Source organism: Harpia harpyja, chromosome 6, assembly GCF_026419915.1.
Source record: "Harpia harpyja isolate bHarHar1 chromosome 6, bHarHar1 primary haplotype, whole genome shotgun sequence".
Taxonomy (NCBI): domain Eukaryota; kingdom Metazoa; phylum Chordata; class Aves; order Accipitriformes; family Accipitridae; genus Harpia; species Harpia harpyja.
In genome coordinates, this window is record NC_068945.1 from 28,156,269 (window position 1) to 28,212,901 (window position 56,633).

A 56,633-nucleotide genomic window follows, 5' to 3' on the forward strand; every position below is an offset into this window, starting at 1 on the left:
ACAGGAAATATTCTCTACATCCACCTTTCCCCATCTCAGAGCAAAAAGCATCAAATTGGCTCCATCTCAGAGCAGTGCCACACTTCAGTGTGTAAATCTGGAGAGTTACTGCCTCAATCACTGCCACATCTCCAATTATGGTCAGCGAAGGGTACACCAGCGCAGTCATCTAAATTTACACAAGCCTTCAGCAGGAGTGATCTCACTATTGCAGCTGGAGGCAGAGAAGCCCTGGGGGCTGTCACTGCCTTTCTTGGTATAACACCTCAAGTTCCCATAACCACAACAGTCAGGACCAGTGCTGTACACAGAGCTGGTCCCTGCTCACAGGTGCTACCTCTCCTCTGCCCTTCACCACCAGGCTCAGCTGGAAACACCAGCCAAACCATCCACCCAGGAGCCAATGGAGTATTTTGAGCCATGTAGTAAGAGCAGTCGAAGCTCTCCCTCCTCCTTGGAGGGTGGGATGCAGTCACCCCTCATCCCCTCCCCAGCGGGCCCATTCCCCATCACCAGGCAGAGCCTTTCAGCAGGGATGGGAAATGGATTGAGGAAAACCAAGCCGCTGCCAGGTAGGAATTTGTCACCTTAGCTGCCTCTCAAGAACAGCAACAAACTGCATGTGCAAACAGGGGGCAGGTTACAGCCCCTCTGAGGGAAACTGGACGGTTTCCATGGCAACAGCTAGCACCAGCCACCTACCTAAAATTTAGTGATGTTTCAACCATCTGAAGTAGTTTCATTAATTTCAAAACCTGTTGGATTCAAAGGAGCTCTCTAGCCACCCAGCAGAGGATTAACATTTAGAATAATACTGCAGTAACTGCAAACACGCTTAAGGCTCCTGCTGCTTTCCTATTTCACACAACCAAACAGAGAAGCCTCACTCCGCCCCAAAATTTTCACTCTCCAAAAACAGCAATGGTGGCTTCTTTCTCATTACAGGAACCCTGCTTTGAGTCAGATGCTCATGAATTTGGAGCTTTGCTTCTTTGGTTTGGCTGGTCCCACGCATAGGGCCTCCAGTGAGAGCACCAGACTTGACACAGCTACATATAAGCCAAGAGACAAAGTCCATTTCTTTAAAATATTTATTTTTTGGTCTGAGCACACAGGACACAAGACCATTCCACACATTAAGCTGTCTCCTCTTTTGCAGTACGATCTTTCTTGAGTGGTCCCTGAAAAACAAAGAAGGACACTACATAAACCACAGTCTGCACCCAAGACCACATCACATCCCAATTACAGTGCTGTAATTTCATCTCCTCTTGCTGCAAAGAAATGAAGGCAAAAAAAAAAAGCCCTCAATGTTGCAGCCCATTAGAAATCCCAAGCCCCATCTCCAGCTACAGGTGTCAGAGGGAAAGCTGGGCTTGGCGCAGCCACACTGCACCGAATCGATGACTTCTTATGCAAGAGAAAAGAAGTGCTGGTGCCACCTCGTGGGGAAGCTCCCATGCAGCCCCCAAGCAGCTGAACTGCACCCTGACCCGGCCAGGGCCTCACATCCAGGACTCCCGACCAGCTTTCTCCAGCAAGTGACAAACTGAGAATGCCACCCACAGCCTGCTGTGAGCACCACCATGATCCAGCACTGCTCTGGGAAGAAATGCAGCACAGAGCCACTCCCCACAGGTGTCAGATATTGCTCAGTGCTTGTTCCACACCTCGGCACTGAACAACCAAAATGCCCCTGTCCTGGTTTCAGCTGGGATAGAGTTAACTGTCTTCCTAGTAGCTGGTACAGTGCTATGTTTTGAGTTCAGTATGCAAAGAATGTTGATAACACTGATGTTTTCAGTTGTTGCTCAGTAGTGTTTAGACTTAACTCAAGGATTTTTCAGCTTCTCATGCCCAGCCAGCAAGAAAGCTGGAGGGGCACAAGAAGTTGGCACAGGACACAGACAGGGCACCTGACCCAAACTGGCCAACGGGGTATTCCATACCAAGTGACATCCCATCTAGTATAGGAACAGGGAAGTGGGGGCAGGGATTCGCCGCTCGGGGGACTAGCTGGGTGTCGGTCAGCAGGTGGTGAGCAATTGCACTGCGCATCATTTGTACATTCCAATCCTTTTATTATTGCTGTTGTCATTTTATTAGTGTTATCATTATTAGTTTCTTCTTTTCTGTTCTATTAAACCGTTCTTATCTCAACCCACGGGTTTTGCTTCTTTTCCCGATTTTCTCCCCCATCCCACTGGGTGGGGGGGAGTGAGTGAGCGGCTGCGTGGTGTTTAGTTGCTGGCTGGGGTTAAACCACAACAGTCCCTCAGGCGCCAAGCGCTGTCGCAGGGAAGCGAGACCCCAGCCCCCTGCCGTGGTTATAACTACGTTGGCAGGATGAACCCTCTTGACTGAAGCTACACACTTTGTTTCACAGAAATTTTGGCCCTGTGGCAGCCCAAAGGTCAAGCTACCAACTGCCATGAGCTCAAAGACAATACAGAAATAAAACACAAAGCTGCCAGCTTCAGAAAGCATCCTTACCATGAAAGACTTCTTCTCCTCAGCTGTCTGGAAGCGTCCATGACCAAATTTGGAGGTTGTGTCAATGAACTTCAAGTCAATCTTCTCCAGGGCCCGGCGCTTGGTCTGCACAAGCAGGGACTACAAGAGAGATGCCAGGTGAGTATGCAGCAGCAGCAGCCTTTCAGCCTGCCAGTACACTTGGCTACTTCTTACCACCTCCACAGCTAATGCCTCCTAAGTCACTCTGACCTCACGCTTCAGCTGCTATTACATGCAAGGAGCACTTGCCAATAAGCCAGCCCGCACCTTTGGCCTTCAAGGCTGAGGACTGGTCAGCTCTCACCAGCAAGCAAGCCCAAGTCTGCCTGCCAGCATCCTTACGGTCCATGAGAATTCTCAGCCCTAAAGCGTGCCCTTCACTACAAACAGACCTGGACTGAATTAACTGGGAAAAGGACCTCGTGCTACTCCTGAGGTCATTAATATGAGGTGGGTTTGTGTGCGTGGGGCTTTTCCTTCTAGCTGGCTACATGAGTCCCCACAGCAGCAAGTAACATCCGTACCAGAGGCAGCACAGCGAACTTAACGTGTTCCAGCCCCCCTGACAGCAGGTTGCACTACTCACCTTGCGCAGGGTTAGGACCCTCTTCTTGGTCCCAACAACACAGCCCTTCAGCATGATGAAGTCATTGGTCACCTCACCGTAGTGGACAAAGCCTCCCTGAGCAAGGAGAGAACAGTTAGCGATCTGTATAAAGCAGGACCAGTGATCACATCTGCCTACAGCTTGATGTTCTCACACCACTTCTGGGTCTCGGCCATTCCCACATTCACTGAAATCCCATTTCCAGTATTACCTTTTGCTGGTCAAGTTTCTTGATACAGCAATTTACTTGCTGCTGTAAGGCTTTTGCCAAGAACAGCAGCAACAAGAAGAGGCCAACAAAACAGCAGAAGCTGCTCTCCCTGCTAAGTTATTCCTTATTTACAAGTATCATTTCTAGATTTGTAACATCTTGCTATACTATTGCCACATACCAAATGCAATTAGTAAGTTACACAAGTCAATACTGAGAATGACTAAGCAACACCACCTCCCACAGCAGCCGAGTTTTATCTCAAGAGTTCTTCATTCAATCACTTCAACTTACACCAGGCCCATTTGCCTCTTAGGATCGCAGCTCACAAGCAGAGTCTCTCCATAGAGCTGCCAACAACTCACCAGAGGGTTGATGCTCTTGTCAGACAAGTCATAATCAGTTGATGCATTGTTTTTGATCAGCTTTCCATCCTTGATTTGGTAACCCTGGCCGATCTTGTAGATCTAAAAAGGTCAAGAATTTCTACTCAGCAAAAGGGAGGAGAAAGGGCCTGTCACGAGCCAAAATGCAGAGTTCTACATAGGGTTGGAGAAAAATGTCTGTTGCACTTCAAAAACACGTTGCCATGCAAGAATTTTATGGTTATCCAACATAACGGACTATGGTTAACTGCCCCCGAGATGACATTCAAACAATCAAGAGCGAAACGTCCAAAGCAAAACTCTCCGCTCTCTTCACTGTCATGCAGCAAGTGACCTTAGCCAGCTCTTGTTTCTTCTCAGAGACACAAACCTTCTTATTGATTTCAGTCCGATGGTGATACCCCTTCTGACCAGCCCGGGCCACAGAGAAAGCCACACGAGCAGGGTGCCATGCACCAATGCAGGCCACTTTGCGCAGACCCCTGTGAGTCTTGCGGGGCAGCTTTTTGGTGTGCCAACGGCTGGTAACACCTGAAAGAAACCAAAGCAGTGTTTCTAACTACAGTCAAGCTGAGTTGTCACCTAATTGTTCAACTAGAGTTTAAGCCACATTTCAGGCTGCTGTCCCCAGGCAACAAGAGGGAAGCCCAGAGCCAGCATCCCAGGAATTAACCACATTCCCTGAAGTGCCCTGCCCCTGAACTGCCCACGCTCCCTCCTCAGCTGTCCCTGGGTTGTTCTCAGAAGGAAGGCAGCATGGAATGACTCCTCACGGATGTCAGGCGCTGTGCCCAGCGCTCATTCCATTGTCTCATCACTGAACTGGGACAGCAGAATGGATTTACCTCCTCAGCTCTTAGCCCGCACTCGTGAAAACTCAAGGCTAGGATTTCATTAAAAACTGTATCCCATCCCAAAGAGGAGAACTTCCATGCATTTACCTTTATATCCCTTGCCCTTGGTGACTCCGATGACATCTATCATCTCATCCTGGCCAAACACAGTTGACACAGGCACCTGCTGTTCCAGCTTCTCCCGGGCCCAATCTACTTTCTCAGCAACAGTGCCACCATTCACCTGGATCTCCATCAGGTGAGACTTCTTCTGCCTCAGGGGAAGCAAACGCATCTAGAAAACAGAAAGGATGAAATTTAGCTCCTGCTCTTCCAAAATCGACCTTATATCCAAGATACACAACTTCAACGTACTGAAGTAAAAGGCCCTACACTAAGGGGAAAGGCTCTACTGTGGCTTAAATAACAAGTCACAGTATCTGGAAGTTGTATGCCACCCACAGGAACACAGAATTCTCTAACCCCACAGCCACCAGCCAAATTCCATCCAGGTAGGACAGGAGATAGCAAGGGGCAATGGTTTTAAAATGAAAGAGGATGGATTTAGACTGGACATAAGGAAGAAATTTTTCATGAGGGTGGTGAGACACTGGCACAGGTTGCCCAGAGAAGTTGTGGATGCCCCATCATTGGAAGTGTTCAAGGCCAGGTTGGATGGGGCTTTGACCAACCTGGTCTACTGAAAGATGTCCCTGTCCATAACAAGGGGTGTGGGACTAGATCTTTTAAAGGTCCCTTCCAACCCAAACCATTCTATGATTCTTTGATAAAGCCTGCCACACTGAAGGACACTTTGGGTAGGGTCACATTTACAGTTACTTCTATATTTAGCACAGAGGGACCGATACAAGTATCAACAGCAGCTGCAATACTACCTCTGCTGTCTAGTATGGAAAATTAATTTGTCAAATTAGCAATGTCATAACTAGACATTCTATTGCACTTACAGCCAACTCAAAGATTTAATTGCATCGCCCACAAAAGTCTGGCAGAGCACTGATGGCTAGGGAGACACCACCACACTACCCAGCAGTATGCCTCCTCCAACTGAGCACCAGAAGCCACCAAAAGCCTCCAAGTGTTTGCAATCCCTACAGAACACAGCCTGAAATGCTGACCATGCAAACCCCAGAGTTAAGTGTTCAGCCTCTTTTTATTTGGTGCTGCAATTAAGAGAGCCCAGGTCTACATGGTTACCAATAAAGGACTGAGTCCAAGAAGTTCCTACTATGTTCAGTCTCTTTTGAACGCTGCTTCAGAAGATTGCCAGCAGTTGCCCTCAAGGCTCCTCAAGCATCCTGTGAGCGCACGCTTTGTAGAGAATGAAGAGTGCTAGTATTTGTATTGTTCTTAATGGTTAGCATCAGGCTGCAGGGGAGAGCAGACATCTCCCTACAGAGATGGATCAAATTTTATGCTTGCTCTCTTAGCTGTTTCCAGTGCACATCTGTCCTGGTTTCATCTGGAATAGTCAATTTTCTTCCTAGTAGCTGGTATAGTGTTGTGTTTTGGATTCAGTATGAGAAGAAGGTTGATAACACACTGATGTTTTCAGTTGTCGCTAAGTAGTGTTTAGACTTAACTCAAGGATTTTTCAGCTTCTCATGCCCAGCCAGCAAGAAAGCTGGAGGGGTACAAGAAGTTGGGAGGGAACACAGCCAGGACAGCTGACCCAAACTGGCCAAAGGGATATGCCATACCATGTGACATCATGCCCAGTATATAAACTGGGGGGAGCTGGCCAGGGGCTGCTCCTCAGGAACTGACTAGGCATCAGTCAGTGAGTGAAGAGCAACTGCATTGTGCATCGCTTGCTTCATATATTCTAATTCTTTTATTATTACCATCATTATTATTTTCTTCCTTTTCTGTCCTATTAAACTGTCGTTATCTCAACTCACAAGTTTTACTTTTTTCTCCCCAATTCTCTCCCCCATCCCACCGGTTTGGGGGGGAAGTGAGTGAGCAGCTGCGTGGTGCTTAGTTGCTGGCTTGGGTTAAACCACAACAACATCTGAGTCCCACAGACACTTACCTGAGTGTGAGCCATGACTCTAATAACCTGGCAGTATTTCTTCATGCTATTGAAATCTTTCTCCAGCTGCTTTTTGCCCTCCTCATCTTGCCATTTCTTGCAATATTTGGTGAAGGCCTTCTTCTTGGACTTGTGCCTTCAGGAGCAGAGCAGAGACAAGGTTTGGCTAAGCCCTTCATCAATCCCCCAGGAAAGTGGGGACGAGCGGAAGGAGCTGCCACCTTAGCTGGTTTCAGCTCGTTGCCAGCTTCTAAGGACTCTTTTCCACTGGCAAGCGGAGCCTGGAGCTCATCAGACAGTGGCAAAGTTGCCAGAGCTGAGCGGAGCTGCCATGAATTCCAAAGCACATTAATATTCACAGTACAGAAGACAAAAGACTGTAGAGAGATGTCGAACAATAACAGAAAAAAACATCTTTAAAGCAACTGTCAGATGATTGCTATCTGCTTCAGAATACCATAATTTCCCCCCTTCTAAGCCTGAGCTATGCCTGACTGTAAGGTCGTTACTGTAACACCCTTGAGATCATTATTGCTCTAGACACGCTGGAGCCACACTCGGGCAAACACGCATACTTTGAATCACAACAACAGTGCCTGGAACAGTAATCAGAAGTAACACTTGTCTTCCCCTTTCCTGAGAAAACAGGGCTACAGTCAGGACTCGACACTCAACAACAAGCGCCAGAGGCGATTTCCTTATGTCCGCCCGTCGAGGTATCATCACTTGTAGCCTGTTAAGGAGATCTCAGGTAAAAACCAACACTGTCACCCCACAGCAAGAAGGGCACTAACTAACATTAGGCTGTTACCCTCCCAGAGCCATTCCTACTGCCTATCCCATTATTAGGCCAGTTATCAAGGCCAAACACTAATTGCTGTAAAACCTCTTCAAAAAGCTGTACTAGCAGAATCTGCAACCCAGCAGAAAAAAAATAAACCATGGCCTGAGATTAAGGCAACAAGCAAAAGCCCTGCTCTCTTACCAGTTCTTGTAGAAGCGACGCTTACACTCATCGCTGATGTGCTCAGCAAAGATGGTCTTGAAGCTACGGAGACCACGAGGAGTCTGCACGTATCCCACAATGCCCACAATGACCATGGGAGGAGTCTCTACTATAGTGACTGCCTCCACCACCTCCTTTTTGTTCACCTCTGGATGCAGAGAGAAATACAGCACAACAATTAACACCAGCATCAGCTATTAAACAACGTCGTCTGTTCCTTCTCACTCACAAATCCTTCACACGAAATGTTAAATGACTCAAGTTCTTTCCACAAAGGCAAAGAGGATGCATGGTAAAGTGACCAACTCTAAGTTATAATTTAATGCCTTGCAAAAGTTTGAGGCTGGCTCAGCAGGAAGCACAGCAAAGCCCGATAGGCAAAACGGATCGTAGCGAGTAACAGAACCACATTCAAGACTGGACAATCAGAAAAAAAACACCAAAAGCAATTTACTTATGTCCACCCACCGAGGTCATCCAACTTAGCCTGTTACAGTATAGCTAAACCAAACCACGAGGTCACTGCGCATCTCAAACAGGACCATTAACAAGACAGGCAGTGCTAGAAATGAAGCCTTGCTGCTGGGACTTCACTCACACTGGGGCAGGAGGGGTTCAGGTGCTTTATAACCCACTCACTCAAGGGCTCTGAATGGCGTGAAGTCAAGCTACGACTAAAATCCAGAGCTATTAACAAACAGGCCATCTTTTGCCATTCATAAAGAAAAGAAAACCACCTCCTCTATTGAGAGGAACATTAATACGTACTGGATCCAGGTCTGTCGACTTCACGGACAATGTGGGTCATACCAGCTTTGTACCCCAAGAAGGCAGTGAGATGGACAGGCTTGCTGGGGTCATCTTTGGGAAAGCTCTTCACCTTGCCCCTGTGCCTGCTACTGCGCTTGCGGGGCAGGAAGCCCAGAGACCCATGCCTCGGAGCTGAGAACTTGCGGTGAGACTAGAGAGAAAAGAAACGTTTAGTGCTTGCTATAGAGATTCACTTATACCCACTCAAGGGCCAAGGCCAATTCTCTTCTTGCCTTGAAACATGAATATTACATATATACAAGACATTTTGCATTCTAGAAATTCTTCTCAGTATCAGCTGTTTGGTTTCTGAATTCCACTATGATGTTACAAGAACATAATCCTCGTGCCCCAACTATGTCCCTCCTACATTTCCTCAACATCCCCTCTCTTTCAAGCTTATTTTAAGACATCACCAAGTCCCACTCTAGTTAGGGAACCACACAAGCTGTAGTTTGGCCACAGCACGCCACCAGAGTTTCAACACACGTCAGAAGCCTCGAAAATGGAGAAGCACAAGATAACTTTATAATATGTTTCAATGAATCAATACCACTATGAAAATAAGCATTATAAAAACAATTTCAGTTTGAAAAGCTGCAGTAAGACAATCTTTCAACATCCACCTTTGAGTCAGTCACTTTGGGTGGAAGTACAGGGTTTTCTAAGCTGTTCCCCTCAACTACCAGCCCTGCAGCCTCCCTCTGCAAACTGAAAGCCAAGTAAGGCTGGGTTCTATGCGGACAACTCTCAGCCCATCAAAGAATTACCCATCCAATCTCACATCCAAACTTAAGAAAAATATTGTACAGCTAAGGATGGAGCTAACAACCAATAGCTAAGAAATGTGTCTTACTTTTAAAAAAAATACTCAGCGCAAGTTGCCTTAAGCAGACAAAGTTTACCAGCCCCAAAAAGGCCTTTTTGTCAGGACTACCAATCTTGTGGCAGGGCCCAGCAGAACTAAATTTTGACACCTACACAAGCCTGAAGGCCGCCAGCACATTACCTTCGCGTACGAATGACATCAAACGCGAAATTCGATCCTACAACTGCATTATTAAACCGACTGGTCGGCGGGCTCGCAGCCCCCACCACGGCCTCGCTGCGCTTGCAGGAGCGGAGTGTACGAACAGCCTCACCCTGGCCCTCAAACGCCCTGTGACCCGACTGCCTGCTCAAGCAGACATTACTGCCGGCAGCTATCGAGAGAGGAACCCACCCCCCCCTACAGAAAAAGGGACAGCAAATCCCACCACGGGCAAAGCACCCTCCGAGTAGCCCCCCGCAGCCACCCGCACCCCCAGGCGCAAAGAAGGCCCCGGCCGGCGTCCCCAAGGCAAAGCCTCGCCCGCCCACGGTGCCTGCCGCGGCCGAGCCCCGAAATGAGACCCGCGTCGCCTTCCGCAGAGGCCTTGGCACGGCGGGAGCGGAGCCGGGCAGCCGCCAGGGGCGGGATGGCGCCGATACCGGAGGGATTGCGCGGCCGGACCCCAGGCGGCACCACGGCCGGCAGCACCCACCATCGCGTCCCCGCGCCGGGCCGGAAGGGCCGATAGGGGCCGCGCGCACGGCTTTTATAGCCGCCCCGCCCCTCCGCGGTGACGCGCTGCGCACCTGCGCAGCGCGCGGCGGTCTCGCGAGAAGAGCGAGGGGGGCGGGGGCGGGAGCGTGGCGCTACGGGTGGGGAGCAGGGCCAAGAAGGGTGCGCGGACGGAGGTTCGCGCTGCGGCTGCTGTGAAAAAACACAAATACCTACAAAATACCTGGCCGAGTTTCTTGAAAATGCCACTGCCTGCACGTACAGGTCGTGAGAAAGCAAAAGGAAAGGGAGGAACGTAATAAAGTACGTGCAACTCCTTCCGTAAGTGTGCAGCTGCGGTTCTTTATCGCGTTGTGCAAAACTGTTACGTCCCCGTGCCCTCGTTCAGATGTACGTGACGTCAGAAAGTGTGTCCCGCTGCAGTCTTCCTCCTCGAATAGGCTAGTTGTTGCCTTTCCAGGAAAAATAACGCGCTTGTTTCAAGCTGGGAGTGAGCGCCTGCCTCGACGGAACATCCCAATGTAGTGTTTAAGTGTTTTATTAAATAGCTGCAGTCATAGGAAGCTGTAATGACCCCTGAGTCAAAAGGCACTTGACAAATCTTCATTGCAGTTTGCGAAAGACATTAGGCAATGTGAAGAAACACAGGAACAGGAAAGAAAAAAAAATATTAAAAACTAATAAGATAAAATAGGTTTCTCTGCTAACATTGGCGACCAGTACTTTTGCGTATATCTCAAAATAGAAAAAGACGTCAAATAACTGCTCTGCTTTCGTGCAGGGACACGTTCTCAGGCCGATTGTGTGTTCTTCAGGGGCTGCGTCCTGCTGTGTATTCCCACGGTGCTTGGTACAGCGCAGCTCCAAATTCAATCAGGGCCTCTGTGTGCTACTGTTGAATTAATAATAAACAATAAAACCAATGTAGATGCTGAGGTTATGCTGTGAAAGAGGAACTGAAAATAAGACTTTCTGTGGAACCTGCCTGGAGCTGTTGTTATTCATGCTGTTATTTCTCTTGCTCCATTTACTGCTGTTCTGAATAAGCACCGCCAGGACCAGCCGCATCACTGGGAGATGTTGGCCGGCTCGGAAACTTGCCAACACGGGAGCTGGCACTGGACTGTCCCTTCAGGGTAGGGACAAAGCAGAGCAGAGGTGAAACCTGAACAGGGAGGGAGCTGGGGGACAGGAGATAAATTATTCACTCTCCCTCTGTCGGCACCGGGAAATCGGATAGGAGCCGGCTGAAGAAGCTCCCTCAGACTTCCCTGGATTGGGAACCGCGCGAGCATCCTTGCGGGATAACTGATGGGATGCACGGCTCCGGCTGAAACGTCCCCCGAAGCGGCTCTGGTCCTCAGCCAGAAATCCCGCACCTCCTGGCCGAGGAGGGGGAAGGAGGACCCCTTCATCCAGCCCGCGCTCCAGCAGCCGAAGGCCGGTCCCTTTGGAGGAACGACTCCTGGCCGGTTGCTCAAAATGTCGGGGTGTCACGTCACCTCTGGGTCGCCCTGAGAGCCTCAGCGGAGGTAACGCGGGCTGAATCCAGGCTTCAGATAACTGGCACGGCATCAGGCATCCAGGGGGCTGGTGAACCTCGGAGCCCAGCCAGCTGAGCTGGTGGCCACATTCTGCTGCCCACAGCCCCTCTCTGGGGTGGGGATGCGGGACACGAGCAAAGCGAGGAAGCCGATGAAACCGCTGGGTGGTTGAGATGGTATTAAATATATCCACGAGGTTATCTGTGGAAAATAACCAAACTGCTGACTAATAAGGTCCACCCCCACCACATCCAGAGGCTGAATAAATTGGGAATAAGTAGATAATTTTGTGTTATTATAAGGAACATGGGCCTTAATCCACCGCTACCTGCAGTACGAAAGGGGATGCAAACCCCAGGCCATGAAGATGATGGTACCCAGTGCTGGGTGGGCTGGAGCTTCCCAGACACGGAGCACCCGGAGTTTGCCCTCAGGATCTCCTGGGGCTTACAGAGAAGGATGTGTTTGACAAACACAACGCTGTGGGGAGATTGGTGACCCCGGGGATGGCTCTGCACAGAAGCCATCCGCATTCCCACCGCGGGGATGCTGACCTGTAACATGCGATGTAAGTGCTGCACGTTACGGTTACATCAAGTCACTGCAAACATTAATTAAACTGTTCAAGCAAACACCTACCTAGAGAGGCAAATCCCGCCACCAGCTGCGCAGGTGTAACACAGCTAAGCCATTCAGTGCGGGGAGACTAGTTACCCAGCTAGCGTGAAATAATTAAGGAGGGCATATCCAAGTGTTAAACATGCTTAATCAACTCCCAGAGACCTTCCACTTCCCCTCCCCAACTCCAGTCCCCGCAGGTTAAGTAAAACCCAAGGATGGAGGCTTTGCTGGAGGAACTCTGCGTGCAAACCTGTGTCAAAAAGCCCATACAGACTGAGAGGTGCTTCGTTTGGAGGACATTTCATTGCCTGCCCTAACCTGGCAGACAGCACGAAGGGAACCAGTACAAACTGGAGGGCTGAGGGTCTGGCCGTGCTGGTGCTGCAGCTCATCTTCCCAAAACAGAGCTGCCCCATCCCTGGAAATATTCCAGGTCAGGTTGGACGGGGCTCTGAGCAACCTCATCTAGTTGAAGATGTCCCTGCTCGTTGCGGGGGGGGGGGGGGGGGGGGGGGGGGGGGCTAGATGACCTTTAAATGTCTATTCCAACCCAAACCATTCTATGATTCTATGGCTGGATGTGACGGCAGCGTCCATCCCCTCCCTCCAACCTGCCCCTCAGAAGGTGCCCCACAAAGGACGAGGGATGGCTGCTCACTTTTTAGGGTGCTACTCCTAATGGGTGAACAAGAGTGGGCTTTAAATGCTCTTTCTTCTCCCCCAAACGTTTGCCTCTAGCTCCTGCGCCGAGCTCTTGAGTTGCAGAGCCGATTCGTAGACTCTGCCGAGAAAATGGATTCCGACTCGGGCAGAATGAAGGGGGTCAAGCACGTTCCCCATCCCACTGCTCTGCCCTTTGCTCCCTTGCTGCTAACCTGACTCTCTGCATAGGTGTGACCTGGAGGTGAGTGGGACGTAAGCCATCCAGCTGGTCATTCTGCTTCGTCAGCCTCCGTGCTGACGGTTGGGTGCAGCACCATCACTCCGCCTGGGTCCGGAGCAGAAGCAGCTGGTTTTGCTGCATAGCTGGCTTTTTTGGCCAGGTCCAAACCCTGTTCATCCAGAACACCGGCGCATTTTGGACACCTCTTTAGCAAAACCAAACCTCTCCCCTCTTCATTTTTATCCCCTCTTTCATTCATCTCCCCCAATTCCTGGGGATTTAGCTTTCAACGCAGGGGATTTCGTATTTCTGGGCCCTTTGAGGGTGCCCTGGCGCTGTAAGACCTTACAGAGTGCTCATGGCATTCCCACCTCGCCCTTTGGCCGGCTGCTTCCAGCAAAGCTGCTGCCTGGTTTGAGTTGAGTATCTCCGTAACAAAGAGCTAGAGATGTCCCGTGGTACGCCGGGTGGAAACGCGGCGCAGAGCATCTCTGCTCAGCTGAAGCGTTTTGGCAGTTGGGCTCCAGTTGCTGAAGCGGACAAGCAGACTGAAAACGGTTTTGGCTTCTGCTGCCAAGCTTAGGGAACCACGTTACAACCCAAGGCCTCGCTTTTAATTTCAGTCCTATTAATATAGATTATCAAGGACTCTGCAGAAGCCAGCGAGCCGCTGGTACGCAACTACTGTGCACGAAAGGCCAAGGAGCTCAAGCTGTCCCTAAGGCTGGATGGCTTCTCCCCCGGCATCTCTTCCTGGCCGTGCCGGTGGCCAGTAGTGGTCCTGTGGATGCCGGGGGAAGCCCAGGTGACTCCCAAGGCTGTAGCCTCAGGGATGCGAGGTGCGTATCTTGCGGTCTCTGCCCCCCCCCCCCGGAGTGGGGGGTCTCCCCAAAATCTGGACTCCCCATGTTGGCCAAGGGCCTTTTTGCCTGCTTGCCCCCTCCCGGGGACGAGCCCGAGGCACGGCTGCGGCGCGATTTGGAGGCACCTGGCAGCGGCGCGGGCAGGGAGCCCCACCGAGACGGACCGCTCCCCTCGGACACCCGGGTCTCCCCCCTCTATGGGGGGGCTGCAAGCGCTGGGCGCCGGGGGTAAGGTTGGGGGGGGGCAGGGGGTGCGAGCGGCTGGGGGGGGGGCTGCCCCCGCCCTTCTGCTAGGCCCTACCAAAACAAAGCGCGGCAGCACCCCCCCCCCATGCGGTGTGTGTGGGGGGCTTTGTACCGGGGGGGTGTTCACCCCCCCCAATACTGCCCCCACCGTGCTCTCCCCGCCCCTCGCCCCCCCTCCTCCCACGGCCACCCCCTCCCCGCGATCTGAAGGCTGCGGGGGGGGGGGAGAAGGGGGTGGGTGCGCGCTCCCGGCGCGGCGCGTCCTCGTGGGCGGGAGCGTATGGCTCGCCGCCGCCGGGCTGCCAGGCACGGCTCGGCTCGGCTCGGCTCAACCCGCCGAGCTTTCCCCCCCCCCTCCTCATCCCTCCCTCCGCCTGCCTCCCGCCCACCCCCGCGCCGCCATGGACGGGGGCGCCTTCGGAGCGGGGAAAGCCGGCGGCGCCTTCGACCCGCACGCCTTCATCCGGCAGCCGCAGACCCTCCTGCGGCTCCTCTCCTGGGTAAGGGGTCCGTCACCCACCGGGGGGGGCTCCCACCGGCGGCGGGGTTGCGGGGCTGGGGAGGCGACACGCACGCACAGGGGGAGCGGGCGGCGGGTTCCCTGCGGGGCGGCTGCCGCGACCTCGGGCCACGGGCGGGTAGGCAGCTCTGTACGAAGGGGTTGTGTGATATACGTCGTGTGCTAGGATGTGCTGTCCTGTGTTTATTACCGTGTGTTTCATACGTGCTTGCGTATGCGCCGTCTGTACGGATGCATATGTCCGCTGATCCCTCTCCGCGCCTCTAGAGCCCCGCACACACAGATATATACCTGTACGCCTCCGTAAGCATTCCTGCCTACATCTCTATATACCCGCATGTATGTTTGGATATGTGGATCTACCTCTGGGTTTATATATCTCCATATATATATCCGCATATACGTGCGCGCACACAGCTGTACAGCCGTACGTCCATATGTATCCATGTACGTGGCTATAGGGCCATACGGGGCGAGAGCACGCTGGTTTGGGGTTTCCTCCCCGGGGAGGGAAGGGGTGAACCGTGACCCCGTCTCCGTCTCTGCTCTTTTGGGGGTGGGGGTCTTCTGTGCCCCCACCCCACGCCGGTGGGTTTATGGCGGGCGCGGGGAGGCAGCGGGTTGTGGGGGGACGGGAGGGAGCTGCGGTCCTGGCGTGGCTCCCAGCGGGTCGGAGCTCGGGGGGTGCTGGGCTCCAGCCGTGCTGGGACGAGTTGGGGCGGCTGTGGGGGCTGGATGTCGCTCTGTGTTTTATCCTCATCCGCTCACCCCCCCCCAACCTCCTTTCCCTGTAATGCTTTTCTCTCTGTAATTTGTGGGGAAGGGGACAGGGGGAAAGGGGGGTCTAACGGGGGCGGTGGGGAGGGCACGGGGTGCCAGGGGGAAGGTCTCTCCTTCTTCCCGTGACACCGATCCCATGGCTGCCCGTGGGACCGGCGCGTATGTGCAAGAAGGTCATCGGGATTAAGGGTGCGAGAGCTGCAGCAGCGAGCTTGCGGGGGAGAGATTGAGGTCTCAGCCTGGAGCGGAGAAGGGAGGGCAGGGAGGGAGAGCGGAGGAGACACATGCGCACCGGAGCTGGGAGGAGAGGCGTCAGGCTGGCTTTGGGAAAATAAAATAAAATCGGTGCCAGGCGGGGGAAACGAGGAGAGAAAGGGAAGGTGGCTCGGCTTGCTGCCGATGGTGGGGAGGCAGCCCTTGTGCTCCCGGCTGGGTGGGTGGGTGATGTCCCCTCTGGGTGACGTGACTCAAAGGGCGGCCGGAGAGCCCCGAGACAGCTGAGGACGTGATTAATGCAGGCGGTCTGTCCGTCCATCCATCCGACTGAGCTTGTTTACGGTACAGCACATCACGCCGGCAGCGGGCTGGCCGCACTGGGGCTGCCACTGGGCGCTGGGCGAGGGGGTATGCGTGCCCCCCGCTCCCGGGCGGGTGGAGCGGAGCCAGTCTGCATGCCCGGGGATGATGGATGTGATGTGACCTACAAAGGCTCTCCCGTTGCTAATCTCCATTACAGAATTTCCTCTTTCTCTCTCTCTCAGTCTGGTGGTTGGGGTTTTTTTTCCCCTTCATCCAAGCACTGCGGGATTTTGGCCTCCCAGAGGCACCAGGTGAGGGAGAGAGAACAGGAAATACGTTTATTTTTTAATCAGGCACCTACTCTGCTTCAGAGTATCTCAGACACTGTCTGCTCGCTCACCAAGCTCAGCTCTCCGCCCTGCAAGGTCTCCCCAGGCAAGGAGTGCTTCCCGGGGACTGGCATCTCCTTGGGACCCCGTGCTGTTTCCCCCTGCCCATCTGACCTTGACAGAGGACAGGACGGGATTTAACCCAGGCACTTCACTTGGCCATGAAAATTAAAGTTCTTCTGCAGGAGCTGGAGGCACTCCAGGTCAGCAGTCCAGCAAGGGAGGCTGGCCTGGCCATTGTGGCACGAGGCTATGCGTGCACCTCTTCTCTCCCAAAATACGAGTTCCTTCTCCTGCTTTTCCACCGGCTTGGTCTTGTCTGTCCTCCTGAGCGTCTCTCCCTCCGCAAAGCTGGGGAGCCACAAGTTCATCCTAGATATTTAGTTGTGGTTTTTGGTCTTTTTTTTTTTAACTTGAGGCCAGGAGGGGTCCTTATGGGCATCGAAGTCCTGTCTCAGGCTGTCACAAGCATCAGACCCTTTATGGCCCCTTCCATAAACTGGTTGAACTTTACTGAAAAAGGACTATTTCACAGGGTTTTTGCCCTTCTCGCTCCCTCTGGGAGAAAGTTCAGCAGCTCCAACGGTCAGGGCCTTCCACCATAAATCTATTCATGGCTGGGTTTTTATCCATTTGCTTTTGTGCTCTCATGCCCTTCAGTTTACATGGTACTTTTCCCTCCCTGGTGTTTTCCCCTGGGTGTATTTATAGACTGCGATCACATCCGCGCTTAGCCTTTCTATTGCCAGGCTCTACGAGCCAAACTCTTCTGGTGGCGAAGGGCTCTCCCTCCCCGTGGTCTCTGTGCGAGTCCTTCCCTTCATCTGCTCTTGCACGCACTGGAAGCACCTTGCTTGCCATCTCCTGAGATCTCATTTGCCTTTATCCGGCTCGTGGTGTGGGTGGTCCGTTGTCTCCCCGGGGCAAGCTGGAGGGTCCTTTTGGCCCGTTTCACGTGATGAGCTTTCACTGAGAGCAGAAATTCTCGTGATCGCTTCCCCGGGCAGTGACCTTGTGCTCAGGTCATGCTGCCTTTTAGCAGACTTTATGATGGCACGGAGGTGCGTATGGCTTTTTACCAACAGGCAGCAGAACTGGCTCCAGCCCAGGGAGTTTGCGGCCCAATTTGAGATGGCGGCAAATCTCCAGGGAGAGCTGCAGGATCAGGAGCAGGTGGGGTGACCAAAGATTATTTACGTTGCTCCTTGCTGAGGAGGAGATGGCATAGGTTTGACAAGGAGGATGCTCAGCTATGGAAAGAGGTTAGCAATTCTGGAGCATCCGTCCACCGCGACAGTGTTGTGAGGCAGCTCAGGTTTCTCGGGTGCTTCGGAGGTCAGGCACAGCAGAATAAGCATGCATCTCCCTACGGAAGGGTTGCCTGGCATGGATGCTGGCAAGTGGTGGTGGCCCTGCAGAATGCCCGTGTCAGGTTTGGATGTTCAGCCTCGGCGTGAACCATTTCTCTGCTGCTGCCTGCCCCAGATACGCTTGCCTGGATGAAAAAAGCACTTTGTAGCGCAGGGAGGCAGCCCTACAAAGCAGCCCTTCCTGAGCATCTCTGCTGAGGATGCCTCCAAGGGCATCTGGGTCTTGCAGAGAGGGGACTTGTCCAGTCTGGCTGGACTGAGGCTTGCACAACAAAAGCAATGTGCTGCTGGAAGATCCCGGAGGCTTCCCCACCTCTCTGTGGGAAAGGGCAGAACAACTCCCTCCCTATTCCCAGCAGCAGCAAAGAGAAGACAAGCAACTTGCCCTGTTGCGATGGGTGGCTGGGGTTTACTCCGAATCCTGGTCTTTCAAGGCATTGCTCCATGCTGTGCCACTTTGCTGCCGGCTGCAACAGGGAGGCATGCTCTGAGCTGAGCTGCATTGCGCAGCTGGTGCCCTGCAGTAGACGTGACATGGGTGCATGGGTGGGTTTTTTACCACCCCGCCATATAAACCTGCTTTCAGCCCACTTAGGTGACCCAACAGCTGGAGCTCGTGGAGCTTGGTGACCCACACCGACCTGGCGCTATGCGCGCTACAGTACGCAGCTCCGAGATCATTCCTGAAATAAAGCAGGCGAGCGTGGGCACATCCCTGCGTAATCCCATCGCGCCCTGACCGACAGTGCTCTCCGCAGCCGGTGCAGGGGAGCTGGGAGGCTCCTTTGCGACCCGCAGGTGTTGGATGTAGCCCTGGCTCCATAAATAAGTAAAATGCTAATTGAAACAGGTTGTTCCAGGTGCTCCTGACTGCGTGGAAACCTGCTCGCTGGAGAAACTGAAGCGCTGCTCAATGTAAAAGCCTAACAAGGCAAAAGTAACTCACCTTTTGGAAGCAGGTCCGGCTAGGTGGCTTGAGTGAGAGTCTTTCCAACCGCAGCCACGCAGGCAAAGCGGCCCATTAAAACTCGCCACGCGGACTGAGACACCAAATGTCTCTCTGACGCCAAGTGCATCACCCCTCCGGAGGGAGGTTCGGTGAGGAGAGGTGCTGCCTGCCCTCCGTCTCCTCCTCCATCGCCTGCTGCCGTTGCCACCGCGTCCCCCGGCCGGTGGGAACACGCAGCCGTTTCGAGCCGGGATGGGAAGCGTCATCCCCTGTCTCTGCAGGCATGGCACATCCCAGGCAGCTCCGACTGAGCAGGCGAGGCAGGTGAAGGACGGGAACTGCGTCCTCGGCCTCGCTACGACAGGCTGATGCTTGCGAGCTGGAGGACGGGGGCAAGCTCCGGTGTGGCAGGGAGCCGGGTCTCCTGCCTTGCCGGCGAGTCCTGGCTCGCCACGCCGATGCCCTGCTTAGGACATCCTTTGCCTCTTCCCCCCCACGCCGCCCTTTGCCGTACGGAAAGGACACGCAGCGTGGGTTTGCGGTGAGAGTTAAACCGAGCCTTAGAGCCCAGGGGCCGCGTTAGTCTCAAACTGGCTGCAACCTCCACCTTCTTTCTGTCCCAGCTAACTTTAGCTGAGATATTCCCCGTGTTTGTGGACCGTAGCTCGTGTTCTCTGCTTCTGCTCCTCTGCCTGATTTTTGCCCCGGCCACCATGCTCCCTGGCTGCGTGCTTGCAAGATACCTCGGCGCGCGATGAAAGAAATGCGGCGGTTCAAAGCACGTGCTTTGAGTCAAGCCCTAGGTACGCTTCTTCATGGGGTCCCCTTCCTTTGGTCAGCTTCAGAAGGGTTTTTTGGGGATTGCTGTCCTTGGGATGAGAGCCCGTGTCCAAAGGTGAGCAATAGATGCTCAGAGCCACAGGGTGATTCAGGGTTGGATACAGCAGGTTGTGTTGTTTCCAGCATAGCGTTTCCAGGAAAGATCTTGGAGCAGGAACAAATCTCTTGTTAATGGCATTTGCAGATAAAAATCTGAGAAATAGCACGTAGGGACCACAGGCAGTCAGAAATATGAGCAAAAAAATAAGATAATCGTGTGTAATCTGCTATTTCAAAACATGAGAGGCACACAGGTGAGGAGCGGAGAAACTGCTTGGAGATGAGACATGGCTAAGGCAAACGTTTGTGGCAAGACAAGGCAGCAGAGAGGAGCAGTGTGAGGTGAGAGCAGCAGACGGAGGTGGCAGGGGATGCGGTCCTCCACCTAGGTTGGCACAGCCAAGCCAAGGAGGGAGAGGTGTGTTGCTAGAAAGAAAACTGAACTCTTCCTTGTGGAAAAAGATGCAACTTTTGGACGGTCACTTCGCTAAGCAGTGACCTGGTGGTGTAGGGACCATCTGGAAGGCACAGAAGGACCTGGATACCACCACGGAGGTGCAGCCATGGGGAGATGTCACTAGTAGCGGTGGGACAAAAGATGCTGTTTGACCACGAGAAGAGCGTGAGACCTGCGGGACTGGGACAACAGCTCCCTGTTACACCGGTGGGCATCTTCCCATGGCAAAGCTCTTCCTCCCTCCCCGGGATGGCACGTGGAATAGCCACTGGATATCATCGGTGGCTTCCCGGCTGCCGGCTCCCAGAGTGTTCCCGCATCGCCTGGGGCTTGGGCTGCTGCGAGGGGGAAGATTGACCCAGGCACGGGTCTGGTGGGAGGTGGAAGGGTTAATGGCCAGCCTGTCAGCTGCCAAGCCATGTGTGAAAAAAAGCCTGCTGGCCAGGAAAGCCTGTCCCAGATCCCGTGGCAGGAAGTAGGGATGCGGAGCCTTTCTCCTCTCCATCACCTGCTCCGGCTCAGCCCTGCCGTGGCTGCTGGCCAGGGAGGGTGAGCTGGGACGGAGGTGCTGGGGTATCCATGCTCTTCCCCCGTCCCATGCTCAGGAAAATTGGGTACAAATGGGTACGGGGAGGTTGGCCCCCTCCAGCACCCGCACGGGGCTCAGACACGCCATCGAGACCGTGGGCAGGAGTCGTTCGCTGCCGGCGTCGTGCCGGCTGGAGGGAATAAATAGAGGCTGCCTGTTTCCAAGCTGCCATTCCCATGCGTATCAAAAGCTGCATATGTTTTCTTCAAAATTAACTAAATACAAGTCGATTTAATGATGATGATAATAATAATAATAATAATAATCCATGTCTGTGCAGGGCTCTCCAAAGCTTTCCAGAGACTCCATTTGCGAGTGGCTGAATGCAAATGAAAGCCAGATCATCTCTGCCAGTTTATCGTCTGCACTCTGCCCGTCTCTTGCTTTCTTTTTAAACAGATTTATTCCTGGTCGTTACCAGATCAGATACAGAAGAGGTTATTGCTTCATTCTGCCCGAGGTAGATTTGATTTGAAGTCCTACAAGGAATATTATGTCACCAAACTATTTCCTCTCTATAATAGAATAAAAAGGGGGTTTGGGAGAGGGAGGGGCGACACACAGTGCGACAGAGCCCGTGACCAGAGGGCACCGCAGCGAGCCCAAGCAGGCGGCTCGACAGAAACCCTCTTCAGCCTCATCCCCGCTACGACCATCATGGGGATCTCAGGGATGAAGTCAGGAGGCAGCGTGACAAACTCCTGGGATGAGGTGCAGGAAAATCCTGGTGCACCGCCGGAGGCTGGCCGTGCTGCGCATCCATCACATGATGCTCAGGAACGTCTGATGCACGGCGTGGTGGAAAGCCTCACATGATGCTCAGGAGGTTTTGCCTGGCTTTCTGCGGGGCTGAGCCTGCAGCGGGGAGGTGGGGAGGGACCGGAGAGCCTCTCTTCTGAGGGCTCGTCTCTTGCCTTTGCCTCTGGCAAAATCAGATCACCCAGTTCCGTGAGAGAAAGGAAAAAAAAAAAAAAGGTCTTTTATGGTGGGATGCAGTCTTTTGCCTCTTCTGCACTTTTTTCGCTGTAGTGAGCCCTTACACTCCTGTAATGGCCAGCATGAGCCCCTTGAGAGACGCGACAGGGAAACTCTCAGCCTCTCCCTATCTCCTCCCCGCAGTGCTTAACGTTATGTTCATTTTGCTGCATCTGTCGGCAAGTTGCACTGTCAGCTTTGCAAAGTGCCCAGCTCTGGGCTTCACTTGGTGTCTCGGAGCTCTTTGATGAAACCAGAAGTCTAGGAAAATCATTGCAACAACCTGTGTGGATGCGATGATTAAGGAGCGGTGAAGTCAAGAAAAGCCGGGTCCCGGCAGGAATGCTGAGTTGGTCAGATCTTCTCCACGTGCTGTTTTCTGTCGGTTTTTTTGAGCATAGCCACATATATTACTGCTTATTAAATGTGCACCTCCAGACAGGCCATGCACCTCCCAATTAACATTGCTCTCGGAGTCTTAAGGAAACGCTCTCAACCTAAAAAATCTAGTTACTCCAAGTCCTGTTAACTGACTTAAGCAGCCTCGCTGAAGAAATGAGGCTGCCCAGTTGCACAAAGCTGGGGAAGGCTGGCTGGTTTTTGTCGCCGAGTGTAGGAAAGCAGCTAATGATCTCCCTCTGCGGAGCGGAAGGATGGGCTGCGTTCCGGAGCATCGGGATGCGGTGCTTTGCGTTTGCCTACCGTCAGCCTTCGGACAAGTCGCTTCCCTGCATCTCGGTGCTCGGACAGGAGCACCCCCCATCTTCTCCTCGCCTCCTCTTTGCAGCTGGACGCGTATTTTGGATCATTTTATTAGTGGCTGTAGGCAAGACTTTGTGCAGCAAGGATTCGCTGTGCTGAACGGGGGTAGAAGGAACGAGCAGCGGTAACGCGGAGGGGCAAGAGGCTTGTGCCAGTGCTGCTGGTAGCTGGCATTTCTTCAGAAAGTGCTGCAGATGTGATGGGAACGGCAAAGTAAATGCTTCATCCTTGCAAACTTGGTGCTTTGTTTATAATCCAGGCAGACATTCATACTGCACCTGCTGCCTGGATCATCTTTGCACGGGCATGGATTGTGAAATCAAGGAAATAAAAAATACTTGCTCTTTCTAAGATGACTTGCTACGTCCATGAGCTTCCACCCACCTGCCCTCCTTACCAACAAGAGGTAGCTGCCATGGATTAAGTGTGCAACAGTTTCTCCTGAGGGCTGTGAGATCTGGGCTCTCATAATTATCATTTTTTCTAGAAAATTGTTTGTCCGTGCACCCGTCACAACAGTTCCTGGGTACAGCCATCATGGGGATAAAATGGGTTGCCTGTCAGCAGCAGCAATTGCCTCTTTTCCTGCTGTCCAGCTCTGCCTGCCGGTCTGACACCTCTGGTCTGAGCCTGCCCATTCTTGCCCAGTTGGTGTTACCCAGTCCAGCTCAAGGCTTGTGCGTGCAGCGGATCCTCACAACGTTTTGCTGTGCCGTGAGGGTGGTGGTAGGCTGGCAAAGGGACCAAGTCCTCTCCACTGCCACTGACTTTGCCTTCTCTGCACCGCCGGGGAGTGGAGCATGGACCAGAGCTGATACCAGTGGTGAGGAAAACACAGAGGGAAGGAGACATCCCATAAGATGCTATGCTTTGGTCCGTAGAAAGCTTTCCTAAGGATAAAGAGTACTTTGGGGCGGCTGTTTCAGGACACAGAAGATAAGCATCTGCAGTGACTTGTTCTGCTCATGAGTGAGAACACCCTTAGTGGAATCTCCCCAGAAAACTAAGATCACCTTAAATCAGATGTTTGCCCGTAAATCATATCTTGGGCACCTCCAGGCTGCAAAACAGGTTTCTCTCCATAGGAGAGAAGTTGTGGCAAGCTAGAAATGCCACCTCTCCTTGAAAATTTGGGAAGGGGAGATGTCCCTCTGGTCTTGTGACTCTGAGCTGTGTCTTTACGACGTGCCAGCATAAAAAGGTATGAAAGAGCAAATGCAAAAAGGAATTATTTTGCTGCTTTTGCTCGCAGATGAGAGCTCTTCCAGGCCAGCAGCAAACCCAGAGATAAGAGCAGAGGGAAGATGTGTATCAGGATATGAGCAGAGTAAACAGAGGTGTCTCTGGGGAGAGGCCATTACAGAAATACATTCATCCCAAATGAGTAAGCAGAGACTTGCGGTACAGCTCATTGCAAGGGTTGACCTGACTCAGGGAATCGAAGTTTTACCAGTTTTGAGCCCTAAATCAAAACTGAACACCAGACTATGCCACTTTTGAGGCTGTTTCTCATCTTCCAAAGAGAAGATACGCTTTCTGTCTAACGCTGTGGGAAACGGAGCACCACTTTGTAATCCCAATATATGGAGGTTGGTACTTCAGGTGGCAGCATCGGCGCTGGTCGCAGCCTCACGCTGGGACGTCGCTTTGGGAGTCTGTCAGCTCCCCCTCGGGTTAGAGGAACATGGTGTTACTGCCAGTGGTTCTAGGCAGACCTGTCAGCCCAGCCTGTTGTGATGATCTGCGAGACTTCCCACTGAAAGAGCCTGGCTGTAATGGTGTGCAATTTTGCTGCTTTCCAAACCGTTCAGGCTGAAATTTTGAAGACCTTTGCTTCAGGCAGAAGAGATTTTTATTTAATTTTCACGGGCAATTTCTGCAAAGTATGATCAATCTTGATTTTCAAGAAGAGGGAGGAAGAGGACAAATCAGTTATTTTACTTCTAAGCTTAAAAAGCTCTTGTGAACTTTCAGAGAACCCATACAGTCTCCACGCTTAGGAGCACCGGCTTCCAGCTTTTTTAGTTTGCTGTAGTGTGTCAAAAATATGCCCAATCTCAGCAACCCAAGTGTGACCCAGTTATGAGCCCTGGGGTGAAAAAATAATATCGGTGTCAGTGGATACTTGTTAGAGTTTGGCAGCTGAAATGTGGTCAGTGTTGAGGATCTGCCCAAGGGCTGTTGGGGACTGTGAGTAAGGTTTTTCCTTGGGTTCTTGATGCCACAGGTCAAACAGCAGAGGTCTGTGCTGTGGATCTCAGGCATCCAACTCCACCGATGACAGATGGTGTATTGGGTTGGCATTAATCAACAGCTAATTTTCCCGGCACTCACAAAGCTGCTTCTCCGCTTTCTGGGTTGTCTGCCCTGTCCTCTTCTGGTGCTTGGTTGGGTTAAGTGGTACGGGGGTCCTTCTGACCTAGCAAACCCTCAGACCTACCTCCGCTCCCTGCAGGAGACTTGGCCACCTCATCTTCTCGTGTGCTGCTTCTCCTTGGGGTTTGGGTGATGGTTCCAAGGGTGCCAACCTCCTGTTGTGCAGACAACTCCCAGGCTAGCAGAGTGCCCCGGTGACGTCCTAGTGCACGTCATATGTATGTTTTCCCCATGCTTGAGGTCACATTTCCATCTGCCTGGGGCTCTCGCCGGCAGCCCACAGACAGGCTGTTCCTACTGAGGGTCTCAAGATGCCCTGCAAAGAAAAATCTGTACGGGCTGCCTTAATCTTCCCCTCTTTCTCCTGTGGCTGCGAGGGGAAGCTGTTTATTTGAGATGCAGGACTGGGGCTGCTGTAAATAGCTCTCTGCTTTGGTCAACCTGCTGTGTCAAAGAGGGACAGCCTTGTGGCAGGCGGCGAAGGCTAAGCCCGTGAGCGAAGATTAGACCAGCAACTGCGGATTATGGCATTTCTACCTGGACTCGTCCTTAATTCTACCCGATTTAAAATAACATGCAGCGGCAGTGGCAGTGACGGGTAGGGAGGACCCATGGTGGCCCTTCCAGGTGGACCTGGAGGGGGGGGATGTTTGGCCCATGAAATCCATGGGGAAAGTCGGAGAGTGTCGGTGTACGGGTGAGTGGGCAGAAGGATAGGTAGTGTCTTGGGCTGGGCTGATGGAAAACTGGTGGAGAGAGGTGTGTGATGTGCGGGGAGATGGGGAGAGCGGGAGCCCGGCAGAATGGAGCTGCAGAGCAAGCAGGGCTTGCATTGTGGGAGGGTGGATGGGGAAAAGAGTGTAGTAGCTGGATAGATAAAATTAGTGAACAAATGCGTGGTAGAAACAATGAATTCCTAGAAGGGAAAGGAGTGGGTGGGAGAATAAGTGCAGACTAAGAGGATTTCCACTACTTGGAGCCCTTGTATGCAGGCACCCGCACCAAAGCCATATCCCAGTTTACACTCCATGTCACCTCCCTGTGTGTCTGCGGGAAGCCACCCTTACTCCAGACTGCGACTGCTTTACATTGCTTTAGATCAGATGGATAAAAAGGCTCAATCTAAAAGTGTCCTATTTTGAGTTAATCCTCAGAAACAAAATGAGACCATCTCCCCAGTAAACTCCCCGTGGCTACAGCCCAGGCAAGGCAGCAGGATGAGAGCTCCGCAGAGCAGAGAGGTGCCTGTGAAGGGTGTCTGTCCCCTGCAGAGCTCTGCTCCTTTGTGGTGGTCCATAGAGATGGGGCTTGCCCTGATGTGTCTCCTGCCTCTCTCCCTGCCAGGTGTTCTCCATCGTGGTGTTCGGCTCCATTGTCAATGAAGGGTACGTGAACCGCCTGGACGAGACACAAGAGCACTGCATTTTCAACCGCAATCGCAATGCCTGCAACTATGGCATTACCGTGGGTGTCCTCACCTTCCTCAGCTGCCTTCTTTACCTGGCTCTGGATGCCTACTTCCCACAGATCAGCAGCGTCAAGGACCGCAAGAAGGCAGTGCTCTCGGACATCGGAGTCTCGGGTGAGCTTCCTGGCCGGTTGGCCATCGTCCCCCTCTCCTCCACCGGCAAGGGAGAGGGAGGGAGCTTCTGCTGCCTTGCAGGCCAGGTCCCTGCTAGCCGGGAGGTCTTTGGGTTCCTTACTCTCTGTCCCCTTTTCTTTCCTTTTCTCTTCTTCTCAGCCAATGTGGCTGATGCCTCTCTGCTGTTCTCCAGAGGAGTAGCTCAGGGAGCCCTTTAGGATCAGGAGATCCTGCCTCCCTGCATGCTTGTGCTTGCTAAGGCCAAGTGTTGATGCCTCTGGAGATGGTACTTCCTTCTTTTCCAGCTCCAGGTGATTGAACCCTGTATATTTTAACATAAAAAAAGGTTGAGGGTTTCACGCAGGCTGACTAAACCATTCCTCCTAGGTTACCTGGCATTCCCCATGTAAATAGCTGTGCAGGACCTCATCCAGCCCTAAGGCTTATTCTAACTTATAGTCAGATCTCTCCATCCCAGTAGCGTGTTGAAGTGACGGACAGAGTGATGGTGTGTGTGTACGTGCACGTGTAATGGCAATCAGCAGCATCACGACGAGGCGCTTTGCTCTCGTGCCATGATCCCGAGTCACTCTCCTGGCTTACTCCAACCACACCGGCAAACTTCTCCACGTCAGGGTCCCCCCCACGGTTTGTCAAAGGGGCCACGAGTGGAGCGAGGGCAGGATCGGGTGCGGCATCTGAACTTGTTTAGGACTTCTGGCTTGCAAGTTTGCTCACTGTTAGCCCCTTGCCTAGCAGTCCTGCGTACAGCTAACCAGAGAAGGGGAAGGGGAGGGACTGAGCCCTGTTTCGCTGCTGCTTTGGAATGCCCTTTTCCCTTGCTGCCGGGTGTCTGGCTGCTCCTGGCAAAGAGGGTGAGTCCCACTCCTCCCCACCAGCTGCCAGTCTGGAGTCGGGGTTCCCCGCTACCTTCACCTCTTTCCCAGGGGTGCAGCACGTTAACGGTCCTCCAGCAGCTTTCCTCGGTGTGAGTCCCTTCGCCTGTGCTGTCCTGAGCAGAAGCCGGTCTCCGTGCAACTGCAGGCTGGCTGCTTCCCACTCTTTCTGCAGCTCCCTCGGAAGGAATTGCTCTTCGCTTGTCCTTGCAGGACAGGGTTGCGAAGCAGTGGCTGTTTCAGAGAGCCCAGGTGATCGCTCCTGTACTGGAAGCCCTTCAGGCTCCTTCCCAAGGCCAAATGCAAATCCTGTGATCAATCCAAACACAAGCAAATGAACTCTCCTGAGTTCTGCAGACGCCTATTGTCACCTTGACAATTTAGCCGTCAGCGAGCCTGCCAGCTCGCTTGGGCTTAGACAGGCTGCGCAGTCAGAGTTTGGCCCAGTCTGCAACACACTGGTGGGTCTCTCATAGGGTTGAAATTTCCAGAGAAATGGGACGTGGTTATGTTCTGTTCACACATACCTTCTTGATCTCTCTCCCCTTCCCCTTTGCCATGCTGGTGGTGGTCCATTGCAGCCTTTTGGGCATTCCTCTGGTTCGTTGGCTTCTGCTTTTTGACCAACCAGTGGCAAGCTTCAAAAGAAGAGGACAACCCACTGAACGAGGGAGGGGATGCAGCCCGAGCAGCCATCACGTTCTCGTTCTTCTCCATCTTCACCTGGGTGAGTACAGCAGCCATGATGTCGGATCAAGTGTCCCCTGCACTGTGTTAGCTTGTGGGGAATGGGAGGTGACTGGCTAAGAGTGATTCAGCCGGTTCACGTGGCTTCTGAGAAGGAAGAGCAGGAGGGGAGGTGGTTAGGAGGTAAACTTGGGAAACAAGGACTCAAAAATTTACATGGAAGAAGGTGCTAGAGCATTAATAAGCACAATGGGAAAGAGGGTCCTATATCCCAGTAAGGAGTGTCCTTGAGAAACCTCTAATATGACCTTGGACAAGCCAGCTCCCCAAGCATCATTTTCCCTGCGCATCGGAGGACTTTAACAGCATTTCCACCTCACAGACGCTAAGCAGAGAAGAGAGCTCCAGGCCCGGGGGTTGCACCCATCTCCCTCCCTGCTTTTCTCCCATCACCTGAAATGTCATCAGTGGCCACAAGAGGATGCGATCGATCGTCGTCCCTCTGGGCTCTCCGTCTGTGACTGCAGCACCGCCTCACTGGGTCACCTCTTAGGAAGGTGATGGTGCTGTCTCTTAAGACAGCCTTTTCCCCAGCAGTTCTTTGTTGCTAGTTTCCTGGAAAAACTGTGGTGTGCAATATAAATATCCCCTACAATTTCTACCCGTCTCTGAAAGCAGCAAGCCGGAGTGATTTTTGGCTGAAGTAACGAGATAGTGCCAAGCAGGAAAGCATTTTAGGCCAGTCTCCATGCGTAAGTCCTTGAGGCTTTATCGTCTCCTCTCCCTTCAGGCCTTAATGTGGGGCAGGGGCCAGGTAGGAAGGGTGCCGTAAGACCACAAAGCTGTCAGAGAAGAAGGGGGGCTGTAAAGGGTTGTGCGGTCAGCACCCTCGCCAAGGTGACACCAAGCGGGGGCAAGGGACGGCAGCGTGTGTCCCCCCCCACGAGCTGTGTCCTGTGCTCGAGTGCTGCCAAAAGCCCCTTGCAAGCTCCAGCAGAAAGTGTGACAAGGACCAAGGCTTTTGCAAGGGGTCCCTCGTGACCCTTTTTGAGGTGCCACCACCGGCAGTGGTCCTCCCTGATGCACAGGCTTGCAAGTGGCTAAATAGGCATCCTCTTCCCCTGGTTCCTTGGGGTTTTTATTTCAATCAAACGTTCTGGTTTGCTCTTCCTTACTGATTTTCCTTCCCACACCCCTCTTTCTCCTCACAGGGCTTCCTCACATTTCTGGCTTTCCGGAGACTCAGAGACATTACTTTTCAGGAAGAATACAACACCCTGTTCCCTACCTCCCCATCCTTGCTGCCTTAGTGCCCCTTGGTGATGGGGGAATTTTGGGGAAGGGGTGGAGGGTTGCAGCTGGAGGAGGTTACTGAGCAGAGACAGTTCCAATGCCCCGAGCATGGGGGTGTGGTCACTGCAGGGCATGGGGTGGGAAGACACTGGCCATTGAACTGGAGTGGGGTTGGCCACTGAATGGGGGATCTCCCTCTGGGGAGCTGGAACTGGCAATTTCTTCTCCTCCTCTGCTCCCTTCTCTCCCTCACCCGCACCCTAACTAATGCTTCGTTAACACCGCTGTGCCTTTCTTTTGATGACTACTCAGACCTAATACTTCAGCCAGGAGAAGCCCTCTGCCCCTACCACTTTATCTCCTCCATTTCCTCCCAGCCCTCATTCCCCAAAAACCTCTCCCCTTGTCACCTGCTAGACTGCTCACCTCTATCAGGGATACTCTGGGACAACGAGCCATGCCTGCTGGAGTCCGCAATGCTGAACCCCATCCCCGGGCTCCCTCAGTCCACCAAAAAGGGTGTCCTGCCTGCAGTGCCTGGAGCAGGAGGCAGAAGTACACTTGCTAACCGTCCCCGGGTCTGGGAAGCAGCTGCCTTGCCTCCTGCTGCTCCTTCCCAAGATCCGTGCTGCACCGTGCGGACGTTGTCCGGTGAAGGGCTTACAGGGGGTGACCACTACCTCGCTACTCCGGGTCAAATCCCGCTCTCCTTCCTGGCCTCTGCAGGCAAAACGGCTGCGTACATCCAGCCCAGCAGACGAACTTTCTGCGGTGCTGCTGAGGCAGACTGCCTTCCCAGGGGCAGGAGGTGCTGAATGGGATAACCACATGCCAGCTGAGCCTCTGCGACCTGTGCCGCGTCGGTGAAACCCCAACTGCTGGGCAGGAGGTGCCCAGCACACCCCAGAGACGGTGGGGAGCCCCGGGCAGGCTGCACGCAGCCAGCTGGGCTCGCAGCCATCCCTGCCCAGCCCTCCTCTCTCCCGGCGGGCTCGTGTTTTCTGTGGGGCAGCCTGAACCTCCACGCTCTTGGATTTGTTTCACAGGCCATCTGCCAGGCGGGCCTCGCGCACTAATCCGTAACCACTACTAACCCCACTTTTGTTTGTTTCTCTTTCTCGGTACGTTCCCCCCCTCTCTTTCTCCCCTCCCCTCTCTGCTTCCCATCTCTTCCCTCCACCTCCTCCCTTAAAGGTGGGCCAGGCATTCCTGGCGTATCAGCGTTTCCAGCTGGGTGCCGATTCGGCCCTCTTCTCCCAGGACTACATGGACCCAAGCCAGGACTCCGGCATGCCTTATGCTCCCTACACGAACGAGGAGGATGCTACAGATGCGGTGGGGACGTACCAGCAGCCCCCTCCGGCAGATGCTTTCGACACCGAGACACAGGGGTACCAAACGCAGAACTACTGAGCCACCGATGCCCCTTTCCCTTCCCCTTTCCCTTCTGTCCCTTTTCCCGCTGCCGGCAGAAAGCCAAGGCACAAACCAGAGACGTGCGTAGTGGCACAAGAGGTGGCTCTCAGCTATGCTCCAGCCTTCTGGGTCATCTGTTTTTATTTATCGTTTTTAAAAAAGGAAAAAAAAAAAAAGAAAAAAAGGTTTCCCCATCACCTCTTCCTTCTCCTCCCCCCCTAAAACTACCTGCCGGAACCAAATTCTTCCAAAATCTGTCACCGCATTGTGACAGGAAGGTCCCTCCTCTCCCTCCTGCCTTGCTGCGGAGGGCAGAGTCTGGCCGGTGGGCAGGAGACAGGCTGCGGCACCAGCAGGGCAGGGGAGAGGGTGCTGGAGGTAGAAGGGAAGGTGTGAGAGGGACCGGGGACCTTCCTAGAAGAGACGGTGTCACTAAAGGCTGGAGTAGACGTGGGACCATCCGCACGGGGCTGGAGGGCCTGGTGGCTCAGGGAGAGGGATGACGGTGTTGGAGTCAGTGTGCGGGAGTGCAAGGGTCCAGGGGGGCTGGAGGGGAGCGGGAACGGCGTCCCCTGTGCAAAGACAGGGCGGCTTTTCTCTGCCACACGCTACTGGGGGAGGAGTGCTTTATTTTTAGAGGGTTTTGGGGAGAAGGGGTATGGGGAGGGGCACAAAGAGATAAAATGGGATGGAGGAAGATTTGCAGGTACAATGAAAAACCACAGGCATGTCTGTAGGTTACAGCAAGAGGCTCAGCAGAGCAGAGGGGCAGTGCCAGGAGAGATTCTCCTTCCCCAGCCCCCTTGGATTGAGGTGGAGGTGGTTCCCCTCGCCTGTACGTCCTGCTCGCCACTCTTCTCAGACCAGCGTTTGGTGAGGCAGGAGGGGAGCCATGCCCAGTCCCCGGCCCCCAGACGCAGTGCCTGTGGGAGGAAGGATGGAGGAGGTGGGCTTCTAGGGGGTCCCGAGAGCCCTCATCCCCAGCTGGGCTGGTTCGAGGGGGAGAGGAGAGCTTTGCCATTTCACCCTGGGCAGGAGGAGGAGAAGAAAGCCAGTTTTGCTCCTCAGGTCCTGCTGAACCCTCCTCCATTCCTCTGCTACCACAGTGCAAAGCCTCTTGCTGATGCCGTCTTTGCAGCACACAGGAATGGAGCAGGACTCCCCCAGGAAAGAAATACTGCTGCTGGGACGGCCAGTGTGCGTCTGGCTCTTGCCCGGGGTTGCAGCCAAGCAGGGAAGGGTCCTGCCCTGCGCGGCTGCGCTTTCCCTCTCACTCAGATGGGGGGAAGGTCTTGGTATGCAGAGAATTGCTTGGGGCCAGACGGAGCTCTCCGAAAACTGGTCTTACTGTACTTTATGTAGACTATACCTTAGTGCGTCTTCTGCAGCATCTCAGATTCTGGCTGTCTTTAAAGCCTCACCTAGGTGGCAGTACTGACTCTCAGATAGAGCTCGTCTGGACATTATTCCCCACTCCTCCTGGTTTTGCTTCAAGTAAAGACACAGCTGTGGGAGCACACTCTTTTATTCCAGGATAGAAGTAAGGTCTATGTGTGAAGACGGTCCCTAGAGGGAAATAATTCAGCAATTCTCCCCAGCACAGACATCCCAAAGCACAAGAAGCAGGGTACGCCTTGCAGCAGTGAGGAGCTCCATCCCCCAGGCAGCCACCCTGCTCCACGCAACACTGGCCCCAAGTAGCAGAGATCAGGAGCAGATCCAAAAATCCATAGGTGCTCCCCCTGACCGTCCAGCCTACTCCCCGTAGCACCCTTAGGAGTCGGGAGGATGGGACAGAGGTCTGGCCTGTGGTCCTGTGAACATCTCATCTGGAGGACACCGAGGTTACCAGTCCTCCCCCTCCTTCTCTCCAGCTGCCCCACAGCGATGGGGAAGGGGTAGAAACCGTAGCAGAGCTGCGAGCCCCGGGAGGGAACAGGGGCAGTTGGTCTCAGCTGTATATAGGCGCCGTTTCTACCTGCTCTTCCCAGCAGATTTGTGCTGCCGGTGGCTGTCCCCATGGCTCGTCCTCCCCATGGCTTGCCCCCCCCCTTGCTGGTGGTTAACCACGGGTGAGGATGGGAGAGGGGGACCAGCTAGCCCTGTGGATGTACCAGGAGGGACTGGGCACACATCCCTCGCTCTGTGGCTGTGAGCAAAAGCAATATTGTAAATAGGAGGGGTATTTTTTTGGAGGGAAGCCCCTTGGGCTTCTTTTTCTGTGGGCTCAGCCTAATATTTAGGCTTGGGAGGGGGTTACTTTATTGAGAGAGGTTCGTTATGATGGTGGCTGTGGGGGGAGCTCCCTCCAGTCTGTCTCTCCTGCCGGGGGAGAGGAAAGAACAAATGACGAGGTGGAGGAGGAGGAAAACTACTTGTACTCACCCAGATTCATCTGTGTCATCCTTAATGCTTTCATTTGGGGGGGGGACACAACCAAGAGGAGAAGGAGGCTATAAATCACTAGTTCTCAGCACAAAAATGTGTTGTACTTTTGGGGAGGAACTGCCCATCACTTGTCCCCTCTCGGTGAGGGACCAGGCGCATGGGGAGAGGTGCGGACCATGCGTGGGGGGTCTCCCTGGGTCTCTGTTTTGGGGTGTACCACAGGGGCATCTTACATGGCCCTTCTCCCATCAGCGTTCTGTAGACGGCTAAACACCATTTGGGGCTGAATAATGAGCAAGCTTTTCTTTATCCTCTCTGGCTTGCTTCCCTCACGTAACCAGCTGATGGGCTCTGGTGGGCTTGACGTAGGAATGAGCCTCCCCGCTCAGAGCCGGCACTTCAGTGAGACATGAGCCGGGTGGCCTCATCCTGGGTTACTGCCCATCCTTCTGTCCGTCTCCTTGCTTTTTGTCGTAGGAAAAGCATTGGCATGGCAGGGGACACTGCAACATAGATACTTGGGCAACTTCTTGCTTTTGCTCATGGGAGAAGACGTACTCTCCTTGGGTTGCCATGCTTTCAGCCTTTGCAGTGGAGGGTTGGTGGTGACAGACCTGGGGGCGGGACTCTCCTTGTTTGCATGTAGCTCTTTAAAATGCAATTTCCAGTGGCATTTGGCTGGTTCTGCAGCTGATGAGAGATCCGGACCTACCCGAAGGGTTGGTTATCTTATCTTAGGCGCTTCTGATAAGGTGCTGCCTGTTTCTGGTGATCATAGGCAAGACCTGAGCAGCTGGCTGGAACATGTCCCTTTTAGATGCTAAACGTGGGTGAGATCAGCCTCACTCTAGGGATTAGGAGATCAGAGGGAAGGCTGTATAAGCAAAAGGATAAGGCGGCTTTCTTTCCCCTCTGCCATTTGTTCGGATTACAGAGGATTACGCATCCCCTGTTGTGAGCAATGGCCTCTTGATGTCTTCTTATCTTGCGAAGCCCCCAAGTAAGGGACTGGTTTGTGGAAGTAACGGCTGTGAAGGGCAAAGGGATGATGAAACTTTGCCTCAGTTCCGCCTGTGGCTTCAGCCTCCTGACGTGTCCCCATCCCTGGCTCACCCACGTCCCCCCCGCACTGCTCGTCACCTCACCGCACACCCTTCCCCTCCGCGTTATTCCTGGCACTTCCCTCAGGGGAGGAGGCATCTTTGTCCCTGCACCCTCGCAAGCACTTGGGAGGACCCGGGAAGGCAGCGTTGCGGGGGGGGGGGGGGTCCACAGGAGTCTCGGCTCCTCGTCCCCAGAGCAGGTACAAGGCAAGGAGCCCAGCGAGGTCACTTCACGCAGCAAGTCCAAACCGTCCATCCAGACAATTCCCTGCTGCCTGCGTGGCATCCGTATGTAACACCGCCTGGGCTGCCCTGCCCCTTCCCCTGCCGCATTACTGCCTGTGTATAGTATATATATTATATATATATATTTAAAAAGATGTATAATATAAAGCTATACATATATACGTATATACGATGACTCATGGATGGCCTGCCGCATACAGGATCCCCTGAGTGGTCTTGTCTAAGCCCGAGTGTCCCTTCACCCCTCCTCCCCTCGCCCCCGTCCGATCCAAAATCCAACTACAGCGAACCCCGCCACCTCGGCACCTGTGTTTACAATGTCCTATATATTTGTGGTTAACAAAGTGAAGGTGGTAACTACTGGTGTCTCAATAAAGTTATGACGTCCAAAATAACCAAACTATATGGAAAAAAATGGTCTGGATTTTCTTCTTTGGGGAGGGATGGCTTTTTTACCTTAGTTTGCTGTAAGAGCACGGCTCCTGTGCTCCTGCATGGCCAGCCGGCAAGTTTAGTGACAGTCGGTGGCTTGAATGGAGGAAAGAGACCTAAAGAACTGCCCTTATTGAGATATATATTTCAGGGGGAGCTAATGGTTGCTTGTTTTGCTTGGCCTAAGTTTCAGATCACACACATACCGTCAAGTGTCTCTTTCCTAATCAGTAGGAAAACGAGAGAAGGAGCTTGACATGCCAGATTAGAGGTGGACTCTCACTCTGAAAGGGATACGGCTATAGGAGGTGTGGATGGGGGACATACGGGAATATAGGATACAAACCTGTATGAAAATAAACATCTGTATTTCCACACCCGGGGAAGCAGATCTGTTTATTCCTTTGGGGTGTCTTTACCTCTGTTCATCTGTGTGTGATCATTGCTCACGTGTCGGGCATAGCACATGTTTCCAAAACCTAATCAAATCCTGGGAAACGAGCTCTCAGGGCACTGCCGACAGTGGGTGTCAGTAATTGATAGACCACCGTTAAAAAAGGATCTCATTTCAACGGGCTCTGCAATAAAAATAAAATTCAAAATCCCATGCCAATGCTTAGGTAAAGCTTCCTTCTCATCCCCTTTTAATGAGCCTGTCACCCGAGTACCCAGCTATCACATTTCCCAACCCTTGTGCAGTCCGAGGACGGTAAGCAGAGGCACATGATGGTGAAGAGGCTCTATCCAGTCCTCCAAACTGTCTTGCCTCTCAGGGAGCACAAACACGCCGTAGCTTCACATCGGATTCATGCCAAAGTGTTGATAGACCCATCTGTTTCTTGATTAATCTTTGTTTGGACAAAGACCCTTCCTACAGTCCCAGCTTTTGGGATTGAAGTGTGGAGATATCATGCCCACAGAAAGGCAAATGTCTGAGTTGGCGACAGGTGGCATTAAAAACTGGAGAGACAAGATGTTGCCAAAAGCAAGCATTTAAGATGAACAAGACTCCAACTTTACTAGTTTGTTTGTGTCTTCTAATCATTTGAAATCTCTTGAATTTTGCTTTCTGGTATTTCAAGCTCTTATGAGTCATGTTTTGAAGCTTCTTCCTCCAGCCATGACATCTAGAAACATAATTCTATTATAAAGTTGTTTTTTTAAAAAAGTTCATATAATCCCAGGACTTGAGGGGATGAGACTTTGTTTAGTGTATCAAAGAATTCAATAAGATCATATGTTTTGGCACAACTGAACCCCATTTCCCTCCCTCAGAAATCCAGCTGGCCTAAAGCTCTGTGCAAACTCTGTTTTGCAGCGATATTTCGTGCTCAGGGGGATCAGCCCTCCCTCACCATTCCCCCTTCCCCTGGCAGTAGCTCTCCACATTGGCTCTGCAACTCTCTGGAGGGTGCTGGGGGGAAGGAAACTGGTCTTTCCAGCTGCCCTTCCTTAATGCTTGTTCTCTCCATTGCTCCATCGCTACTTCTTTGCTGTTCCAGCCTGCCTGGAAATAGTGGCCTGCAGAGGAGCGAGGAGCATGAGGGCATCTGTGCCTGTGGGAAGCATCGGCACGTTGTTCAATCTTGTTGTTCATCTTTTATCCAGCAGCCCAGCAGTGATGATGTTTCTTCTTTTTCTACAGAGAAAACATTAGTAAAAACAGGGAGGCAGCAGTACAGCTTGGCACCAGAGATACCGTGTGTATAATCCCTAGCATTGGGGACAGAGACGCAGTGAGAAACAATACAAAAAGAGAGAGGGGGAGACAGAGAGGGAGGCATGAGAAATGTGGGAGGTTAACATGAGAGAGGGAGCTGTGGATCTGGTAGTCACTGAATCATATAATTAATTTATTGGTGCATGGATGATGAAGTTCAGTGACCAATATCCTGCATTCTTGGAGAGATTTTGGCTGCATGAGAATACAGCATGGTAATTTCTGAGAGGATTTAACAGAAGGTAAGAAGCATAAATAAAACAAAGGATAAAATAAGCTTGATCAATACAGCCAACAAAAACTCTCTCGGTGCAGTGTTTCGTCTTGCAAGTGCTACATGAAGCGATCAGTCTCTGTGAGCAGATATTCATGAACCAGCACACCAGCTTTGGTAGCACTTTTCTTTGGAGGACTCTGAAATGCTGGACAAATATGCATTTAGCACTGGAAGCAGCCTCGTTTGGTAAATCTTACTATTCACTTTTTGCAGACCAAGTAGTTAATTGCCTCACTCAATGTTAGGGGCAGAAGCTCAGTGACAGAACCACAGGAATATCCAGACAGAATCTGGCACAACTATTTTCACCAAGAAAAAAATGTTTTGCACCAGGTCTCTGTTCCAGCCCAAACGGGCAGGAAAAAATAAACCAGAATGACAAAGATCAGTGACTATGAGCTGAAGCCAGACATTTAAATTAGGAACAGGGCGCGTTTTTAACGGCAAGAGGTGACTAGTCATTGTACAAACAAGGAAAGTGGCAGCTTTTCTATCTCCTATCTTTAGGAAAGTTGTTTTGCTCTCTGGTTGAGATCACATTCTGCCCTATTGCACCACACACAAACTCCACTCTTCTTAGTCTCAAAAGGACTCACTTATGGATATAAGACAGAAATGACCCCTAAATTCCCAGTCCTGCAGTGCGATACACGCTGGCAGCCTCTGAGCACACCCGAAGCCTTGCTGATTTCAGTGGCGCTCTGAGCAAGGACAGGGTCTGCCTGTGCTCATCAAGGTGCATGACTGCAACCTTGAATGTCATTAAATAAGCATAAGCTTCTGCTGCAATGCTGAAAAAGTGACATCGTGTTTTGAAGCAGAGAAACTCACCTGTTGCTTTTAATGACAGGGACAATGCTGTTCTACACATATTTCTGCAGCATCAGGAATTCTTCTTGATACTGGTAAGAAAAAAATCTTTATCAGTACTAAATCCTACTTTTAATTTTCATGCAGACTCAAGACCCATTCCTATAATTATTTGTACCCACAGGAATACTCCAAATGGCATCAGTGAGACCAAGCTTATACAGAAAGCTAAACATGCAGAAACTTGTTTGTAGACTGAGGTTCTAAATTTAGCATTTTCTTCTATCTTCGGCCAATATAACCTTTAAAAAAGTAATTCTGCCTGTGTACTGTAATTCCGTCTGCTTGAATGGCTGAGTATTTGTGAGCCTTGCATGAAGGGGAAGGATCTGTAATCTTTATATATTTGGAAGAAAGAGATGTAACAAAACAAAAGACAAAAGATTTACAGGAAAGGGAGCTGGAATCCTCCGGCAGGATCCCCTGCAGCAAAAACCATCGTTCCATAGAATGAGGTTAATTAACTGGCAATTATTTCTGAAGTGCATCTGAATCTAATCTATTTGCCACAAAGATGTCATTAAAAGAGTATCAAGCCACTGCTGGAAGTCAAGACTACTTAACAGTCCCACCCTCACCACAGTTGCACTGTTACACATGACTGAAGCTGCACGTCTCTCATGTTGGAGCCCCTTCAGCCTCGATTTGCACAGGTAAACGTGCTCTTCCCCAAGCCCCCCTGCTGCCGCAGCCTGTCTGCTAGCCATCACTCACTTCAGGATATGCCACTCACACACCCGGAGGGATCTTCTGCTGACTTACAATGTTAAGAAAGTGGTGGGAATGATTCTTGTGTCTTCCTGCCTGCTCCAGCTGAGCTGATTTAATGGAAACTGTCCCTCTTGAAACAGCCTACCTCAGCCTAGAAAGGATCTTAAAGAGCAAAATCAGTGATCTCTGGTTTTGTCTGTATTGTTCAGGCAGGCACACAAGCCATTTTACTGTTGTGCCTGACTCAAGACTACCAAGGACTGCTCTGAACTGCAGTGGGTATTGAGAACAACCTGTCAGCTGTTCTAGACACCTTCCCATTGCTGGCCTGAGGGCATGGTCCCACTACATCCTTGTTATGGCCTGCAAAAGAGGGTGGGAAAGGGCTGTGGATCGCCTCGGCAGAAGACGGACTCCAAGCTGAGACAAATGGACGCCTCTTGTGGTATCTACAGAGCAGCAGTGAGGCTGAGAGCTGATAGCTTGGGCTTACCTGGGCTTGGTCTTCCCTAGCGGTTGCACAAAACATGACACAGTGCTAACAAAAACATTTCAACACCAGGGTCCTTCAGGGCTCTCTGGCACTCAGGGTGACCCCATTTCACAGCATCCTCACAACCCTGCCCCTCCTGCCTTCCCCTCCGCACATGCTTGCAGCAGTGGCCAAAAGGTGCCTCTTTCTCACACAACCAAAGGCCGCAAGGTAAGAAATGGAGATGTCTCCATTCCCCCTAGACCAGAGGAAGGGGTAACAACAGGGAAATTTAAAAATATTTCACGTCTGTGGGATTTCTCTCCTCAGGGATGCACGCTGACCACGCAGGCAAGCATCACACCAGGGCACCACCGCAGACTCCCCTACACCACAGGGTCCGCAGTGTGTCTGGGGGGAACGGGGAGCACACTCTTCTCCAGGGTACCACTTCGGGAGCCCCAGAGGGTTCCACCAGCATCGCTCAGGCCACGTTTCCGAGTGCCCTCAAGGCCGACGGCCCAGCGCGATGTCAGGGCTCGGACACCCACCGTGAGGGAGCCGCCGCCGCCTCACCGCGGGGGGCGGAGCCTGGAGGGGCGAGTGGCGCCCGCCCCCCTGCGCTCGAGCGCAGCCCGCCGCTCTCGCCCATTGGGCGAGGCGGGCGGGGGTAAGGGGCGTGGCCCTCCTCAGGCAGGTGGGCGGAGCCAGGCGGAGAGGTGGGCTTTTGAGGAGCGGCCGCTCTATCCGGCGGACTCGTTTGCTCTGGAGGAGAAGGGCGGGCGGGAAGGAGGTCGCTCCTGCTCCAAGATGGCGGCGCAGAGGAGGAGTCTGCTGCAGAGTGTGAGTGGCACCTTCCCCCCCTCCGTGCACACGCACCCCCTCAGGTGGGTGCGAGGGGGTACCCGGGCCTCCTCCTCCTCGTCCGTCCCCCCCCTCGCAGTGCCGTGTGGGAAGGGGGAGGCCCGGCGCGGGCCGGGATCATACCCCCCTCAGTGAGGGGGTGGGTTGTTGCCCTCCCGCCCTCTGTGCCGCCTGAGGGCAGGGAGGTCCCAGCTTGCGGGGGGGTCATCGATCCCCACTTTGGGCTGGCCTGCCGCTCTGCAGCGCTGTGGGACTGGTGGGGGGCGGCAGGTGGCTGGCGGGGGGCCGTGCCTGTGTTGCTTGGGGTGCTCAGCTGTGTGAGGGGGCAGCTGGCGTTTGCAGGCCCTGTGTGTGTGTGTGTACTGGCAGTGTGCACCAGGGAGATGGCGGCCCCGGGGATGTCTCTAATTGCTGGCAGCAACAGGGCCCCAGTCCCCTTGTCCTGGGTGAGCGTACTCTGGCGGGAGACCGGAGCCTTCCCCGTACTCCTGCGCCACAGATGCGTGAGGGTCTGATTCACCAAATGAATAGCTAAGCTAGTGCTGTGCTGTATCCAGTGTAAAACTCTGGTGCAAATTTCACTTCTGGTTTCTTGTTAGCAAGAGCTGGAGGTGCAGCCAGAGCTCAGCTTCAGAGGGAAAGGAGGTGGTAAGTGATCCAGTTCTGCAGCAGGGAATATGAAGTTATTGGATGGGGTGGTGTGCTACCCCGTTAGCAAAGGGAAAAGGGTTGAGAAGAGGGTGGGGATGGACTTGTAACCTGTACTGGACCAGGATCCTCACTTCAGGCTGATTGGGGTTTACATGGTCTCTTTCCTCTATCTGTCTCCCAGGAACAGCAGCCCAGTTGGACAGATGACTTACCATCCTGCCATCTCTCTGGGGTGGGCTCAGCTCCAAACCGTTCCTACACTGCAGATGGCAAGGGGACAGAGGGTCACCCCTTGGAAGATAACTGGTTAAAATTCAGGTAAGTGGGTTGCATCTGGGACACAGACTCCTGCAGACACAAGGGCAGGTAAAAGTGGTATTTAGTTTGACTCAGAAGAAGAGGGTGGGGCCTGAGCATGCAGGAGGTGTCTGGAGGAACTTGTTGTGTATGTCTGTGTCTCAGAGACATCTGTGACCTCTTTGCTTCTGCCCTCTTTGACAGGAGTGAGAACAACTGCTACCTCTATGGTGTCTTCAACGGCTATGACGGCAACCGAGTCACCAACTTTGTGGGTCAGAGGCTCTCTGCAGAATTGCTGCTGGGCCAGCTACATGCAGATCACAGCGATGCTGATGTGCGCCGAGTTCTGCTGCAGGTAAAGAAGCTTTGGCTGGGAACAGCTCCAGCTTCTCACACTACCCACATCCTCTTTTTACCACCAGGGGAGCGGCATCTGGTTTCTGTGGGGGTTGGAAACATCTGCCAATGGTTGCAACTGCACTCATCCTGAGCAGCTATAGCGCTTTGTTTCACTCCCACCTCATACCCATCTGTCCCCCTGGCTCTCTCAGCACAGTGCTGAGAGCTCTGCAGGAAGCTGCAGCTTATTTTCACTGGACATGTAGGAACAAGTCAGCCTGTGAAGGAGATGACAGTGAGTGAAAGGGGGAAGTTAACGTGTGGGGAGATGGATTTGTGAGTGCACTTTCTTGAGTGATAGGCAAGTTCTTACAATCAACACACAAAATCAGATAGGTCTCTGACATTGCTGTGAATGTAATTTTTATGTTGTTGTCTCCTGTTTTGAGTTGTTGCAGATTGTCTTTACAAGCTGTTAACTAGTTGCGCTGAAATAATTGTGTTTCAATGTGATGTAGTGATCCTTGAATGTCTGTATATACAGTGATCATCCACTCTTATGAGCCAGTCTTGGGGAGGTGGGGATGGGTAGCCCCAGAGGTCTGTAGGCATTCACTAAGAGCTTAGATTCTCCTTATGGCCTTTTTTTAGGCTTTTGATGTGGTGGAAAGAAGTTTCCTGGAGTCCATTGACGATGCCTTGGCAGAGAAGGCCAGCTTGCAGTCCCAGCTACCAGAGGTAATATGTAGCCTTAAGAACAGAGATTGCTGGAGGTCCCACCTTTCAGATTGCTTGGTGAGGTTTGGGCATATTAGTCAGTCTGGTCCAAGGGAGGCTGCAATTGAATATTATTTCTTGGTGGTTCTCTTCTGGGAGCTTGCATGAAGTGAAGCAAGTGTCTTGGTCCATTTCCCAGAGTTCCCGCTCTTCGTACTGGCACTACTTAGACCCATCATTGGTTACCTTAGTAAGGAGCTGAACATATCACGGAGAGGAGTTCAACCTGTACATGTGGCTCTTCCAGGACAAAGCCATGTGATGTAGATGAGAGGCAAGGCCTCAAATTTGCATGGCATCTGGGCAGGTGTGGATTCTGTTCTTCAGGTGAACTGGACTGACGTCTCCAGAACCTTATCAGCCGTGTCATTTGTTAGGATTGAACAAATAATTGTATGTCTTGCACAGGCTTGACACGAGGCTAAGACACGCCAAGACGAGTCCCCTCCCTACAGAACTTTGATTCCAGCTGCGGTGACTGTGTGTGTAAGCTTTCCCCTCATTTTGGGTTTCAGGGTGTCCCTCACCACCAGCTGCCTCCTCAGTACCAGAAGATTGTGGAGAGATTGAAGGTTGTAGAGCAGGAGATCTCTGGAGGAGCCATGGCTATTGTGGCTGTTGTTCTCAACAACAAACTCTATATCGCCAATGTGGGTGAGTTGTTTTTTGTCAGCAGCTCAGTCTAGGCGTTTCTGAGGATGGCTGCCGTTCTAGGAAGTGAAAGAAATTTGAATGTGGGGGATGGTTTCTTTGGTCTGTGGCCAAGGAGTGATATCAGGAGGAAATCAGCCCGGCTCTTTATCTCTGCAGATGTTGGCTGATGCGATGTGTGTGACCAAAGAACAGAGGGAAAATGGGTTGAGAGGCAGTAATGCAGGTTCACTGAGACATGGAGAGCTTTCTTGTGAGATACCAGCTCAGGCCTGGATGAAGAGCCGCCTAGCAGGCCTACTATGCTGCTAGCAAGGCTACTTTTTGGAGAACATGCTGAGACAGTACATGAGCCTTTCTCTTCTTTTCTGTGTTTATTCCCCTCTCCTGTTCCTTTTCCATTTGGATATGTTCTCCCTCTTAACGGCAGAGCTATCTGGTGCCTCATCTCGCTGCTCCCACTGCAGGTACCAATCGGGCACTGTTATGCAAGTCCACGGTGGATGGGCTGCAGGTGACTCAGCTCAATGTGGACCATACGACAGAGAATGAGGATGAACTTTTTCGCTTCTCCCAGCTGGGTGAGTGTTGGGTTTCATGTTCTTATCTGAGAACATTGCATGCCTCTGTTAATCTGGGGCACCAGGAATGACTCAAGCCGCTGGAAACAATAAATGACCACAAAAAGAAGCTTACTGTGGTTTCAGATGACTGGTTCAGTCCCTTCTTTTTCTGCCTATCTAGCCATTGTGAGTCTACAGAGTAAGTTCAGCTCACTGAACCAGCAGAAAGCTACCCTTTCTTTTCAAGTTTTGAGTGTTAGCTTTGTGTCTGACTGCCAAACTGACATTGATTTGCCCTCCAGCTGTGTGATTGCTGGAGTTGATAGGAAGGCAGGAGTGGAAACACGCAGCCAGAGGGTAGAAGCAGGATGGACAGTATATGACTGCTCCTTTGGAGGTAAACCACAGTTATGCTGGGTTAAGTTCTGTGTGATGCCGCACCCTCGGGATGGTGCATTTCAATATGCCTTTGTACAAGCTGCTGCAAAAAAAGCAGCTACGCTTCAGACAAAGCCAGGCCAAGCACTGGCATTTACTGCTCTTATATCAGTAACTATCAAACTCTTAAGGCTGACATTTTGCTTTAGGCAATTTCCCTTTTCCTTTACAGTGTTTGACATGTTTTCTTTCTTGGTCTAGAACTAGCCCAGGCCACTTGTGTGATTGCTAGTACTGAATTCTTCTTACTGAGATACTTATGTTCTTAACTTTGTTTAGGTAGATCTAACTTGGCATTCTTCGTTAGGTTCACCTGGTAGATATATTCTTATCTGGTGAGGCTGTTGATGTGGTCATTTTCTGCTGCTGGGTCTTGTTTTCTAGTTCTCTTCCACTTCCTCTTTTACTCATACTCCTGCAGTAGTGGTATGTGCTATGAAACAGAAGACTGAATACAAGAATCCAGGGAAAGAGACCGTTTGACTGCCTTTCTGCTGCCAAAAATGCAGAATTTAGCTGCAGTCCACAGCAGAACAGGGATCTGCTTGAAATACTGACCTTAACTTGGCACAGCAGTGGCTCTCCTGCTGGCAGTCCCAGCAGAAGGGAAAGCCTGTGGAACAAGCCAGTGTGCACAGGCCGTTTTGGGAGCCCAAAGGAGTTTGTTGTAGGGCTAGGCTGAAGCAGAGTGATAAGAGGTAGGGGGGATAGCGTTTATCACAATGGTGCCTGTGTCACACCTCTCCTGGGGGAAGGGTCTTATGCCTTTGTGACTCTTCACCCAGCACATGGCAGCTTGTTTGGTGCTCCAGGAGAGTTGCTGTGATTTAGACACAACCTCTCTGGCGTTCTGCGAGCCTCCCTGTGTTTGTGTCTGTCGATAGCGTGTATCCCCCTGCCAAGAGCTGGCAAATGAGCCAGGCCATGTTGATGAGTCAGCTTTGGTCTGCAGCAGATGGCAGAGTTGTGTCTTACTGCTGGGGTAGGTGTGGAGCCATCTGTGCAGTGAGGCTTGGTTTGACTCAGAGGGAGAGTTTCAGCTGGACCTCTGCCTTCACCTTGTACTGAGGACAGTCATCCCTAGATAAAATCTCAAAATAATGTTTTTTGCCTGTTAGCTCTAGGTATAACCAGGAAAGGGGAACTGCCAGAACAGACCAGGTAAATGGCTCATCTGCTGAGTCCTGCCTCAAATAGTAGCTGCACCCAGATAGTCCCTTTTAGAACCTTCCCCAAGATGGGATTCCCTCCTAGCCCCTGCCAGAGGTATAGCACCTTAAATTTATTTAGATAAATACTTGTTTGGTCATTGTCCTTATTTTAGGAATAGCCCACATCAGTTTGAGCACTTGAGCAAATTCAGTGCCTCGTGTAGATAGCTCTCCTTTTCTCCCTCTGCAATCTAGTGTATTAGTGAAATCGTGATGTGGCGTTTAGGAGCAGGGATCAATAACAGGCAAAAGTAAAAGCAGAATCCTTCACATACGTTCTCCTCCTTCCTGCCTTCTCCCATTGCACAGTCCAGAGCTGACAGGCGGAGATGTTCCCTGCCTTTTCAGTGAATGCCTGTACACCCAGGCCAGCTGCCACCAGTGGCGTTGGACCAGGATGTGGGCTTTGTCTCAGGGCCAGCTGTTGCATTCAGAGTGCACGTGTCAGGCTGTGTGCATCTCTCTCCTTCTCTCTCCTTCCCAGATTACAACTAATGAAAAGGTGTCCCTTGGAACACAGCAAACTGCTCTTCCTGTTCTCCCTGTTGGGCTCCTGATGATTCTTTGGCATCTCTTTTTGTGTTAGAATTCTCTTTAGTTGTGGGTATTTCTTCTCTCATTCCTGACAGTGTAACCAGAGGAAGTCCTGCAAGTTTCCCAAAGTCAATTAAACTTCCTTGTTTTTCAATCTGGCAGGCTTGGATGCAGGGAAAATAAAACAAGTGGGAACTATTCGTGGGCAGGAAAGCACTCGGCGCATTGGAGATTACAAAGTCAAATACGGCTATACTGATATTGAACTGCTCAGGTCAGAAAAACTCAATTTTGTGGTTTCAAGCCCTTCTTTTCTTCATGACCCCTCTGTTCTCACCTACTGCATCACCACTGAATACTAAATAACATGGTCTCTTTCCAGTGCTGCTAAATCTAAGCCCATCATAGCAGAGCCTGAAATCCACGGAGGGCACTCACTGGATGGGGTGACTGGCTTCTTGGTGCTTATGTCTGAAGGGCTCTACAAAGCGCTGGAGGCAGCTCACGGGCCTGGGCAGGCCAACCAGGTGAGCCTGCTCACAGGGGAAACATTCCCTTGGCTATTGACTCACTCCGGCGGTGTCAGCTGCTCTCATACAGACTTTCCTCCTCATCTGTCCTGTGTGTGCTGGCCAGGTTGAACGCCTGTGCCGCCCCATTCCAGTCTGTAATAATACGGGAGCTGCTTTGCCAGGCTGGTTCTTCTAGGCAGCTGCCCGTCCCTTAGGAGTAGCCCATTAAATGGAATGGGATGATCAAGGCACAAGGGCACATATCAGCAGGTGAGACTGGCAAGCATCACAGTCGGATGAATTGCCATAAAACTCTTAGATCAGAAAGCAGGAAAAGGTTTCCTCCAAAATCTCCTAAACATCCTTCCTCTGTCTTCCCCTCTCCCCCGCCTTCTCTGCTCAGGAAATTGCAGCCATGATAGCCACAGAGTTTGCCAAGCAGACATTGCTGGATGCTGTGGCACAAGCAGTAGTGGACCGGGTTAAGCGGATCCACTGCGACACTTTTGCCAGTGGTGGGGAACGGTCCAAGTTCTGTCCCCGGCATGAAGACATGACGCTGCTTGTGAGGAATTTTGGGTACCCCCTGGGTGAGATGAGCCAGCCCACGCTGACACCAACGCAAGGTATGTTGGGGAGAGAATGAAACAAAATGGAGGGTGGAAGATAAGATCTCTTGATCGATCCAGCACTGACCTAACATTGGAAGAAGAGATACTCGATGTAGAAGGAATTTTCTTATTAAAGGGATTATTGGCTTCTGAGACATAGAGTCTGTGACAATTTGACAGAATACAGTATAGCATCTAAGAAAGGCAGTTTAATACAAATCCTTGGGTTCTTTGGCCTTTCTTTGCTGCTGCATACCCCCAGTCACTCATGTCTCAACTGCATTTTATAACTCTTGTTTTCTCCTTTCTCAGGAGGCCGTATCTACCCAGTCTCTGTGCCATATTCCAGCTCCCAAAGCACAAGCAAGACGAGCGTCACGCTGTCTCTTGTCATGCCTTCCCAAGGCCAGATGGTCAACGGTGCCCACAGCAGCTCAACTCTGGATGAAGCCACCCCCACCCTCACTAAGTAAAAGTCCTGCTCTCTTGCTACCCACAGATTTTCCCCGCACCTCACACTGTGTAAAGTGGTTGAAAAGCAGAGAGACACCTGTCAGTTACCTGTCAATCATTCCTTTATCTGGAGTGCGGCCCTCCTGACTGCAGTATTGACAGCCAGCATAACGTGTTAGCTGGAAAGCGAGTGTGTGAGGAGCGGGAATGAGTAAAGCGAGCAGCTCTGAAGCCAGCTCTGGGAACACGCCTTGGGAGCAGCATCTGCTGCTGTTTGCGGAGGGCACTCTGGCAGCGAGCAGCCCTTCTCTTTGGGTCTTGTATGCCAAGTGTGTTGGGTGCTATGCACAGAGGGAGTGTGGGTACCCTTCATTTTTGTAAGGAAGAAGGGCTGTGCAGGTCACCTCTAAGGCTGCTGGAGAGGCTGCGCTGCACAAGTTGGCTTGCTCACAGGCAGAGGCCGGGGTAGAAAAAAAGTATAAAGGTCAGAATTGGATCCTACTTGGATCCACTTTGCAGGGTCATGCTAGTTAGTGGCTCTGCTTCAGGTTCAGCCTTTGGCACAGGGTGGTGTGTGTACGCGCTGCAAAGTGAAGGAGCTCTCTGGGTATTGTGTTCTGGTAGCTCCAGAAACAATGAGGCTGACGCACTAGAGCTGCTTTGGCTGCAACACGGGTCATGCAAGAATAGCTTTCCTTGCTGCCAGACTCTTCCCGTAAAGCTCATACTGTATGGGTATGGGGAGGCCAGCAGAGTGCATGCCTTTTTTTTTTTTTAAATTTTTTTTTTCCAATTTTTTTTCCTGCTTCCTTTCCTCTGTTCCTGAGACGCCTGGTTGTACTTAAGGCCTTCCAGTTAAATGTGAATCAGATATCTTTGGTGTTTGTTAATTCCAAGCAGTCCTCAACAGTTCCAGTGCTCTGATAGAGCAAGAGACTGCACCTTCTTACCTGTTTGCTAAGGATAGCTTGATCTGTGAAGAAGCTGGCACTTGTTCTGGTGCTTTTCTTGTCCAAAGCATCAGATGGGGAAAAATAAAGATGCTTGTGTTCTCTCTCTCTCTTTCCCCCCATAGCCAAAGCCCAACTGTGACGCTCCAGTCAACTAATACTCACACGCAGAGTAGCAGCTCAAGTTCAGACGGGGGTCTCTTCCGCTCCCGACCCACCCACTCACTCCAGCCAGATGAAGATGGACGTGTGGAGCCCTATGTGGATTTTGCAGAGTTTTACCGGCTTTGGAACATGGACCATGGCGAGCAGGGAGCACTGACTGTGTCCTAACGTGGAAATCTGCCTCCTCCAGACACCCTGCGCTCGGCTGCGTGAGCAAAGACTGAGGCAAGAATGAGAGCGTTCCGCCGAGGGCTGTGTTCTGCCCAGAGTTAACTCCTATCCAGGATGTGCTGAACACTGGGCTGGGAAGCGTGTGCAGCGCGCTCGACACGCGTTGCCTGTGCCACGCACCCAATCCTGACCAACCTCGTTCCCTCGGAAGCCCTGCGAATAGGGGAAGGGGTCTTGAACGCAACCCTCGCTGCAGGTTTTTGCAAATAAATGTGCAGAGAGGGCTCCCTCGGGATAATGCAAGAGCAGGGGCCTGTACAAAGGCTGCGTGTGTGTGTGTGTAGGTGTACGTGTGTGTGCCTGCGTGTGTGTGTGTGTGCTGTCATAATGTTTCCACAACTCGATTCATAATGCTGTGATTCCAGTGTTCAACTCCATAGAAGATACCTCTATTTTGCAGAATAAATAACTTATAGCTACACTCATTGGCACCTATGTGGCTTGCTCTCTTCCTTACAGTGTCGTGTGTGGGTGTGACAGCTCTTCCTGGTGAAACCCTCTCATCCCCCAGAATAGGGGGTTGCACCTTGCAGCAGGCAACCTTGTGTTGTAAAAGTGGCCCGAGCCCTTGCAGGTGACTTAAAAGCATAAGGTCTTTGTTCCAGGCTTGTTTGCTGAGATTTGGTGCTGGATTGTGGCTTGGAGTTAAACTATAAACTCCAATTATTGTTTTTTGTAGGCAAAATGCACATAGTTTCCTTTAATGCAGGCCATCTGGAAAACTGTAGAGGGCAGGTGGAGTTTGTAAACACAGCTTTTCCTGTACAGGCTTCTGGTAGCACACAGCGGGAAGTCACACGTGGATAGAACCAAAGCTGTGTTGTGATGCGGCTGCCTTGAAGATGCAGATGTGCACCCTCGTGTCGGAGCAGAGGGGTGGGCAGCGAGGAGAGGAGGGATGCTGCATCGGGTCAGCTGAGGCCTGGACTCCGTTGGCAGAACCGTCGGGATCAGGGCCGATCTTCCTCTTCAGTTCAGGCTTCTGACGGCAGGCGGCAAGCGAGCCTCTTCCCTCCCTGCTCCAGCCTTCCCCTTCGGCCTGGCTCCCCGGGGAAGGAGCTTTTCCCCAGCAAAGACGGGGAGGCCGAGGGGATGACCACTGCTGGTGCCTCTGTGGGGAGCTGTGAGAAGGCAGTAGGCAAAGCCAAGAGAGGGCTAGAGGAGAATTACAGGAAAAAAGGCAAGTGAGGCAACCGGCCTGCGCTCCTTCCCAGATAGATTTTTGCTTCCAGGCTGGTCAGCTTAGGAAGGACAAGGGGAATGGGAAGAAGGGATCAGGATGAAGTAGCAGACCAGTGTGTAGCCAAGCCCTGGTGCGTGTGGGTTCAAGGCACTTGTGGCGTGCCAGCTTAGAAAGGAGCAGAGGGAGATTTATCCCTTTGGATAAATCAAATAGCACCAAATGCCCCGAGGCAAGATCTGAGTTCGCTGAGAAATATGTGGGCAGGATCAGAGCGGTGAGAAACGCCCAGCCCATTTCCTCGGAAGTGGCAACAAGGATCCCTTGCACGCAGGTGGGTGGCTTTCCGCTGCTGCCCCCTCCAGCTCCCGCCGGCACGGCTTTGCCCTGCGGGGTTTCGTGTGAATCGTGCGGGGCTCTCTGCTGCTGGGCTGCCTGTGGAAGCCGGCGTTTCCCTGCCCTCCTGTAGTTCCCAGGAAGGCTGGGTGTGCTGAATGTGCTGGCACAGGCACCTACCGTTGAGACCCTTCCAACCCTGCCAGGGAAGCGGCGTTCAGTGGCGCAGAGGGGAAGGCAGCAGACCCGCCTGAGGTTTGGTGCCTTGTCTCTGAGGCTGATGGAGGCAGGGGCTGGCAGTCCCTCACCCGTGTCCTCTGCCCTGTGAGGAGCAGGGATTTCAGGTATCCGAGCCCAGCCTGGCCGGGTTGTCCAGGACCGTGCCAAAATGTCGTTTGACCTGGGGATCCTACCCTTTCTTCCAGGTTATTGTGTGGGTATTTAAGAGGATGGTGCGATCCTGGTGCAAACTAAAATGGAGTTGGAGAGGTTTTATCCTATTCTGCATTCCCTAACCTGGCACGGATTTCGATAGCTGTATAAACAAGTCTTTCTTGCTTATTCCCCCATCCCATTTATCTGTGGTATTTGCTAACTTATACCAAGAACAGTTCCAATGGGAAATACTCCAGCATGTGGATGCTCCAGATAAAAGTTTAAGAATTGCCAAACACACTTATATAAAGCAGATCACGCAAAACAAACTTATCCTTTGGCATAATTACCAGTTTATGAAGTATGAAAAAGTAAAGTGGGTAGGAGCGGGTGGATCATGCTAAGCTGTGTGTGTACAGCCACTGGAAAAAAGATGAGGAAAATAGGTTTTCTGTACATGCTGTGTACGCCATGGCTTAGGAGTCCAGGTCAAAGAAACAGACTGAATGTTGTGTACAGGGGAATGAGGCTTGTGAGCGAGTGTCAGTATTTAATATTGTCCTTAGGGAGCGATAGGAAGATGCAGGCTCTAAGAACAGTGGAAAAACCTCTTCTCCCCTGCCCCTTTAAAATGAAGGAGCGGATGGAAGAGGACAGAACTGGAGCGATCTGGAGAAACAAGAGCAGGGGCCTTTTTGCAGTGTAGTGAAATTCAAAACCACTAGAAACGTAAAGTCCTAGGCAGAGAGAGAGAAAAACACTGCAGCTATGCACCACAAGACTGCTGGAGAGGAGCTGGCAAATTAAGATCTGAATAGGAGAATAAGTCTGCCGCATAGGCAGCTCATCTTATTTTTCAAGAGCTGTCCCCCTGCGAGACAAGGGTAGAAATGAGAAGTCCTGTCCCTGGAACAGGAGCAGCAGGGATGCTGGCTGAGGGTCGTTAGAGGTGCTCAGGCTGTGGCTGATGAGACAGACTGGGAGAAGATCCCAGTCCCAACGCTCACGGGCCGGCAGCGAGGTGAGCGGGCAGCTGAGCTGAAGCGGCGTGCTGAGGATTCAGCAGGGCTGAAGATGATGCAAAGACTTGTAAGGTGCTCTTGGGGAGGACCGGAGCCACATGCACCTCGCTGCACACCAGGGACGTGGAGAAAACCCAGCAAAGACTGGAAATGGCTTTGTAGACTCCCCGCTGCCTTTGAGGATCTCCAGAAAGAGCTGATCAAAAGAGGAGGCCACGCTGGGGCTGGTTTCAGTACAGAGCTGGGGCGTGCGTTGCTCTGGAGTCAAAGCAGTGCCTCTGTCCCGAGCCAGCCCCAAAAACCTTCTCTTGGCTTGTGCTCTTGCTCCCCCCCACCAAACCCCCGTTACCACCTCACCAGGTGGAGGTGCCTGGGTGGGAGACAGGCGATTCCCTAATTTTCTGTCCCTCCTTGCTTCTCTTCCCGAGAAACCTTTCCAGTAACCCAGTGGGGAGCACCCAGTGCTGGTGGAGGGGGCTGAGTGGGTGTTGGCAAGACGCCCTTGCTGGCAGCTGTCTGCACCTTCTGCCCCCCCCCCCATCTCATGGTCCCAGCACAAGCAGGGGGGGCTCTGCAGCACTGGGAAAGGGCAGTGTCCAAAAAATGCTTGGCAGGATCGTGTCCACCCCAGGCTGGGATGGAAATAAGCCATTGGAGGAAGACCTGGAAACTCTCGGGCTGCCTTGGGGAATGGGGGTCTGCAGCTATGGGGGGGCCTTTGATGCCATCTAAAACTGAGGTCTTCGCTGTCTCTGCCGCCGAAGGATCACTGGGGACTTTTTTTATTTTAAGCTCTCCATTAGCTGAGCAGCACACCCATTTATAACAAAATCTTTAAATAGCGGCAGGATAGCCAGGCAGGGTCACGGCCGGCAGTTAGTGCTCAGCTCCGGTACACGGTCTGTGGGCAAGTCACCTGGGGCTTGGGTTTTCTTCAGCAGCTGAGGCATCAGCTGAAGCTAACGTGGGCTGGTTCATTCCCGTTCACCTCTTTGTTCACACTTGGTTGCTTTTGGCACACCTGGACTTTCCAATAGGGAAGAAGCACGCGGTGAGCAAGTGCCGCTCCGTGCCACCAATGTTCCCTGGACCATGCGAGGGAAACGCAGCATCGTCAACCAGAGGCTCAGCGCCCTCAGCTGCCGTGCTCTGAAGAGGAAGGAACGTGTTCTTCTTCCCTCTCCCCTTTTATTTTCCACCACATTGAAGTTTTGAGAGTGTTAGGAGATAGCAGAAGGGTTTGTGGCACCATGGAAAAAAATCCCGCAGTTGGCCTCCTGTCATCGTGGGGCAGAGATAGCTGAAGGGTGAAGCTGCCTAAAATATATAAATATTTTTCAGTTTGATAGATAATAGATAGTTGTTTATATATAATAGTCTGATTTTTCCTTCCCTAGAAATTCTGAGGAAGGGCTTTAGAGTAATCCTGTACAGTTCATTACTCAAGTGACTCGCCTTTCTCCGGTTAAGAGCGTCGCTGGCATCCTAAAATGTCAGTGCTGTTAACTTGAGTTGTAAATAAACCACCAGGGATGGGTTAGGTATTTTAAATCCTATAGCTCTTTCTGTAAGCATAGGAATGCTATTTGGAGTATTCTGGCTAAAATTCAGCACGAGGACTTATATTCTGCCAACTCCAATCCCCTCCTGGATTTTCAAATGGATACGATATTTATCTTCACTTCCCGTCTTAACTATTGTGTGTTGTCGCTGTAGGTTGCTAAACAACTGCTGTCTCATCGGTGGCTGTATTTTGCTGGCGAATAAAGTGAGCCCCATGTGCATATGAACTATAAAGCTATTTGGAGTCCTTGCATAAGAACCCCAAGATACATGTAAGCTGTTAATATTTATTATGTGGAGCTGAGAACATCACTGAAGATGGAGGGATTAGAGTAACTGAGTTCAGGCTGTTGAACAGCCAGACAGAATGGAAGAGAAAACAGATGCCCTGGAGGAATAAGAGCAAAAAGCATGAGGAATTTTCTGCATGCAGGATTAGACTCCAGCGGAGCATGGAAAGAAAAATCCTGGGAATACTCCGGAGAGCCAGGGCAGATAGGACGGATGCAGCGTCACGGCTTCTTGCTTGGAGGTGAACCTTCCCCTCTCCGCTTCCCCCAAACAAGCAGCAGCTTAACCACGGGCTTGCTGGGCTGCAAAGAGCAAGATCCCTGGGAGAAGGGACCTGGCCGCAGCAGGAGGCAGGTCGGACGAGGCGTTTGCAAGGCATGTGAGAGAGGACTCGATCTTCTGGGCTGTGCAATGCTCTCTGCTAGGTGTTTCCAGAGTCTCCTAACCTGTTTTCTCTCTTTGCCTCATCGATCAAGAACAGCGTGACCTAGAAACTCTACATTTCTTCTCCTGGTTTTGCCTGAGCTGGGCAAAGAGCTTTTCTCTGCCTTGCAAAAACCAGGCGATGGTGGGGAGCAACACCAGCCCCTTTCTGCAGAGCAAGGTCCTCAGCAAACCAGCTGCTTTGATGTCCAAAGGACTGGTAGCAAGGAAAGGCAAGGCTTGGAGAGCCAGAGAATCTGGAAGGGTGGCCAACCCTACGCCTCTCCGTTCAGGAGCTACAGAAATGCTTCTGCACAAAGCCCTTCTGGTTACCGTGGCTCTAAGGTGGCCAACGGCCACCAAAACATCTCAGGAAGCCACTGTGGTTTGTTTCCAAAAGCAGCCACAAGCCCAGTCTTCCAAAACTAGAGGAAGTTGGGCATTTCCGAACACGCAGCGCAGAGCTCCTGACCGAAGAGAAATCAGGCAAACACGGCTGCCTCTGACCTCTGATGAGAGTCGGTTGTTTTGGAAAATTCAAGACTCCTTTCAAAGTACGGGGATCAAAGTCGAGCTGCTAGTGGTTTCATGCATCAGCAATTCGGAAAGCCCCTTGCTCCAGCCAACGGCAACTGGCAGTCAAAGCAAAACAGGTAGCCGCTCTCATTTGCCTGTGCGCTGCCGGCTCCTCCTGCCTTTGTCGGTGCCCGAGCCGCTGGATCCCTGTCCTGGCTGCAAACCTGCGCAGCGAAACAGCCAAAAAAACTGGTGCATCCATCACCTCCGAGGCAGGATCCCCCTCCCACGGCCGCGGAGAGGGTGATTTCACATCGCCGTCACGCAGACGGGGACCGTACAAGGGAGGAGGGAGAGCCCCAGTGCCTTGTTTTGACCAAATCTCCACCCTGGACCCTCTGCAATTCCCGTGCACGGGGCATGGAAAGGGAAAGGGATGCCTCTGTGCCCAGTTTTAGGCAAAGCGGAGCAAACCGGCCAGGTCACCCAGTTTAGCCTCGGTTAAAGGTTTGCTGTGGGTGCCCGCCACGGTGCGGGCGTGAGGGCAGAAACAAAAACTCATCGCTGGACGGGATCACCGGGTACTGCTCATCAGTTTGGTGTGGAGGCTGGCCCACAGCGCTTTTTACTTGCAGCCATGTGCTGTATGAAAAGGGAAGAGGCTCTTCCCTCTGTTTGAAGCAAGAAACATGCAGAGAAGCAGCTTCAGAGCTCATTCCTAAAAAACTTACAGCTCTTAAATGTAAATGAGACTCAGGTACTAAGGCAAAATAGCTTTTGGATATGAATTCTTCATCCAGATAGTTCAATAATTTACTGACCCCCCCCAATCCCAACATATTCTGGAGCCAACTGTGCTTTTCATTACTGCTCCTGTCGTTAGCTCTTCCAGGAGTTCTCAGCTGCTGCGGTGAGAAATATCCAAAATAGCTCCACAAGGGACTTCTCGGAGATCTGAAGCCTTGAAACAACAACAGCAAAAAAGAAAAAAAAGGCTAGATAGGAAATGGAAAAGGTGAGGAGGCAAAATCAACATGCAGTCAATAAAAGCTTTCAGAGAAGAGATAAGAGCAACAAAACACAGAATGGCTTAGTGCTCGCTAAAGGTGTGGTGGGAATGAAAAGAGCTTTTGCAAATGTCTGGAGGGGGAAAGAAATTAGAGGAGAAGTGTATCCATTAGTAAATGAGTGAGTGTATTATTCATGGCTGCAAATATCTGAAATGCAGAAGTGCAACATTTTTATTCCTCTCTGCCTGTAGTGGCAAATTTAGGAATTTTGGATAGCAAGGGAGTAATTAAGACCTAATAAAGCAGCTTGTGCCTGCCACTGCAAGCGAGGAACGTGGCAGCATCCCTCCCAAACTCCACAGGGCTGTTCACCTGGATAAAGTTACTCCGTGTCTGCAGAACTGCAGCTTGAGTCAGCATGAAAAAACCCAAACAGCACCTTGACAGAAATAAGGTACAATATTCAATGATTTAGCCGAGACGCATATCAGCTGGTGCCCTTCACCGTGGGACGTCATTTTCGGTAAGTCACCGAGGTCCTGCGGCCATTTGGCACCAAGGGACCCTCACCCTCATCTCCTTGACCCCCGGCAGTGTCCCCTGGAGGGGTGCAAGAGGACTATGCTGCGCCTGGAAGCAAGGTGGGCGGCCGAACGTGCCTGCGATTTGCAGCTGCCATTGCCAATCCCACCACAAAGCGGCTGTTAATTGTTATGCTTGGCACCTCCAGACAGCCTGGCTACATCTGGTCGGCCACCTGCCAAGCGTGCGAGCAAATGTGTAGTTCTGGGGAGACACACTGTCGCGCTAATGGTCTTCTGCGGAGCTTTAAGTAGGCTGGGGACCTGCGGCTCTCCAAGCGAGGGAAGCATTTCACTCTTCTCTAATTAGACCAATTTCTAGAACCGGGGCATTGGAGCGGGGCTGCGATTTCTGGAGAAGGGGACGGCTCTGCAGGCGGTTTGCCAAACCCACTGCGGACGAGGGAGGGACGTGACTTAGCAGGACTCCCCATGCGGGGAGCTGGGATGCACGCTGCCACACCGAGACTTTTGCCGCAGCCTCTCCCACACCCCACAGCTGGACACATGCCGGTTTTGTGGTTCTCAGGGCAACCAATACCCCATGACACAAACCAAGACATGGGACAGGGGAGAGATGTGAGGTCCAAGTGTTAGGCAGGCTCCGCATCCACTGGGAAAGCCAACTTCATGCCAGTAGCAGAGAAATGAGGGTAGTTTCCAGAAGAAGAGAAGCCACAGCTAGCAGAGATCAAGGGATGAGAGAAGAACATGTTGTGACAAACTTCGTCCGAGAGGTGGCTGATGTTCATTGAACCACAGGAGCGTGGCAGCTTCGATAGGAAATTTCAGCAGAGAATATAAGTATTTCTGTATTTCTGAAAAAAAAAATAATGAAAATTGGCATGGCTATAAATACAGCCGTGCAAAAGCACGCTGCTTGGAGGACCCGGACTGCAATGATAAATGACTACTGAGTGCTATTTAGGGCATGGAGGCCTAAGGAAGTGCCAGTGAACTAAATATCTAGTCAAGTCTTGGCATCTTTACTAATGAGTTCAAAGGAGGATGGCAAAGGGAGCTGCTCCAGGCTCCCTACTTATCTGGGGTGGGTGAAGTCTCTATGCTGGAAAATAGCTCTGAGAGGCACGAGCTGCAGCAGTGTCGCTGCAGAAACTGCCCCAGGCAGCAACGCCGGGGTCATGACGGCCTCATTAGAAGGCACGTTCACTAAACTGCATTAAGCAGATCATGTAGGGTAGGGACATGGCCAGGAGGTAGCGCAGAAGCGGGCTAAGGCATGTAGACTTGGTGGGGACAACCCACCAAAACGTTAGGAAAACATAACAGGCATTGAAACCGAAA

General features: G+C 52.1%; 3 protein-coding genes and 2 non-coding genes across 6 annotated transcripts; 2 read left to right on the plus strand and 3 right to left on the minus strand.

Annotated features, from left to right (window-relative positions):
- Positions 1 to 1,073: 1,073 nt before the first annotated feature.
- On the minus strand, positions 1,074 to 10,031 carry RPL3 (ribosomal protein L3). The gene is made up of 10 exons (XM_052790202.1): positions 9,947 to 10,031; positions 8,382 to 8,574; positions 7,593 to 7,761; positions 6,608 to 6,743; positions 4,660 to 4,846; positions 4,089 to 4,249; positions 3,698 to 3,799; positions 3,101 to 3,196; positions 2,494 to 2,613; positions 1,074 to 1,181 (listed from the first exon to the last, which is right to left on the minus strand). The coding sequence occupies exons 1-10, from the start codon at positions 9,947 to 9,949 to the stop codon at positions 1,137 to 1,139; spliced, it is 1,212 nt and encodes a 403-aa protein (XP_052646162.1). The 5' UTR covers positions 9,950 to 10,031; the 3' UTR covers positions 1,074 to 1,136.
- Positions 1,597 to 1,686, minus strand: LOC128143657 (small nucleolar RNA U83B). Its single transcript, XR_008235840.1, has one exon. It is a non-coding gene; the product is annotated as a small nucleolar RNA U83B (small nucleolar RNA).
- LOC128143656 (small nucleolar RNA U83B) lies at positions 4,452 to 4,544 on the minus strand. The gene has a single exon (XR_008235839.1). It is a non-coding gene; the product is annotated as a small nucleolar RNA U83B (small nucleolar RNA).
- Positions 10,032 to 14,470: 4,439 nt separating the features above from the next.
- Positions 14,471 to 34,702, plus strand: SYNGR1 (synaptogyrin 1). 2 transcript variants are annotated; one of them, XM_052789216.1, is made up of 4 exons: positions 14,471 to 14,623; positions 26,033 to 26,270; positions 27,748 to 27,893; positions 29,065 to 30,334. In XM_052789216.1, exons 1-4 carry the CDS (start codon positions 14,525 to 14,527, stop codon positions 29,161 to 29,163), a joined length of 582 nt encoding a protein of 193 aa, XP_052645176.1. In that variant the 5' UTR covers positions 14,471 to 14,524; the 3' UTR covers positions 29,164 to 30,334. The 2 variants fall into 2 exon arrangements, with proteins under 2 accessions (XP_052645176.1, XP_052645175.1); XM_052789215.1 differs by lacking the exon at positions 29,065 to 30,334 and adding an exon at positions 30,341 to 34,702 and having other exon boundaries at positions 14,477 to 14,623.
- A 4,806-nt stretch (positions 34,703 to 39,508) lies between these two features.
- TAB1 (TGF-beta activated kinase 1 (MAP3K7) binding protein 1) lies at positions 39,509 to 48,452 on the plus strand. Its single transcript, XM_052789214.1, has 11 exons — positions 39,509 to 39,624; positions 40,478 to 40,614; positions 40,798 to 40,951; positions 41,587 to 41,673; positions 42,228 to 42,366; positions 42,831 to 42,944; positions 45,272 to 45,383; positions 45,492 to 45,636; positions 46,025 to 46,247; positions 46,545 to 46,701; positions 47,761 to 48,452. The coding sequence occupies exons 1-11, from the start codon at positions 39,592 to 39,594 to the stop codon at positions 47,966 to 47,968; spliced, it is 1,509 nt and encodes a 502-aa protein (XP_052645174.1). The 5' UTR covers positions 39,509 to 39,591; the 3' UTR covers positions 47,969 to 48,452.
- Positions 48,453 to 56,633: the final 8,181 nt, after the last annotated feature.

Bases quoted from the DNA above. Each gene is read 5' to 3' on its own strand.
- RPL3 (XM_052790202.1), bottom strand. The intron at 6,744-7,592 runs GTAAGAGAGCAG...CTGCTCCTGAAG, and splicing joins CGTCGCTTCTACAAGAACTG to GCACAAGTCCAAGAAGAAGG. The intron at 4,250-4,659 runs GTAAATGCATGG...GGTTTCTTTCAG, and splicing joins CAAGGGCAAGGGATATAAAG to GTGTTACCAGCCGTTGGCAC.
- SYNGR1 (XM_052789215.1), top strand. From the start codon at position 14,525: ATGGACGGGGGCGCCTTCGGAGCGGGGAAAGCCGGCGGCGCCTTCGAC. The intron at 26,271-27,747 runs GTGAGCTTCCTG...GGTCCATTGCAG, and splicing joins CTCGGACATCGGAGTCTCGG to CCTTTTGGGCATTCCTCTGG. The intron at 27,894-30,340 runs GTGAGTACAGCA...CCTCCCTTAAAG, and splicing joins TCTTCTCCATCTTCACCTGG to GTGGGCCAGGCATTCCTGGC.
- TAB1 (XM_052789214.1), top strand. From the start codon at position 39,592: ATGGCGGCGCAGAGGAGGAGTCTGCTGCAGAGT. The intron at 45,637-46,024 runs GTGAGCCTGCTC...TTCTCTGCTCAG, and splicing joins GGCCTGGGCAGGCCAACCAG to GAAATTGCAGCCATGATAGC. The intron at 46,248-46,544 runs GTATGTTGGGGA...CTCCTTTCTCAG, and splicing joins CACGCTGACACCAACGCAAG to GAGGCCGTATCTACCCAGTC.